General features: G+C 49.3%; 1 protein-coding gene and 3 pseudogenes across 1 annotated transcript; 3 read left to right on the forward strand and 1 right to left on the reverse strand.

The window, feature by feature from the left end:
- Positions 1–3,787: 3,787 nt before the first annotated feature.
- Positions 3,788–11,168, forward strand: LOC139010039 (beta-defensin 107A-like). Its single transcript, XM_070414172.1, has 2 exons — positions 3,788–3,860; positions 11,026–11,168. Exons 1-2 carry the CDS (start codon positions 3,788–3,790, stop codon positions 11,166–11,168), a joined length of 216 nt encoding a protein of 71 aa, XP_070270273.1.
- Positions 11,169–39,404: 28,236 nt separating this feature from the next.
- Positions 39,405–40,529, forward strand: LOC139010040 (speckle-type POZ protein pseudogene; annotated as a pseudogene).
- Positions 40,530–45,318: 4,789 nt separating this feature from the next.
- On the reverse strand, positions 45,319–46,866 carry LOC139011553 (F-box only protein 31 pseudogene; annotated as a pseudogene).
- A 3,001-nt stretch (positions 46,867–49,867) lies between these two features.
- On the forward strand, positions 49,868–51,237 carry LOC139010041 (speckle-type POZ protein-like; annotated as a pseudogene).
- The last annotated feature ends 19,372 nt before the right edge of the window (positions 51,238–70,609 follow it).

Raw genomic sequence — 70,609 nt, forward strand, 5'->3', positions numbered from 1 at the left:
CTGACCGGGGTCGTCCCTACCACGCCGGGGCCGTTTTGACCTGACTGGGGTCGTCCCTACCTCACGGGGGCCGTTTCAACCTCAGCGGGGTTGTCCCTACCACACCGGGGCTGTTTCAACCTGACCGGGGTTGTCCCTACCACACCGGGGCCGTTTCAACCTGACCGGGGTTGTCCCTACCATGCCGGGGCCGTTTCGACCTGACTGGGGTCGTCCCTACCTCACGGGGGCTGTTTCAACCTCACCGGGGTCGTCCCTACCTCACGGGGGCCGTTTCAACCTGACTGGGGTTGTCCCTACCACGCCGGGGCCGTTTCGACCTGACTGGGGTCGTCCCTACCTCACGGGGGCTGTTTCAACCTCACCGGGGTCGTCCCTACCACACCGGGGCCGTTTCGACCTGACTGGGGTCGTCCCTACCTCACGGGGGCTGTTTCAACCTCACCGGGGTCGTCCCTACCACACCGGGGCCGTTTTGACCTGACTGGGGTCGTCCCTACCTCACGGGGGCCGTTTCAACCTCACCGGGGTTGTCCCTACCACACCGGGGCCGTTTCGACCTGACTGGGGTCGTCCCTACCTCACGGGGGCTGTTTCAACCTCGCCGGGGTCGTCCCTACCACACCGGGGCCGTCCCTACCACACCGGGGCCGTTTCAACCTCACCTGGGCCATCCCAGCCTTACCGGGGAAACAGGAAGTTTGGCCCTCTGTCCCCTGCCGGCGGCTCCCCACTCGACAAAATCTCCAGGCGTTCCTGGTGGTTGCACATCCAGCGCTCCTGCCCTCCACCAAGTGCACAGACTGCCTGTCTGCTGTCCCGCAGCGCCCCACCAGAGACTGGGACCAGTGGGCATGTTTGTGCGCTTGCTGGTACAGCAGTTCCACAGTGCCGGCCGAGTCAGGCCCAGCCCTGGCCGGCCCCGGACCCGACTCTGCCCCCCGATTGCGTCCCTCCCAGATGCAAGGAGCTGAAATCTGCAGCCTGCTGGGATGGGCTCTGTACTTGGTGCCTCTGCACATCCTACTCAGTCTCAATGCACTTCTTTCTATGCGAGGAGTTGAAATCTGCAGTTTGTTGGGTTGGGCTCTGTACTTGGTGTCACATCCTACTCAGTCTCAATGTTCTTTCTCTCCTTCCAGTTGTAGAGCTTCCACTGGGCCAAGTTTCCCATGGTTCTGTATGATAGGTGTTTGTCTGATATTTGGTAGTTTCGATGTTGTTGTGCGAGGTAGCACGCACAGGTCTCTTCCTTATGCCGCCATCCTGGTTCTCCTGGGTCTGCTTCTTGAGTGTGTCTCTCATGGCTGCGAGCAGTTGAAGTCTGCAATTTGTTGGGATAGGCTGCAAAAGCGCAGGTGGGTCTTTTTGTGCACCTGGCACAGCTTGGATGGGGATGTAAATTGATTAAGGCTGAGACTCAGGGAGTCGCCATGGCGGAGCAAATAGCACTGGCTGAGTCTCCGTGGCCCCTTGACTCTCTGCCAGGGCTTTGTGTCCCCCAGTGCCGGCGAGCAGCTGTGCAACAGAGTCTCCCTCGCTTTCTGATGGCTGCAAGGCCGTGCTGCCTCTCCCCGTAGGGTCTGGTGCTTCATGATCCCGCCTGAACCAGCTCAGTGGATTTGAAAGTTTGCAGAAGAAAAGGCGCTTCTACTTGTGGGTCTGGCACAGCCCAGATGGGAATGTAAATTGCGTAGGGCGGGATCACAGGGAGTCGCCGGGGCGGAGACTCAGTGGCCCCTTGCCTATCCAGGACACCAGGACTTTGCGTCCCCCAGTGCCGGCGAGCAGCCGAGCGCCAGAGCCTCCCTCGCTTCCTGACCGCTGGAAGGCCGTGCAGTCTCTCGCCTTGTGGCCTGGGGCCTCAGAGACCCGCCCGAACCAGCTCAGTGGATTTGAGAGTTTGTAAAAGCACAGTCATTCCCTCTTGTGCCTCTGGCACAGCCCTGAGGGTAGGGCGGGGTCACAGGGAGTCACCAGCGCGGAGGAAATAGCGATGGCGGCGTCTCCGCGCCCCTCGCCTCCCCGGGACACCAGGATTTCTTGTCCCTTGGTGCCGGCGAGCAGCCGCGTATCAGAGCTTCCCTCGCTCTCCGACCACTGCAAGGCCGTGGCCGCCTCTCCCTGTGGGATCTGGGGCCTCAGAGACCCGCCCCGAGCGAGCCCAGAGGATTCGAGGGTTCGTAAAAAACCGAGAATCCATTTGCAGCCCGCGTGGCGTGTGACTGCGTACCTCTGGTTTTGGTGCCTCCGTAGCTCCCACTCAGTCTCACTGCGCTTCTTTCTTTTCCTCCAGTTGTAGATCTCCCACTGGGCCATCTTCCCCATGGTTCTGAGTGGCGGTTGTTTACTTCATAGTTGATAGTTTCAATGATGCTGTGAGAGAGCAGCACACACAGGTCCGCTCCCTACGCCGCCATCTTGGTTCTCTCCTAGACCAGACTTTTGGTTCAGTTCTTCTCAGTGATCTTCCCCACGCCCAGTGGCTACGAGGCCCCCTATGAATGACTTTTCTTTTCCAAGGATAAAAGTGTTGTTGTCATTGTGGTTTTGTTACAGTAGGTAGGTAGTTAGCTATTAATAGAAGAGAAAGGAGAAAACTGGCTGAGCCTAAACTACAAATTCACAGACATTGCAGGGAATAGCTGGAGCCACTCTGCCAAATGGATTCAAGTTCGAGTGGGCAGGAAAGACCGGCTTTCCTATCACCCCAGGGAACAACCCATCAGCTCCCCCAAATTAATGGGGGGAAGGAAAAACAGTGAGAGGGAAATTACTTTACTGTGTGCATGTGCAGTGGAAGCCAAGATGCCAATCATAAACGGGAGGAGACAAACCTGGAAAAACTCTGGAAAAAAAGATCTGATACAATAAGGATGCAAGCCCAGGAAAAGCCAGGAAAGGAACTGGATGGTTTGAGAGAAAGCCTGCTCTCTCCTAAGCCCAAGGAAACAGGAAACACAAAGGTCTCTTTAGCAGCAGGGCCGAGGGCACCACCGAGCCCTGGCGGTGGGTGTACAAATAGGGAATGAGGCGCAGGGAAGTCAGGTAATGCCCACGGTCGCCCTGTGCCAGAGTGAGCAGCTTTGGGCCCTGTTGACCCTCCTGGGTCCCACATGTGGGCTGCTGCCCGGCAGCTGGACTTCTTTCTCAGCAAGAGGGAGCTCAGCCACCTGGTGGTGGATGAGGCATCGGGCGTGGGCACCTGGGGCAGTAAACACGATCTACCTGCTGAGTGGATTGTCAAGGGCACTCACTCTAGTAAATCCTGCCACTATTGCTAACACCCTCCTACGTGTGTGTCCCTGAAATTCCTTTTCTGTGACACCAGGGAAGAACCTATTTCCAAACTGGTCATCTCTAGTAACAGTGTTAAATGTCTCCTTGCCTCAGCCTCACTTTGTTTTAACCAGTGCTGTGTGTTTGCCCTTAAAGCGCAGAGGGTACGGTGCATGTAAAATCTTAGGTAGGAAGAAAAGCAATGGTGGTTGTAGATCTCATGGAGGTGGTGGACCTTGAGATGGGGCTTGAGGGAGAAGCAGGAGATGCCTAGGCAGAGACATAGGCGAGCATTCCAGGCAGGAAGTCAGGGCTCCCGGCCTTCCTCTCCCATAAACGTGACGTAGTTAAAGCCTGACTTGCAGCCCACACCTTGTTTAATGAGGCATTCAGAACAGTCGATTCTTAAGGAACATTGCAAACCCGAGTTGACTTCTCGTCCTTTCAGAGGCGTCACACTTGTTCTAACTCTCCTGTTAGAAGAGTTGGGTGTGGCCTCTCTCCATGGATGCCTGGTGCCATGAGAATCTTTCTCTTAATGGTTGCTGTCCTCCTCCTTCTTCTTGCTCAGATCTTCTCAGGTAAGAGGGAAAGGATGGAAGGATGGCAGTCTGTTCAGGATCTGTCCTTTGAGAAGAAAGCTGGGCTTTTAGGAAAGTGCACAACTCACCCCATAGTTTAAAAAGAACCCAAGATGAGCGAGTTACTGGAAATCCTTCCCTGAGCTCAGACACAGGACAGCGGGGCCACACTGACCCAGACGTCTCCAACCAGAGAGTCTGCAGTTAACTGTCCTAAAAGTTCTACAGAGGGTTCAGACTTCTTTCCTTTTAAAGTCATCTTCTCCTCTGCAATCTCCCACCAGCTTCAGGTTATTTAAAGTGACTGCTGGGAAATGAGAGAAAAGTCTCAGGCAAATTCCAGACACGCTTGCTCATTTAGGGAAGTGCAGCCTTTGTTGCCTCGATGAAACCAAACCTATGGCAACAGGTTCTTAACAGTCTCTTTTTCCATGTCTCCCTAAATCAGCGGTTCTCAACCTGTGGACGTGACCCTTTAGGGGTCAAACGACCCTTTCACTGGGGTCGCCTAAGACCATCGGAAAACACATATATAATTACATATTGTTTTTGTGATTAATCACTATGCTTTAATTATGTTCAATTTGTCACAATGAAATTGGGGGTCACCACAACATGAGGAACTGTATTAAAGGGCCATGGCATTAAGAAGGTTGAGAACCACTGCCCCAAATTGTCCAAATCTCCTAATCTTGGATCATTTTGGACTTTCTTTCTAGCTCTCACACACCCATGCAAATTACATCATTTAAACCACTAACATCTTGATTAGTTCATTTTTAAGTTCTGAGTCCTTTGAAAGGTCTCTATTTGCTCAACACCCTAAGAACTCTTTTTGTCCATCCCCCCTCAACTGTCTATCACCCCTGTTATGACGCTGCTCCATGCATGGGTCCTGAATTCCTGCACTTGTTTATCATGGGCCTCGGTAGGCTTAATGAACCAATAGATACTGACTATGCGCTCACTCTTCATGAGAGATTGTTCTGAGAACTATAGTAAAGACAGGCAGAATGGAAGTAAAAATATAATTAGAGCATGGCCTTTGCCCTTAATTTGCTTGATGTTTTGTTGGTTCATTGTTTCTGAGTTGGTCAAAAATAGGTTGCCTATAACACTAAACAGCATTTGATAAATTTAAAATAGATGAAGTGAATGTCCAAGACAGGAAGATGTACAAAATACTGTAATAGATGCAGAAGCTTGGTTCTCGCTCCGGGATTAGGAATAGCTTCCTGGGAGGTGGCATTTCCATTGCTCTTTTGAAAGCATCCAGGACTAAAAGTAAAGACCAGAGCCAAGAATAATGCCCTCGTATTTCACAGTCTCGCTTGCAGAATCAAGTTACTTAGCTCTTTCCCCCAGTATCTTGCCCTGGGGATCACACTGTGCACCCAGGCCAGGGAATCGACTTTTAAGCTGTCCTCTCCACCTCCTTTCATCAGGACTCCAATTCCTCAAGCGCTCCCTACCCCTCACTCAGCTCCAGCACATTTGAATTCCCAATAAGCGCAGAGCGGGCACAAATTAGGACCACCGCCCCAGAGAATCTCGGAGTCAAAAGTGAGCTTGATGATCAATACAAGAGGCAATAGACACCAACAATTATGCCAAGATGCTTGAGGCTGACCTCACTTCCAGTCCTCATGAGCTGTATGAACTCTGTGCTTCCACTTTTTTTCTATAAATGGTAATGACAATAGGGCTGTTTATAAGATGAAGGCACCTGCTATATGAATTAAAGGCAAACTTGTCTTACTAAAGAAAGTTTAAAATAGAGTGACTAAAAAAAGATAGTTTATTTCCCTTTCATGTCAAAGTCTAAAAATAAATAAGCTGACGAGGCTGGGTAGAAGGCTCTTGCCCATTAAGTCAAATTGGCACTAGGGAGGAAGGTCAACTCGCCATCCTAAACCTGTGACTGTTTTATCTGGTTTTAAAGATGCTACAGTGGTTCTCAACCTTCCTAATGCTGCGACCTTTTAATACAGTTCCTCATGTTGTGGTGACCCCCAACCATAAAATTATTTTTGTTGCTACTTCATAACTGTAATTTTGCTACTGTTATGAATCATAATGTAAATATCTGATATGCAGGTTGTATTTTCAGTGGTCACGACCCACAGGTTGAGAACCGCTGCAACAGGATCACCCTAATATCAAAACCAGATAAAGACAACACAATGAAAGAGAATTACAGGCCAATATCTCTCATGACCATAGATGCCAAAATCCTGAACAAAATTCTAGCAAATTGGATCCAGCAGTACATCAGAAAGATCATATACCATGAACAAGTAGGATTTATCCCAGGGATACAAGGATGGTACAATATCCACAAATCAATAAACGTGATACATCACATAAACAAATCGAGAGATAAAAACCACATAGTCATATCAATTGATGTAGAAAAAGCATTTGACAAAATCCAACACCCATTTTTGATAAAAACTCTCAGCAAGGTGGGAATAGAAGGATCATACCTCAACATAATAAAAGCCATATATGACAAACCCGCTGCCAACATCATACTCAATGGGCAAAAACTAAAATCATTTCCCCTAAGAACAGGAACAAGACAGGGATGCCCACTCTCACCACTCCTGTTCGACATAGTACTGGAAGTACTAGCCACTACGATCAGACAAGAAGAAGAAATAAAAGGCATCCAATTTGGAAAAGAAGTAAAACTGTCCTTATTCACAGATGGCATGATATTGTACATAAAAAATTCTAAAGACTCAATCAAAAAATTATTAGACTTAATTAATGAATTTGGCAGTGTAGCAGGATACAAAATTAATGCCAAAAAATCCATGGCATATTTATACACGAACAGTGAACATTCAGAAAGAGAGACTAAAAAAGCAATCCCACTCACCATCGCACCGAAAAAAAATAAGATACCTAGGAATAAACTTAACTAAGGAGGTAAGAGGCCTATACACGGAAAAAAGAGATAGAGGAAGACATAAACAGATGGAAGAACATACCATGTTCATGGATTGATAGAATTAACATCATTAAAATGTCCATACTACTCAAAGCAAGCTATAGATTCAATGCACTTCCCATTAAAATACGAATGGCATATTTCACAGACCTAGAAAGAACTCTCCAAAAATTCATCTGGAATAAAAAAAGACCCCGAATAGCCACAGCAATCCTGAGAAAGAACAAAGTAGGTGGGATCTCAATATTAGATATCAAGCTGTATTACAAAGCCAATGTTCTCAAAACTGCCTGGTACTGGCACAAGAACAGACATATAGATCAATGGAATAGAATAGAGAGCCCAGAAATCGGCCCGAACCAATATGCTCAATTAATATTTGGCAAAGGAGGCATGAACATACAATGTAGTCAAGAGAGTCTCTTCAATAAATGGTGTTGGGAAAATTGGACAGATATATGCAAGAAAATGAAACTAGACCACTAACTTACACAATACACAAAAATAAACTCAAAATGGATAAAGGACTTAAACATAAGACAGGAAACCATAAAAATACCAGAGGAATACACAGGCATTTTGGCATTTTCTCAGACATATGCCAAAGCAATTTCTTCACCAATACCCCTCCTAGGGCAATGGAAACTAAAGAGAAAATAAACAAATGGGACTACATCAAAATAAAAAGCTTAGGTTGATGAACAGAGGCAGATCCAGAGACAGAGAAGCAGCGATCAGACTGTCAATTCCCAGAGGGAAAGTAAGGGAGGGTGGGGGTAAGGGGAAGAGATCAACCAAAGGACTTGTATGCACGCATATAAGCCAAACCAATGGACACAGACAACAGGGGGATGAGAGCATGAGTGTGTGTGGGGGTGGGGGGTGGGGGAGGTGGGGGTTAATGGGGGGATGAGGACACATTTGTAATACCTTAGCCAATAAAGAAATTAAAGATTAAAAAAAGGTTTTGCACAGCAAAAGAAACCATCAACAAAACAACAAGAAAACCCACTGCATGGGAGAACGTATTTGCAAGTGTTATCACTGATAAAGGTTTAATCTCCAACATTTACAGGGAACTCATACAACTTAACAAAAGGAAGATAAATGATCCAATAAAAAAGCAGGCAACGGACCTAAATAGATACTTTTCTTTTTTTTAAAATATATTTTATCAATTTTTTACAGAGAGGAAGGGAGAGGGATGGAGAGTTAGAAACATCGATGAGAGAGAAACATCGATCAGCTGCCTCCTGCACACTCTCTACTGAGGATGTGCCCGCAACCAAGGTAAATGCCCTTGACTGTAATTGAACCTGGTACCCTTGAGTCCGCAGGCCGACTCTCTATCCACTGAGCCAAACCAGTTAGGGCAATAGATACTTTTCTAAAGAAGACAGAAGGGAGGCCAAGAGACATATGAAAACATGCTCAAAGTCACTAATTATCCTATAGATGCAAATCAAAACGACAATGAGATACTATCTCACACCTGTCAGAATGACTATCATCAGCAAATCAACAAACGGTAAGCGCTGGCGAGGATGCGGAGAAAAAGGAACCCTCGTGCACTGCTGGTGGGAATGCAGACTGGTGCAGTCACTGTAGAGAACAGTATGGAGTTTCCTCAAAAAACTAAAAATGGAACTCCCATTTGACCTAGTAATCCCACTTCTAGGATTATATCCCAAGAAACTAGAAACACCAATCAGAAAGGATATATGCACCCATATATTCATAGCAGCACAATTCACCATAGATAAGATCTGGAAACAGCCTAAGTGCCCATCAGTAGATGAATGGATTAGAAAACTGTGGTACATCCACACAATGGAATACTACGCTGCTATAAAAAAGAAGGAATTCTTACCATTTGCAGCAGCATGGATGGAACTGGAGAGCATTATGCTAAGTGAAATAAGCCAGGCAATGAAAGAAAAATACCACATGATCTCACTCATTTATGGATAATAAAGAACATTATAACCTGATGAACAAAAAGATACAGAGGCAGAGCAGCCTCAAACAGATCGTCAAATTATAGCGGGAAGGCCGGGGAGGGTTGGGGGGTAGGAGGGAGGGGGGTAAGAGATCAACCGAAGGACTTGTATGCATGCATATAAGCATAACCAATGGACATAAGACACTGTGGGGGAGGCGGGTGGGATGAGGGCATCTGACAGGAGGTAGGAGAGGCTGGGGGAAGATCAATGGGAAAAAAGGGAGATATATGTACTACTATGTGTAATACTTTAAACAATAAAATAAAATTTAAAAAATAAAAAATAAATAAAGATGCTCTAACAGGAAAAGCTAAAGGTAAGTCAAGAACACGATGAAAAAGATGATCTAGAAACATCTGATCACTTCTGTATCATTGATCCACACAGGAACTGATGTCTTTAGCTCAGTATCCATGTGTCCAGCTAAAACCCAGGGGTCCTCGTACTGAAAGTCTGAAAGGGAACAGTTTCACAGCCTCCGTGTTTCTGACAACGGCTCTCACAGTGCCAGGCACGCTCTGTGCTCTGATAGGGTTACTTATTATTATGATTGCCTTTTTTTATTGCGTTTGTCATTATTGTTCTAATTATCTGCCCCAATTCACCATGTAAACACGTTCTGCATGTGTCATGTCGGCCGATGTGGGAAGCACGGGACTTGGTGGAATGTCTGTAAGGAGGATTTTCCGAAAGGTCAGTGGCCTCTAGGGCAGTGGTTCTCAACCTTCCTGACGCCGCGGCCCTTTAATACAGCTCCTCCTGTTGTGGTGACCCCCAACCATAAATTATTCTCGTGGCTACTTCATTACTGTAATTTTGCTACTGTTATGAATCGTCATGTAAATATCTGATATGCAGGATGTATTTTCATTGTGACAAATTGAGCATAATGAAAAAATAGTGATGAATCACAAAAACAATATGTAATTATATACATGTTTTCTGATGGTCTTAGGTGACCCCTGTGAAAGGGTCTTTCGACCCCCAAAGGGTCGTGATCCAAAGGTTGAGAACCGCTGCTCTAGGGGGACCCTGCCGAAGGCAGCAGCTCCTACCTTGACTTTTCCAAACAAGTCCGATTCCCGGGGTGTTTTGCTGGAATCTCTCTGTGTCGTCTTTAAAGACCTGACCTTGGAGAAGCATATACTTTCTCAAGGATGCTTACCTCTTGATTGTATCTAGAGATTAATTTTAGTTCCAGCTGTTAGGTCAATAAAAGCCCAAGGAGGCAGGCGAACAGGCTTCTTGGTGGCGCTAGCCAAGTCGGGCCTTAGCCTCTCTTTCACAGAAACGTGTGTGGGAGCAGCTGTTCATCCGCTGCTCAGGGTCTGCGGGTCAGATGCCTGATAGACTTCAGTGATCTACAACTCCCAGGATCCCCAGTTCAACTTTGGACTGTCCACACATTTTCCCCTTTCAGCAGAAATCTAAGTCTTTGCAGTTTCTTCCTGTTGGTTTGAGCCCTCACTTGGACATGAACAAGCCTAATATCTCGTTTATGTATCAGCTAAAATGCACCTTTTCCTCCAGTGTTGTTCTTTCCAAGGAGAAGCAGGACTCCTCTGGAGGGACTGCCAGTGTTTTCGGCTCTTTCTCCTGAGAATACATAACCCCCGTCCCCCAGTCACTCCTCTCCGGAAATATTTTCATTCTCTTCAGCTTCGTCTCTCCCTTTTGAATGAACACACGTTGCTTATGTTGTTCTAAACGTGCTTGCTGGGCTAAAGACGCTATTACCCACGATCCTTTTGTGCTTGAACCCCGAGCGGTGAAACTCCACAACCCGGTGCCTCCTTGCCTGTAATGTAAATAGCACAGTCTTCACTATTTGCTACATATCAGAGCCTATTAATGTGGAGACGTGAAAAAATCATTTATTGGAAAGAACTATTTATTGAAACTAGAAAGTCTATTGTTTCCCGCCCAGGAACAAAAATTCTGCTGCTTATTTCCTAGACGTGATTAGGACAGAGGGAGCTCTTTGTTTGTTGGTTAGTTTTCCTAAATGAATATCAAGTCAGGACTCTGCACCGACTTCCAGGGACCTGAGCTCAGACACAGCTCTGGTGACATGGCTTGTCGCAGACGTATGCTCTGTCTCCAGGAGGCTCCTGGTGGGGAATTCTGCACGTGGCCTGGGTGATGTAAAGTTTGTCTCCCAGGAATTAATTATTGGGTAACTGAAGACTAATTTCTTCCTTCACAGCCAGGGGAGGATCTCGAAGGCATATCCGTTGTGCAAAGATGTCTGGTCACTGTGAGATCGAATGCCTTTCCTTTGAAGATAAGATTGGAGGCTGTAGAGCTGAACTAACTCCATTTTGCTGCAAAAAGAGAAAAAGGAATTGAACACTAAGCAGCAGCTACAGAAATGAAAACGGTGGAGACACTGGCATCTGTGAGCTCAGTGCCTGATGCTCTCAGATCTTTGCACATCTTGGATTCTCTGAAGCAGTCTGTTCAGTGTCTGATGCTGCAAGAAATACCGTTTCTAGACTGTGAGCTTCTGGAGGGATGACGCTGCGCCCAGCTCACCTGTGCACCCACAGTTCCTGGTATGGGGCCTAGGGATTATTTGATTGATTGATTGATTGGGTGAGCTAGTGAATTAATAGACTAAATAGGTAAATTGGAAATGTTGGACTGAGACCCACATGAACTGAGTTGGAGTGACAGTCCCGGCTCCAAACGTGTGTGAGCTTGGCCTCCTCGTCCAAGATTCTGGCACCTGTAACTGAGGAGACTGAACTGCGTGGTGAGTGGACCGCCTGCTGGACACTCGCGCTGTCAGGCATTCCTCCTCCTCCTCTCCTTCCCGAGCAGCAATGGCCAGAATCCCTCCCACTCCTCGTCTGACCTAGAGTGTCACCTTCCACAAGGAAAGGGGCCCTGTCACCACTCACCTGCCCACAGACGGACAGCACCTCCATTCTGGCCCCTGTGGTGAGAGCCTCTCTGATCCTAACCCACCGAGCTCTTGGTCCTGATCTCTTCATAGCGATCCCAGGACCAGCCCTGGCCTGTGGCAGCGTTCACCTCTGGCTGTTTCTGAACCTCGTTACAGTGTCATCCATCGCCTTTATTTCCCCCCTTTGCCTCGAGGATGGTCTTCTGGACATTTCTCTTCCTCCTCTTCACTTCTCATCTTCCTCCTCATCACTCCTCAGACTCCTTTGTGCCCTCTCCCACTGCCATTGCTTCAGTCTCACCCAGTGACCCAACTCCCCACTTCTCTGGCTCTGAGCCCCCTTCCTACCCCATGTGGTGTGTTGTGCAGCCTCCCGCCTGCCTCTGCCAGACTCCTTCCCTGGCCTGCTAGTGCCCGCAGCCCCCTGCATGCCAGGCATTCGCAGTCCTGGGGGCGGCTGTTTTATACACACACATATATATATACACTAGAGGCCCAGTGCACAAAAATTTGTGCACTCGGGGGGTAGGGGGGGTTCCTCAGCCCGGCCCGTGCCCTCTTGCAGTCTGGGACCCTCGGGAGATAACGACCTGCTGGCTTAGGCCTGCTCCGGGTGGCAGAGGGCAGGCCCAATCCCTAGGTGCAGCCCCTGGTCAGGCTCAGAGCAGGGCCGATTGGGGAGTTGGGGCACCGCCCCATCATGCACAGAGCAGGGCAGATCGGGAGGTTGCGATGCCACCCTCAGTCACGCTCAGGGTAGGGCCGATTGGGGGGTTGGGGCACTGCCCCCTGTCACACTCAAGGCAGGGTCGATGGGGAGGTTGCGGCGCCACCCCCTGTCACTCACAGAGCAGGGCCGATCAGGGGGTTGGGGCTCTGCCACTGTCACACTCAGGGCAGGGCCGATGGGGGAAGTTATGGCTCTACCCCGTCACACACAGAGCAGGGCCCGTGGGGGGGGGGGGGTGGGAGGTTGGGGCGCCACACCCTGTCACACACAGAGCTGCAGGATGATCAGTGGGTTGGGGAGCTCCCCCCATCAGGCACAGAGCAGGGCTGATCAGGGGGTTGGGGTGCCTTCCCCTGTCATGAACAGAGCAGGGTAGATAGGGAGGTTGTGGCCCAGCCCTCTGTCACACACAGAGCCGCAGGGCTATCAGGGGGTTTAGGCGCTGCCCCCTGTCACGCTGATCCTGGTGCTGGGAGGCATATTACCCTTTTACTATATAGGATAGAGGCCTGGTGCATGGGTGGGGCCCGGCTGGTTTGCCCTGAAGGGTGTCCTGGATCAGGGTGGGGGTCCCCACTGGGGTGCCTGGCCAGCCTGGATGAGGGGATGATGGCTGTTTGCAGCTGGTCACACCCCCTTCAGGGTGGGGGTCCCCACTGGGGTGCCTGGCCAGTCTGGGTGAGGGGCTAAGGGCTGTTTTCAGGCTGGTGGGTGAGTGAAGCTCCCAACCGCTCCTTTTTTTCTTTTCTTTTTTTTTATTCTGGGCCAGCTTTAGCTCTGAGGCTTGGCTCCAGCTCTGAGGCCTCGGCTGCTGAAAGCAGATATCTGGTTTGTTTGGGTTCTATAATCAAAACACTGTTTCAACTCCAGCTCTGAGATCCCAGCTGGCTGAAAGCAGGTTTCTGGGGTTTTGTTTAGCTTCTATATTTGTAACAATGTTTCAAACTGCAAGCTCAGAGGCCGGCAGCGGCAGGCGGGAAACGTTGGAGTCCTCCGTCACTGAAGCAAGCAAGCCTCATGTTCGCTTCAAGCTGCCTGGCTGCCGGCCGCCACCTGGGCTGGCAGTTAATTTGCATATCACCCTGATTAGCCAATGGCAAGGGTAGCAGTGTGACACCAATTTGCATGTTTCTCTTTTATTAGTGTAGGTATATACACACTAGAGGCCTGGTGCATGAAATTTGTGCACGGACAGGGTCCCTAGGCCTGGCTGGAGATTGGGCTGATCTGTGGGGTGACCAGTGGGGCCTGGTGCCACCTGCTCATCTGATGCATCATCCTCCACGGTCCCACTCTCATCAGGGCCCAGCAGGGCCGGTAGTGCCTCCACTGCTGCCCGCTGGCGGCTCTGAGTAGCCGATGCCTGCCATGTTCTGCACCGCCCCCTGGTGGTTAGCGCATGTCTAACGCCCGGTCAGTCGAACTCCCGCCCGTGGGGACAATTTGCATATTAGCCTTTTATTAGATAGGATTTCAGAGAGAGGAAGGGAGAAGGGGAGAGAGAGAAACATCAATGATGAGAGAGAATCATGGATTGGCTGCCTCCTGCACCCCGCCATTGGGGATCGAGCTGGCAACCTAGGCATGTGCCCTTGAGCAGAATTAAACCCGGGACCCTTCAGTCTTCAGGCCAGCACTCTATCTATTTAGCCAAAGCAGCTAGGGCTGGGCAGCTCTTTCTATTTCCGGTTCTGGTGGGCTGTGCTCCCAGGGCAGTAGGGGTTGGCTCCAGGCTCCTGCTCCCTCTCATTCTCAGTGAACCCCCCAGGACCCTCAAAGGGACCGGCAGCACCCACTCTCTACTCCCTGGGCAATAAGAGGCCTGCCAAGCTGGGCCCTGCTTTGCTGTGCACCTGGCTGTCCACCCCTGCCCTCCTGGCCCAGGTCTCCTCTGAAGGCTGAATGCTGGCCGCAGGCGCCTCAACTCCTTTGTCTGGGCTCTGGTCACAGAGCGCCCTTCCTTAGAATTTTAAGCATCGCTCATGGGGTGCCCCCAGCTCCGAGGTGTGAGCCCCCTGGCTCCGAGGTGTGAACCCCCTGCATGGTGCCCCAGGCTCACAGGAGCAGCCCAGCTGCACCCACCACCTGCAGCACCTTGCACGCCAGCCTCCAAGAGGCGTTTCCCATTCCCTCCCCAGGCCTCGAGTGGGGACTGTGTTGGTGCTTGTTAAACTCTGTGTGCTTCCAGCCTTCCAGTGACCGTGCGACCAGTTCCCTGCATGAAATGCCCTCTGTTTCAAATACGCAGCGTGGCTTTTGTGTACCTGAAGAATACCTAGAACTCTGAAACGTCCGAGCTAGAAGTAGCCTTGAAGTTAATCCAAATCAATGTTTCCAGAACCAAGTGGATTGTACCGATATAGAATTTTCTAAAAATCCGTGCTCTTAGCGCCACGCGAACACTGCTTTTTGTTGTTGCTGTTGTTAATCATCACCTGAAAAATTCCACAATAAAAATAAAAATTCCACACTCGCTTCTAACTCTAACTTTCTGTGGAAGCTCATTAGGGGCCTTCATTGCAATCCATCTCTTTCTCAAACGATCTCCATTTAACATCTCAGGTTTTAGTAAATAGTGTTGTCATTTACTCAGACACGGGTTAAAATGGCTTACTCAAGGATGTTCACATCCCCTCCTAAATCACACAATTCACTTAATAAATAAATCTACAAAAGCGGTTCATCAATATTCGCAAATTGGGTGGTAATGTTCCCCTCCCGCCCTGTCCTCACTGACATTGTCCTGGCTCAGCAGCTTCAGCCCCCGCTGCTGATCGCTCTGTTAAACTAGTTCATCCTCATTGCCACTGTCCTCACTGTAAGGTTTACTTAGGATTCTGGGATTGGACATTACAAGGAATAAGGAATATTTCCACCTTCTCGTGTTTCACGTGTGTGTATGCGTGAACACATGCATACACCCCCCTACGTACTCACCATGTCAGTGTTTCAACCACAACAACTAAATATCAGATTCACACTCAGATGTATAAGAATACCTAGAACTCTGAAACGTCCGAGCGAGAAGTAGCCTTGGAGTTGATCCAAATCAATGTTTCCAGAACAGAGTGGATTGTACTGACACAGAATTTTCTACAAATCCATGCTCTGAGCACCACGCTGACACTGCTTTGTTGTTGTTGTTAATCATCCTGAGCATATTTTTCCATTGATTTTTAGCGAGAGTGGAAGGGGAGGGAGAGACAGAGAGAGACACATAGATTGGTTGCCTCCTGCATGGGGATTGAGCCTGCAACCGAGGTATGTGTCCTTGACCACAATCGAACTGGCAACCCTTCAGTTCAAGGGCCGACTGTCTATCCACTGACCCAAACTCGCTTGGGCTACACTCTAACACTTGCTTTATGCAAACTCTTAAACTAAGAATCCTGATTTTTGAAACAACTTACGCAGTAATGTTTGAGAACTCTCGACCGCTGAACAGAGGTGCATCTGAGATTCAAAGATGACGCACTTCCCCAGCGAGGAGAACTCCTAACCAGCCCTTCTGCCTTCGGGGCCAGTGGTGTTTCACTGGTTGCACTTGTCCATCTGAGAAGGACACGTTGAGGGGAAATGAACAAAGTGGCTCACCTTCTTGCTCCAGGTACAGAAGCTCAGACTTTCGTGGGAAAGACAGATGTGTGTCCAGCAAACTAACATACAATGTGGCAAGTTTTAAATATATACATTATTGATTTCAGAGAGGAAGGAGGGGGGAGAGAGAGAGAACTCAATGATGACGAAGAATCGTTGATTGGCCCTCGCTAGTTTGGCTCACTGGATAGAGCGTTGGCCTGGGGACTGAAGGGTTCCAGGTTCGATTCTGGTCAAGGGCATGTACCTTGGTTGCAGGCACATCCCCAGTAGGGGGTGTGCAGGAGGCAGCTGATCGATGTTTCTCTCTCATCGATGTTTCTAACTCTCTATCCCTCTCCCTTCCTCTCTGTAAAAAAATCAATTATATATATATATATATATATATATATATATATATATATATATATTTATTAAAGAATCATTACTGGAGAGCATTATGCTAAGTGAAATAAGCCAGTCAATGAAGGAAAAATACCACATGATCTCACTCATTCATGGATAATAAAGACCATTATAAACTTATGAACAATAATAGATACAGAGGCAGAGCTGCCTCAAACTGATTGTCAAACTGCAGCGGGAAGGCCAGGGAGGGTTGGGGGGCAGGAGGGAGGGGGGTAAGAGATCAACCGAAGGACTTGTATGCATGCATATAAGCATAACCAATGGACATAAGACACTGGGGGGGAGGGGAGGCCAGGGGATTGTCAAGGGCGGGGGGGGGGGGGGAAGGACACATATGTAATACCCTTTGTAATACTTTAAGCAATAAAAAAAGAATCATTGATTGGCTGCCTCCTGCATGCCCCACAGTGGGGATTGAGTTCCCAATCTGGGTTTATGCTTCAACAATAACTGAACCGTGACCTCCTGGTTCATTGGTCCATGCTCACCCTCCGAGCCACGTCTGCTGGGCCAATCTGGCAGGTTTTAGAATGTGCTGGGAGAACTGTGGAATTCAGAGCAGGCGTGGGGGTGATGGATTTTAACTGGCGTTATTGGAGTCTGCAGAGAGTGCACAGACACAATGTCCTGTCCTTGTTTATGCCAATCGCTCTATCAACCCACCCTAAATCACGTTAACTGAAACCGAAGGGTTGTCTGATAAATGTCCACTTTACTGCCAATATGTTGGTAGCTTATGTCCCCATTTGACAATTATTTTCATTTACGACTGCCACTTCCATTATTCTGGAGAACTGAGCTTCTAAAATAATGAGGACTCTCTGTCCTTTCTTGAAGGCCATTCTGATCCTAGGGGGCCCTTCTGTCCCTGGATGTCCTGAATGAGGTATTAGGATGTCCTCATTACACAACAGAGGCATTCCACCGGCCTTAGGAGTTGCCCACTGCTGCCTGTCTCTATGGGCATCGTCGCCCACGAGAACTCTCCTTTGCCACTTTCTTCTTTTTGAACCAAGTCTCAGTTGACCAAAACAAGTTTATATCAGCCTTGGTAAGTTAAAAAAATGTGAGAGCTTGAGAGAATTCTACACACAAGACACAATCCCCAGGACCTACACGCCAAGAAGGGGCCCCGTGGTAAACCAGTGATGGGTGCGGCCATTGCCTGATCCCCGAATGATCTCTCCGGTGTGTGACCCACACACTAAGTCAGAGAGACACCGACAGAGCTAAGATGTAGTCAGAGGCTTTCCAGGTGCCTGCAACCATCTCCGTTTCACCTCTGAACCTGAACAGGATCCGTGTAACGGAAAAGGGGGCCTTTCCCTAACAATTCTTTATCTCTAAAACTCCTCTGCGTATGTTCTCCAAGAGTTAGTGATGCTAAGATCTGATGGGAGAGAGGCATGGCCAAGCTCTTGCCGCAGCTGGAAATGGCAGGGACCTCGTTGTAGGATCACTCTGAGCTAAGAAAACTATGCCAAGGTTGTTGATCTTCAGAGCTTGGCTCTGTCTCCGTGGCTTTATTTTAGCCTTTGGCTCTCGGTGCTGCCTGTCAGCCCCTGGGCTTCCCACATAGAACCTGCACAGACATTTCAAGCTGACTGTCATGCCGAGTGAGCCCTTTACATTCAAGGTGGAAGGAAGGACCATCCTGCCCAACAAGGGAACAGGTCAGTATCTAACACTTCCGGCCAAGTGTGTTCAAGGGGGAATGAGCAGTGTTACTATTCCAGAAATAAAATGTGTTTGTTGGGCCATAGGGTTTAGTAAAATGTAGATAGTGGACATAGAGGCAACAATAGTGCATTAGTAGTAGCAGTAGCAGTAGTTTGTTAATCCTCAACCGAGGATGTTTTCCATTGATATTTAGAGAGAGTGGAAGGGAGGAAGGGGAGAGAGAGAAACATCAATTTGAGAGAGACACGTCAATTGGTTACTTCTCACATGCACCCTGACTGGGGCCGGGGATGGGACCTGCAACCCAAGTATATGCCCTTGACTGAGAATCAAACCCGAGACCCTTCAGTGATCAGACTGATGCCCCAACCAGCTAGTCACACCGGCCAGGCCACTAGTACCTAATTATTCATGGCAGTCGATCAGAAGGGGAGGAGAATGAGAATGGTGGTGATGGTAATATTAAGTCTGCAGACATACAGATAAACCAGTCAGTCCCTATTCTGAAGAAGACGACTCAGTCTTCAATTCTGTAGAAATTTCATCTACATTTTATCCACCAGGAGGCAGACGTGCACTTGACTTCATAAGGAGATAGTGTGTTAGGGAGAAAGGCCTCCATTCTCTGAAAGCCCAGACTCTGCAAACCTGCAAGGGCAGGTTGACGTTGAGCTGAGGGCTGACGTCGAGCAGGGGTTTTCAAACGGTTTTCCCACGGAATACCTTCTGCGCACAAAGCCTCACCTGAAGCCTTTATATAAGACAGGTGGAAACCAAGCTGCTTGGGCGAAGGGGTGGGTGTTGAGGGCGACTGGGAGATGGGACCAGAGTCCCCTGTAGCTCTGGGTCCTGGGTAGATGGGGCTTGGGGGTGGTCCTGGCGGTCGGATGGGCAACCAGGAGAGAGGAGAGCCCTGGGGTGAGTCCAGTGGCCGACATTTACTAACTGTACAGAAGGGCTTCAATATTTTCAGAACTGTGTGTTCATGCCCGTGTGGCTGGGCCAACAAACTCATCTTTCACAGCAAGTCAGGCTATACACACAAAATGGAAATATGTCTTCGGAGAAAATCATAATGACTTCAACCTTTAATGTTCACAGTTTCTTCTTCTTCTTCTTCTTCTTCTTCTTCTTCTTCTTCTTCTTCTTCTTCTTCTTCTTCTTCTTGTCTTCTTCTTCTCCTTTTAATCTTGAAGGGATATTTTAGGGGAAGTGTCTCTTGTCTAGAGGAAATATTTATATGAATTCAGCAATTCTATCAGCTTCTCTGCCGGAAGCCGGTCCATCCTTGCTGTTTGACACAGTCGCTGCAGGAAAGAAACATCTACACAGCATATGTTTCAATGGACCTGGCATATATAGCATACTGTTTTTAATATGTTTGCTCCCTTTAGCGCCATGTGTTTTAACCAAGGTCACCTCTCCGAGAAAGGTTGTTTCCCCAGGTGGGGATCTTTCCCTGAGGTTAGGGAGGGGATACAACCCCTTAATTAAGTGCCAGGCGGGTAGTTAAGCTACATGGTCTTTACTCCCTGGAATGGAGATGAGAAACACCTTAACCCTTGTAATAGAAATTGACAGGATTAAAATCGGCTGGTATAAATACGGATGTAATAAGACAATAAACGTCAGATCCTCATCAATTCCTAACCAGAACTCCGACCAGAACTTTGGCTGGAGATCCTGGCTATAGGTCCTGACTAGCCTGCTGACCAACTGAAGGCTGTCTTCGTGTCATTCCTTCTTTGCCGACTCCGTCCACACCTTTGGGGACCCCTGGACCTGCTGGGATTGGACCCCAGCACTTCTCTTTTTTTCTTTTGTGAAATTCAAGTAAAATTATATCTGAAATATGATTGTTATGGTTTTATAAAAGTATCTCTACCCATTTGCTTATTACCCATGCTTCTCTTTTTGTGTTTGCATATTAAGTTGTCCAGAATGATGTTCACCTAATGTGATTGGTTATTCTGGCTGGTGGGACTGGGGTTGTGTTTTTACTTCCATCTTTGGGACTTCAGCATGTTTAACTGGATTCTTTATAATGGACAGATGCCAGTTTTTATTTTAGTGTGATTATTTTTAGAAAAAGAAATACAGGAATAAAACATAGCAATGACCTAGTCATTCAACAAATATTTATTGAATAACTGGATGCCAGGTTGCCATGCTTACTGATAACTTTAGGTTTTTGGTTACTACACCTTGTAAATATTTTCTCCTAGGTTTCCCTGTAATTATAGTATGTTGCCACTAGGCGGCAGTCGGCACAGCAGTATTTTGGGAGGTGTTTCCTCCCCCCCCTCCACCCAGATAAGACTTTGGATTTCAGATTTGTAATTCTCATTGACAACATTTTTGTCTTGTTAATTATGTCTATTGTATATATGTTTTATTTTATTTTTTTGGTAGACACACACTTTTTTTTATATATATTTTATTGATTTTTTACAGAGAGGAAGGGAGAGAGATAGAGAGTTAGAAACATCGATGAGAGAGAAACATCGATCAGCTGCCTCCTGCACATCTCCCACTGGGGATGTGCCCGCAACCCAAGTACATGCCCCTGACCGGAATCGAATCCGGGACCCTTCAGTCCGCAGGCCGATGCTCTATCTACTGAACCAAACTGGCCAGGCCCGTATATATGTTCTAAATCCCACAAGATATTATTTAAAACAGTCAATATGTATTTAATTCATTTTACTTTGGCACTCTTCTTATTTAATTTACTCCCTTCATCTGGGATCGTTTTCCCTCTGCCTGATGAACATTTAATGTTTATTTTGAGTGTGGGAAAGCTGGTGAGAAACCTTGACAGCTGCTTAGTAATCCAAAAACATCTTTATTTCGTGTTCCTTCTGAAGAATCTGGTAGCCTTGTGCTTTTCGCTCAGTTTAACATAATTGTGTCTTTCCTGCTGGTTACTTTTAAATTTTTCTCTTTTACTTCATTGTTCATCAGTCTGGCAGTGAGCACTCAGGAGTGCTTAGAGCTCCTTGAGTCTGTGGCTTGATGTATTTCGGAAATACTCAGCCATGATTTCTTTAAGTACCACTTCTGCTTTATCCTCTCCTTCTAAGACTGTGATCTCACATATGTTACACTTTTACACAGTGCCCCCCCATTCTCTAATGTTCTTTCTCTGTATGTCCAACCCCATGTCCTTTCCATACCTTGGTCTGTGTACATTACTCTCTACGAAGCTCAATTCTAGCTCATGCTCCCCTTTTCTGCTCACACAGGTACCCTCTTATTTCTGAGCAGAGTGCCTGGCAGGATGTCCCTGCAGCATGTGGAGGAAAGAGCAGAGGCTCGGACCCTAGAGGCTGCGTCCGAGTCCTGGCCACTGCCCAGTCTGTGCCCTTGAGGGTGAGCTGCTGTTTGTTCCTCTATATAAAACTGTCCATCTCCTGGGGGTTGGGATGCGCAGATGAGGGCATCAACGTGAAGACAGGAAGGCACTACTGTGCTAATGGGAGCTGTCAGCGCCCATGTTGGTGAGGGTGGTGGAGTCAGAACCTGTCCTTCATTCTGAGCCACAAAAAACAATGCACACACATGTTCACACTACACGTGCGCAGGTGCCTGAGCACAGAGGCCTGAGCGCATCTCTGGAGCCTGAGCTACGGGCACTTCCCCTGGAAGCCACCAAACCAACCTCAACCACAAGCTAGTGGACAACACGGTGCTGATGTGAGAACTAGCCGGGCTTTTCTGGGCTGTTTTCTTTGAGCCAAACGACTTGTCATCACATGACACATTGGAGTTGTGATGAAAAGGGGCCGCATACTAACCTGACTAACTGAGGGAAGGTCTGCGATTTCAGAGAAAGAAAGTAACCACAAGGATGTCCTGAAATTAAACTTTTTATATTAAAAAGCAGTCTATCCTGGGTAGACATGTCCTAGGCTGGTATATTCCCTGATAAAGATCAATTTTGGTCTTAACTGAGCCTATTGTCTTTTTTTGCATCTGATAACATACCTTGGTAACTTGTCCACAACTAATGCAACCTGGCGAGACCACAGATTCCCTCATAGTTATTATTATCATGTTAATTGTGGACTGTGATCTCTCCTGCACCATCCAAGTAAAAGAAGCCTGTGTCTATCACTTTATTTTTACCCAAACCCAAAGGTTTCCCCTCTTTGCTTTCTCCCACCTCCCCAATCTATCACCAGTGGCTTTCATATAACCCATTTATATCTACTCCTTCATTGGTAATTTATAGAACTTGGTGAAAAACCTCCATTCTCCATCAGTTTGTTGAGATTCTGCTTCCTGCCAATTGTCGCCAACAACCAGGACCTGAGACGAGAAGCTGGGCCAAGATGCACAGTCTTCAGTCTACACATCAGGAGAGCAGTGAGGTGGACGTAAGGTGAAATGTGTCCATGCAAGCGGAGGGCCTGGTTGTGAGACCAAACATGAGGTGAGCTGGGGCAGGGGAGCAGGTACAGCCAGCCTGCGAGGACCAGAGTGTGTGCCTGGACTGTGTCTAGAGTACAAGTCTCAGGTGTCAATTTAGGTGAGGAATTCCTGTGGGACCACCTTTCTGTGAGCACATCCTCTAGACTGGACACGGGATTTAGGAGTGTACAGTTCTGGTCCCAGTTTACCTGAGCATTGCGAGGGCCAACTTCACAGGCTCTCAGGAGCAGATCCGGGTCTTAAGCTTAGGTGTTTCAACATGATTGTGGGAAGCTATAAAAGTGATAAATTTATTAGTAATAAAAAGACCCTAAGAGGTTTGTTCTCTGTCCAAAAGAACATGCCTGTAAATGCAGACCCAATCAATTGCTCCGATCAATTTTAGAGAATTTCCTCTATCGGAACTGCTGCAACGACACATGAAGAAGTGTAAATGAGAAAAGGAGCGAATTTGGTCTAAAACAGCCTTGGGCAAACTATGGCCTGCGGGCCGGATCCGGCCGGTTTGAAATGAATAAAACTAAAAAAAAAAAAAAAGACCATACCCTTTTATGTAATGATGTTTACTTTGAATTTATATTAGTTCACACAAACACTCCATCCATGCTTTTGTCCCGGCCCTCCGGTCCAGTTTAAGAACCCATTATGGCCCTCGAGTCAAAAAGTTTGCCCAGCCCTGACCTAGACCCAGCTTATTCGCCCTGTCTCTTCTTCACCATTCTCCCTCAGGCTTGCAGAACCCTTGGCTGAGCTGGCTCCGCACAATCCCTCCCTTCCACGCTCTGAAAGATCCAAGAAGAAAATATTCCTTGTGTGAGGACTAACCCCCCTAAAAGAAAGAATAGGGGTCAGTGTGTGGATTTTATAATTTATAGAAAGAAGACTCTGAGAGATCTTGTTGAAAAGAAAATATCCTGTAGATCTTCTAGTCAAGGTCCGTTAAATTCCAGGGAGGGAGGGAGTCCCCTCTGTGCTAAGTTGTGTGATTCCGCATAAGGAGGCGCAGATTTTGGAAGGAGCCATTTTGTGCTAAAAAATTTCCAAGAGTTTTAATTGTCTTTTGACTGACAAGAGAGCAATTGGATGAGCCAACGTCAAAGGACGCCGCCTGTCAGGCAATTTCTGCGCCAAAGCGACCCTCTGCTGCCCTCTTGTGGCCATTGCAGGAAAACACACGGTGCCTCTGTCCTTGGTGCTGAAATTTCAGGTCCCACAAAATCTCTCCAGAAAAAAGCAAAAGAAAACCCAGAACATCCTGGAGGCTGTCCAGGGCGGCAATGATTCCGTCGCTGAATGGATTGAAGTGAGGGGTGTAGATTTGTGACCTGTTTCCGGCCCAGCCCTGCAGAGGGAGGCCTCAGAGAGCGCTGCCCTGGCCTGGTGAGCCGGTGCGTTCAGGATGTGAGCTCGTCCCCTGCAGGCGGGCATGGTTGAGGCAGTGAGTCATTCCCTAGGAGGCCGCCATTGTGGAGCCTCCAGTCCGTCCTGGGAGTCTCCGGGGTATGGCGAGAACATGTTATTCCAGCGATGGTGAGCGAGAGGCGGCCATTGTTGAGGCCCCCAGTGACCTGGAGGCCATATGGTTGAGGCAGCCGTTTCCTCGGGGATGGCCATGCCTGAAGAAGCAGCCAGCCAACGGTCCCGAGGAGGCTGTCGTTGTTGAGGGCGCAGCTAGACGCAGTCAGTTGTTATAATGGGAACGTGTTAATTCCACTAGAAAAAGATTCTGCTGAATGGCTTGGTGCAGAAACCTTTTTTTTTATTTTAGTAAAAAGTTATTTTTATTATTTTAGAAAGGAAGAGAGAGAGAGGGAGAGAGAAATATCCATGCTGAGAGAGAATCCTTGATGAGAGAATTCCCTGAAGTCACTGTTATGGCTGTGGTTGTGCACCCCCTGCAGCCCTGCCACCGGGTGTCCTGGAGACAGGTGCACTGAGTTCCCTGTCAGGTGACTCTCTCACGGTGTCCAAGCTGCTCATTTTAAAAGAAACCAGGGAGTGTTGGGTGTATAAGGTGGTTCTGGCAATCTGATGCTGTAAGCAGCTCATATTCCCCGTGAAAGATGTAAATTTCAAACCATTCCCAGCCACCCTAAGTGGAAAGAGACATGTTTTCCTGCGCCTGTTTTGAGCACGTGGCATCCATAGGCATTCCTGTTGAAGTGCGCATGCGATGAAGTAGGATTGTTGTGTCATTTTCACCTTCCTACATGTGAATGTGATCAGCATAAAGCAGTGCGTCATCGTTTAGGAATGTTCTGAATCCTGTGAAGTTCAAATTCCAAATGCAGTCACTGTGTTTGAAATAAGCTGAGGAAGAAGAAGCCATCTTTTTTGAGAGTGAAAGGTTTGCATGCTAGCTTCTTTCTTCCACTCCTTGTGCGAATACTATGCTACACAAATAAGATTTTTTAAAAAACCACACGCATTCAGAATGAAAATATGTTCCTTGGAATTGAGGTATTGAGGGAGGAGAGCATCCTAGTATTCCAAACCTGCTCCCACGAACCTCTCTGAGAGCCCTTGTGTCTGTCCGTGTTGCTGAGAGGATTCCATTTGGAAAGGCCTGTCCCTGCTTGCCCAGCAGGTGGAGCCAAGTCCTAGCTGAGGAGGAATGTTTGTGTCTGCGATGGAGAGATTTGCTTGTCATCCATGATGTGAGGCTACTGAGGCCAGAGCTGACAAAGCAGAGGACGCCTGACGGTTGAACCACAATGGGTCTGTTACCCGTTTCCAGCAGGGGGTCTGCTTGGCTTGCACTTTCCCTTCTCTGCTAAGGGATTCAGGCCGGTCGCATGTTTCCTCAGCACTCCATGTACATGTCCATGCAGGGTGGCGAGCCTGTGTTTGTCCTTCCTCTCAGAAATGTGTGTGTGCCCCCGCCCCCCCCCCCCGCCCCCGTCCTTCCAAACCCATTACCGACCCAGACATTCCTCCACCTTGGGTGCGGTGCAGTGCAGTGACCGTGTGCGTTTGCGCAGTTGCAATGGTTGAGATTGCGCGGAAAGGATTGTCTGCCCTTTTACCTGAGTGGAGAGCAGCCCGCTTTGCAGTTTCTCTTTCTCATCTGCTGCTTCCCGTCGCTTCCATTCCCAACGGTGCTTTCCATGGAGGCAGTATTTCCAGTGCGCTGCTGTCTGCATCGATGGCTGCAGGGGGAGGTGCCTTGTGGTGCCTGGTATGAACAATGTGCAATCCCTCCTGTGTCTGTGCAATGCTGCTCAGTCCTTCATTTTTAATGGCTTTGCCCTCCACAAACCTTCCCCGTGGTTTTCCTTACGTGTCTGGGACTGCACGCAAGCATATGACAGAGCTCCTGTGGCTCTTGCTGGTGCCTTCCCATTCATGCATTAACATTGCTTGCGCAGTCATGACTCAGTACTTTGGGTACACGGTCATGGCCATTGCTTCTCCGTGACCGCGAGGCAATGTTTTCCTTTGTTGTGTGCAGGATGGCAGCAATGCTGACGTCACGCATCGGCTTGCTCTGCTTTGCTATCCTCCGCTGTGTGTTCTCTGCGTTATTTTTCCAGGACCAGGGGCCCTGGTTTGGTTGCTGTGTTGTGCTTTGCTGTTTTCTCTCAGCTAACACATTTTTTCCTCTCAGGTTAGATTTACAGTGCTAGCAAGTGGTATGTAGTGGGAAAGGGATGAAGGAGGGAGGGGACGAAGGGCGGAAGGAAGGAAGGAAGGAAAGAAGGAAGGGAAGAGGGAGGAGAGTGAGTGAGGGTAGAGTAGCCTAACAGCGATAGCTAGCTGCTCTCCTGGTTATGCCTGCAGTTCCTTTTCATGGGGCTTTCCGCAGGAATCAAGACAGGGTATGCAGTGGTGGCATCTTCAGATCTTGCTTCCAGAGCACTTTCCCTGTGTGAGTGGCAGCATGTGCTCAGCGTGTCTTGCAGGCTGACCCGTGCTTGGTCATGTGAGGTGCTTGGCCGCTGTGTCTCCAGTATGCCACCTATTGCCTTTACTTTGCTGTTAGCCATTCACCATTTCCCCGATCTCAGGATGCAAGATGCTGTGCTGTTTGGAACCAGATGCTGCTAATCTCTTAACCTTTCCCTGTGTTAGCATTCTCAGCTCATTCGTGGAGTACAGCTTCCTCTAGGTAACCAGTTGCCCTGTGCCCCGGTGATCGCTTCCCTGGTTCACAGTTACTGGTTACCAGGTTCCCCGTTAGCTGGTTAATGCTTACTAGTTTGTCGGTCGCCAGCCTACTGTTTACTGGATATGAGGTTACTTGTGAGGGTTTCCAACTTACCAGGTTAGTGGTAACTAGGTTGCCTGTGGCCAAATTACCAGCTCCCGATTGCCAGGTAACTGGTTACCGATTACTAGGTTGCCAATTACCAGGTTACTGGTTGCCAGGTTACCAGTTACCAGGTTACCCGTTACCAGGTTACTGGTGACCAGGTTACCGGTTACCAGTAACCAGGTTACAGGTTACCAGCTATAAGTGAGCCAGTCACCTGTTACCTGTTATGAGGATGCCTGTTACCTGGAGACTCGTTACCAGTTCCAGGGTTATCAGGTCACCAGGTCAACAGTTACCTGTCCCCAGGTCACTAGGTAGTAGGCCTATGCCTATGTCTTTGGCTATGCCTATGGCTATGGGCTACGGCTATGGGCCATTGGATATGGTATATGGGATATGGCTATGGCTATGGCTATGGCTATGACTGTGCCTATGGATAGGTCTGTGCCAATTGGTATGTCTTTGGCTATGGGTATGTCTGTGGCTGGGCCTGTGGGTCAGGGTTAGGGTTGGGGTTAGGGGTTGGGGTTAGGGTTAGGGTTAGGGTTAGGGTTAGGGTTGGGGTTAGGGTTGGGGTTAGGGTCAGGGTTAGAGTTAGGGTTGGGGTCAGGGTTAGGGTTGGGGTTAGGGTTAGGGTTAGGGTTAGGGTTGGGGTTAGGGTCAGGGTTAGAGTTAGGGTTGGGGTCAGGGTTAGGGTTGGGGTTAGGGTTAGGGTTAGGGTTAGGGTTAGGGTCAGGGTTAGGGTTAGGGTTAGGGTTAGGGTTGGGGTTAGGGTTGGGGTAGGGATAGGGATTAAGGGTTAGAGTTAGGGTTGGGGTTGGGGTTGGGGTTGGGGTTAGGGTTAAGGTTGGGGTTGGGGTTAGGGATAGGGTTGGGGTTGGGGTTAGGGATAGGGGTAAGGTTAGAGTTAGGGCTAGGGCTAGGGCTAGGGGTTAGGGGTTAGGGGTTAGGCTTAGGGTTAGGGTTGTGGCTCTGCTCAGGATAGGGTTAGGGTTAGGATTAGGGTTACGGTTACGGTTAGGTTTAGGGCTCTGCCCAGAATAGGGTTAGGGTTAGGCTTAGGGCTCTGCCCAGGATACTATTAGGGTTAGGGTTAGGGCTCTGCCCAGGATAGGGCTATGGTTAGTGTTATGGCTTTGCCCAGGATAGGGTTATGGTTAGTGTTAGGCTTAGGGCTCTGTCCAGGATACTGTTAGGGTCAGGGTTAGGGCTCTGCCCAGGATAGGGTTATGGTTATGGTTATGGTTATGGTGAAGCAGCGCGTGTCTAGAATGTCTGGATGTCCCCCCAAATCTTGCTGAAATGACGACCGGTTCTGCAGGCCTGCTCACCAGGCACGTGTTGACCCCATGCAGGACACAGAGGTGCCGTCCACTCGGGAAGGTGCGGGTCTGAGTTTACATGGGACAGACTTAGCCGTTCTGGGACCTGGGCCCACAGTTCCACAGAAGTCCATCTGGCAGCCTCCGACTCCAGGCTCTCAGGGGCCTTCTGCGCTGACTGGTGACGGCTCTCCCACAGCCATGAGTGTGTGGAGCCCTGGCATCTCCTCGGGTTTCCTGACCGCCTACATGGGTGTCACCCCGCCCTGGCTGCGCTGTGAGACTCCAGCCCTGGGGTCAGATGCGTGGGACCAGCTGGGACCTGGGGCAGGTCCTCACCTGAGAGCTGGAGGTAACACCTCCCATAGGGCTGCCCTGCTGCTTAGAAGTAAGTAGCCCCTGGCACCCAGGAGGCCTCTCATGCATCATGGGCATTATTCGGACTTGCTGACCGGCGGCCGAACATGTTGTCACCCTGCATCTCCGAGGACCTCGCATCACTGGGCTGTGGTGGCAGCAATGCCCAGAGACCCTCCGATGCTGGGGGTTGTCGCAGGGCAGGTGAGCGAGCGGTGGAGGCGGCTCAGGTCCCTCCCACTGGCTGGTCTCCCTTCCAGGCCTGGGGGTGCCACGGTGCAGGCGGGCACACTGGGAGGCAACCGGGGGACTGGCCTCCGTCTTCCCCAGAGCAGAGCTGATTGGCTTAGTGTGTCACCTGCCACCTGAGTTCCCCAGCAGGTCACCTAACCTCAGGCCACGAGCAGGTCAGACAGTGACCTCTCCCCCTCACAGCTGTGGGCTCGGGATTAAGGTGGCGCCCTCCTGGGCCGGACTTCACACCTGAGGCTGAGAGCATCTTTGGGAGAGACGAAGGCCTGCCATACAAATGCTATAAGCCACTGACCTGGTCCCACCTGATGCCATGGGGAGAGTCACATAGGCTACTGAGCAGTAAAAGAAATATGTAAATAGACCTATGTTTTATTATGATGATGACTATTTAGTGCAGGAAACAGTTTATTTTTTGTATGCTTCAAAAAATTTTAAATATTTTTAAAATATATTTTTATTGATTTCAGAGAGGAAGGAAGAGGGAGGGAGAGATAGAAACATCAATGATGAGAGAGAATCACTGATTGGCTGCCTCCTGCCTCCTACTGGGGAACAAACCCACAACCCAGGCATGTGCCCTTGACCGGAATTGAACCCGGGACCCTTCTGTCTGTAGGCTGACGCTCTATCTGCTGAGCCAGACCGGCTAGGGCTTAAATATATTTTTTATTGTTTATGGTATTATAGATATCTCCCATTTCCCTCTCCTTGCCCCTCTCCTCCCTGCCCCTACCCACCCCAAGCATATGCCTTAAAATGATAAAGTAGATTCCCTTTGTTCCCTGAGCTATATAAGTATCACATAAGCACCTATGTTCAGCCATCTGAACGTTGTTGGCACGGCTCCTGCCTGACCCGGCTGTTCCTATGGGACGCCCTCGACTTGACGGGAACTGCAAAACCCTCCCAACAACTTCGTTAATTACACGGCCGTTTGGCACCTGAGGCTGAGCTCTTGCAACATCACTGCCGTTGTCCGCATTCGCCTTGGCTCCTCTCACCTGTCGGCATTCGCCACGCCGACATCACTTACATGCACAAGTTCCTGCCCCAACAACACTGGTAATCTTTGTGCCCGGCATTCCTACCTTGAGCTCAGTCGTTCTCTCACAGCAGCGGTTCTCAACCTGTGGGTCTCGACCCCTTTGGCAGTCAAATGACCCTTTCACAGGGGTCACCTTAGACCATCCTGCATATCAGATATTTACATGACGATTCATGACAGTAGCAACATTACAGTGATGAAGTAGCAACAAGAATAATTTTATGGTTGGGTTACAACAGGAGGGCCATCACGTGGTGTATGTGTGTGTGTGTGTGTGTGTGTGCATGTTCGTATGTGTGAGTGTGTATGTGTGTGTGTGTGTGTGAGTGTGTGCATGCGTGCCAGGACGCCTGCTCACCAGTTCCGTCTGGACCCCCGTGTCCTGCTGTGTTCCTCGGGGCCGACACAGGACATTCACCCCCGTCACAGAGGTCACAGAGGTCACAGGTTGCCGGGGGCAGGGCTACTGGATCGGGGGAAGGACTCTGAGCTCAGCCAGTGCAGCCTGGGCTTCAGGAGCTCCTGCCCAGAGGCTCCCACACTGTCCGCTGCTGCTGGCCCAGGATGCCTGGCTGGAGGCCCCTGGAGGCCTGGGCCACGGGGAGGGCTGCAGGCTCCTGGCAGGAGCAGAGAGGGACCGGCCAGTGACCCGCAGCTGCTTCACCTCCCGGCTGTAAACCATCACTAAAACCCTGCCACTCACCGAAAGTACAGCTTTTGCCAATAAGGCCAAAAAGGGCATAATTTTGATTCATTCACCCCAGGGAGGGGGAGGGGCTGTCGCCTGTGAGCACAGAGAGAGGCTCTGGGCTCCGCCCTCCCCCACATCCTGGGCTGGGCCAGGTGGCACCAGAAAGTGATTTTTTAAGGCAACAACCACAAATGTGAAGACTTGTCATTGCTGCATTCTGGAAAATTCCAGAAATTCCAGGTGACTGGGACACGGTGGTGAGACAGTCACACAGAACAGCATTAGGTGCTGGTGGAAGTGGAGAAACGGGACCCCACCCAGAGCGACGGCTCTGAGAATGCTGCCGTGTCCGCCCTCGGAACAGAGTTTAAGGAGAAAAACTGCGGTTGCTGCTCCCTGGGCAGCGGGGGAGGTGGGTGGGTAAGGGAAGGTGGCGGCGGGGGGGGGGCGGGGAGCTGACAGGGCCCTAAGCCCTCTGTGTGGCAGGGGCTGTGAGGTTAGTGTGGTGCTGCCCCGTGACAGCCAGAGGGGCTGCTCTCCCGGAGCAGCAGGCGAGGCCTGTGGCTGGAGGTCGCCGTCCTGGGTTCAGACAGGCCGTGGGGGTCGTCTGCAGTGACCTGGTCCGGCCCGCGGGCCCACTGAGCGGCAGCCTGGGCTCCCTGTTCCCACACGCTGGGCTGAGTCCCCCGCTTTTTTTTTTCTTTAATATTTGTGTTGATTGTAGAGAGGAAGGGAGAGGGAGAGATAGAGAGACAAACATCAGTGATGAGAGAATCACGGATTGGCTGCCTCCTGCACGCCCCACACTGAGGATCAAACCCGAAACCCCGACCTGTGCCCTGACCGGGAATCGAACCCTGACCTCCTGGTTCATAGGTCGATACTCACCCACTGAGCCAGCCGGCCGGACCCAAGTCCCCTTCCTAGCGTGGCACCAACGGCACCCAGGGGTCCTGTGCCCACAGGGAGACGTAAGGTGCCCGGGAAGCCCTAGGTGCCGACGCCAGGCCTTGCCCTCTCCCTGGAAAGTGTGATGAACCTGAAATGAAACGCCCTGTACCGGGAAAGAGGGAAGACTGAGCTGAAATGGCATCGCCCTGGGTGCCGTGAGCTTTAACATCCCAGCGAAACAGATGCAAACCAGTGTCTGTGGGTCCCGTGGGCACCTCTGGGCCTTGGAACGTGGATGTGAGTCGGGGCTTGAGTGCGCTGCCGCGTGGTCAGTCGTTGCCCTCTCGCCCTTCCCTGCCCCATGTCCACGCCGCATGGCGCTGAGGGGATGACTCCAGTGAATGGTGGTTTGTTTTCTCTCTGGAATGTGCTGCACGATCCATCGGGTCCACTTCCTGGTGATTCACACTCGACAGGTCACCTCCCCTCTTTCGAAGCAACCTTGAGGCGGGTGTGGGGGTGTCCTGGCCACAGGGCAGGGACAGGAAGGGCTGTGTCAGGCCCTGTGAAAATGGACACTGCCCACTGTTTCCTGCATCTCCCCCCGTGGGGCTTGGGTCGGCACTTTTGACCCATCAGCAGCCCAGGGAGCTGGACGGCGGGTCTTAGGAGAGTTGCTCCATCAGGGCCTGGGGGCAGGAGAAGGGGAAGGGGAAGGGGCAGGGGCAGGGGCTCGGGGCAGGGGCAGGGCAGGGGCAGGGGTAGGGGCAGGGCAGGGGCAGGGGAAGGGGAAGGGACAGGGGCAGGTGCAGGTGCAGGGGCAGGGGCAGGGGAAGGGGAAGGGACAGGGTCAGGGGCAGGGGCAGGTGCAGGGGCAGGGGCAGGGGAAGGGGAAGGGGCAGGGTCAGGGGCAGGGGCAGGGGAAGGGGTGGCCGGCACTCGCTCTCAGGGTGACTGGCCACACGGCTGCCCCCACTCCTCTCCTTCTTAGCCCCATGGGGAGCCTCCCTCGCATCAGATCAGAACTCTTACCCACCCAGTTCCGAGCGAGATGGAAAAACAAGCCGTGCGCTGACCGTCACAGACATGCGTGTGAGTAGGTGACACGACAGTGTCCTGTTCTCAGCTCGGCCTCCGAGCACCGACAGCACCCAGCGTGCCCAGTGACGCCCTAGGAGAGGGTGGTGGGCACGGGCCTTGGACCAGGTCTAGTCTGGAGCAGAAAGGAGCCGCCCTGCTGGATCGCTAGTGAAGTCGGGGTGAAGGATGGCTCCCAGGGGCCATCTCAGCCTCACAGGGGTCGTCCCAGCCTCAGAGGGGCCGTCTCAACCTCACTGGGGTTCGAAATTATAGTTAAATTATACATCCAAACAGCTACACAGAAAGCATGCTATGAGAGTAAAATATGTAAAGGAATAGGAAATAAAGATATGGAGGAGAATAAAAGAATGAAGGCACAGGTAGAGAAAATGGAAAGAACAGATCTGAGTTATCTTAGAGTTTGGGGGCTTGTTCCTGATTCTGGGCTTTCTGTACTTTTCAACTTGATAAAATTAAACACACACACACACACACACACACACGCACACACACACAGGAATACCGAATGAAAACCAGGCTGCAGCCAGGCCCAGCTGCCACCTGCTGGCTGACTTCTATACCACCTCTCTCTGCTGGGGCCTCTGCACCATGGCCACCACCAGGCAGTTCAGATGCTCCTGCAGTTGGAGCAGAGGAAATGGACGCCCTTCCAGGTGCTCAGACACATCACCCAGTGCTCCTCCCGGGTCCACTCTGAGTGGATGATAGAAATTGTGTGCCAAATAATAATACACATTATGCAGTGAAAACAATAATGGAAACACAGAGGCATTTTCTCACTCGGTTATATAGTTTATTTAAAATGTAATATTAATCAGCATCATTTTAATAGTTGCAAGTCCTTTAAACGTGAGTTTGAAAGTCTAAAGCAAGACAAGCACATATCACTGCTGTTACTTAACATTGTTCCGAATATTCCAAACAGCACTTCTAGAAAGAGAAAGGATTAGAGGTATGAAACCTGTCAATGCTGCCTTTACTTTGTAGGATGTACTTTATCTAGAAATACACTTAATAATTCACTAAGATATCTAGTTATCTAAATGCTGAAAATGTAATGGTTTTCATATAAAAATGATACAATTATTTTATTTTGCTTATATACATGAGAACACGATATGGAAATAGCCAGGAATATACAGGGGGAAAGGATTTAATTTAATTTCACATTAAATAGATTTTCAAATATATCTGCAAACCAAATAATCAAAGCAATGTGGCACTGCCACAGTAATCCACAGGCAGAGCAGGAGAACAGAACAGTGTGTATTTACACGTCTATATCTTTCTCTGTATCTCTGTAAGTATCTATCCACATACCTTATTGTTTTTGTTAATCCTCACCTAAGGATATTTTTTCCATTGCTTTTAAGAGAGAGAGAAACCTATGTGAGAGACGGATGAGTTGTTTGCCTCCCAAACACACCCCAACTAGGGGCAGGGATCAAACCTGCTACCCTGGTTGGTGCTTGTGATCAGGAATTGAACTCAAGACCCTTTGGAGTGTAGGCCAATGCTCTAAACACTGAGGACAGCAGCCAGGGCGATCCAGGTATCTTTATATCTATATCTATCTATCTATATCTATCTATCTATCTATCTATCTATCTATCTATATCTATCTATCTATATCTATCATCTATCTATATCTATCTATCTATCTATCTATCTATCTACCTACCTACCTATCATCTATCTATCTATCATCCATCTATCTATATCTATCTATCTATCTATCTATCTATCTATCTATCTATCTATCTATGTATCTATCATCTATCTATCTATCATCATCATCTATCTATCATCTCTCTCTCTCTCTCTCTCTCTCTCTCTCTCTCTCTCTCTCTCTGCCTTCATTCATACATCCACTCATACATCCATCAACCCTGAAAGCTAACTAGGAGATTCACTTGAACCCGGAGCAAAAGGAAGGAATTTAGGTTTTTCCAAGAACAAATGCAGACACTACTTGGAGCAGCAGTGCTCCAAATTATAAAAGATTTATTCCATGGAGGCCCTCGTTCAAATGGAACAGCTAAACTTAGAAAATATAATTTTATTTGAAATTAGTAAGAAAGTCTCCTAGAGATGTCAGAGTTAAATATACACGTCTGAATATCGCCTGCTACATGATGCTGCCCGCTGTGACCTAAAGAATGGCAACTCCTTTCTCACACCAGATGGAGTGTAAGAGGCCAGAGGTAGAGTTCTTGCAGAGAATGTAGGAGTCACAGGCTCACAGTGGCCCCCGACCACCTCTGGCAGACAGAAAATGAGGAAAGCAAAACTGATTTCTTCACAAATACGCAGTCCAGTGCAGTGTGCTCCTCACCGCTGCCCAGTCATCTCTGTTTGTTTCAAGATCTTTCATTGCTTGGGGCTCCTAGAGGGAGTGGTACTGATGGTGTAGGGCAGTGATGATGAACCTATGACACTCGCGTCAGAGGTGACATGCGAACCCATTTTTTGGGTTGATTTTTCTTTGTTAAATGGCATTTAAATATACAAAATAAATATCAAAAATATAAGTCTTTGTTTTACTATGGTTGCAAATATCAAAAAATGTATATGTGATAGGGCACCAGAGTTAAGTTAGGGTTTTTCCAAATGCTGGCACCCCGAGCTCAAAAGGTTGTCCATCACTGGTGTAGGGGGACCCAATACAGGCTCCGATATATTTCTTCTCCCGGCAGGAACCTCTTTTCCTAGGTGTGTGGACCTGATATTGAGAGATCTGTCCCAGTTCCCCGTCTGCCAAACCGTCCTACTCTGTATTGAGGAGGAGGAGGAGGAGAAAGGAAGGAAGAAGTATAGCAATAAACAGGGACAGGGAGAAGAGCCCTGCAGTGTACATAGATGCCCAAGACTTCCGTTGGGAAGTTCTCTGTCCCGCCACCTAGGAAGGAACAAAGCTCAGTTGGAGTCTGAGTCAGAGGTGTCCCCCGAGGAAGAAGAGCTGGAGCTGCTGGCGTCTTCATCGCTACTGCTGGAGTCTGAGGAGCTGCTGCTTTCTGCATTACCTCCATGTTCCTTCCTTTCTTCAGCTCCCCATGAGGAATGAGAACAGTCCTCATTTGTCTCTGAAGACGCCATCCCAGGAGCCTGTGGCCCCTGCTGTTTAAAATAGTGCCAAAGCACTAGCTATGCTTTGTGGAGATAATGTGTCTGTTAGATAAGCTTTCATAAGGAATGCGTTCCATTGCTATTGGCCATGAGTTCAATGTTAATAAATAAACACAATATATATGTCTTTATTTTTTTGTGATTAATCACTATGCTTTCATTATGTTTAATTTGTAACAATGAAATTGGGGTTCACCACAACCCGAGGGACTGTATTAAAGGGTCGCAGCATTAGGAAGGTTGAGACCACTGGTCTAAGGTTTATTTCGACCTCAATTGCTGGCCCCTACCCAGCCCGGCCCTGGTCTGGGCTTCGGCAGGAGGCAAATGACTGATGTGTTTCTCTCACATCGATGACTTCTGTCTTTCCCTCTCTCCCCCACTCTCTCCAAACAACAACGGGAAAACACCCTCGGGTGAGGGTCACAAACACAAACCAAGGTGGCACCCTGGTCAGAAGGCCACATCTTCCAAGTGCGTGCCAGCTGCTCCTCCCAGGGGGTCCCTACTGAGTGTGGGAGAGCATCTCCAGGAAGGCCTGCGGGGATGGTGCCTGCGCGTTCTGGAAGGTGTTCTGGGCTCTGCCGAACAGGAAGGATTGTTCTTCCTTCAGGAAGATGTACCCGAAGTGGTTCTCATTGAACAGGACGAAGACTCCAGGGCAGCGCCAATGGGGAGGCAAGAGATGTGGGATAGTGAGGGTCACGCCATAGAAACACATCCTGCAGGTTTCGGGGTAGTTCTGGTCCATTGAGCGGACGCCCACAGGCAGAACAAAGGGGACAGGCTGCTCCTCCAAAGCTGCAGCCCCGGACTCCCTGACGTTGGGCTGGGCAGCCATGGCCCTCGCTTTCCTCAGTCCCTTCTTTTTGCTGCAGCTCCTCCCGGAACACCTGCTCGTCCATCTCCGGGACCACGCGGGAGAGCTCGTTGTTGTCCCAGAAGATCTCGCCACCTCGCATCTCCATGTGCCGCATGAGGTGGATCTGTAACGGCCCCTAGAGAGATCTTCCCCCGATCTCCGAGACCCTGGCATATTTACCTTCGAAGCTGAGCATGACAATCTGTACCTCGCGGTCATGGTAGTTGACCTGGAAGAGGCCTGGGCTGATGAGGTCGTCCGGGTGGCTCGGCGGGAGGTAGAGGCAGCTGTAGGTCAGGCAGTGATAGGGCAGTCTGTCCTCCTGCACCAGCACCCGCCCCCGTTCTCCCCTGAGCCGCGTTGGTGAGTCCCGTGGGTGGTCTCTCTGGATCCACTGGATGCTGAACCTGTCCTTCTGAACCTGCAGGTGGCGGCGGTGGGACAAGCTGTAGAAGCCGTCCATGCACTCCACCGCGGCTGATTTCCTCTCGGTCAGGCGAATTCTAAACGAGGGCTCGGATTGCATTGGGCCATCCCCATGGGTGTGAAGGGAAGGGTTGTACGTCCAACCAGTAATGCCTAAGCCATCCACCACTACATTCAGCAGTGTTCCATAGCTATAATCTAGCTTCCACAAACCCAAAATGTTTCTGTATGGGAACACCTTCGCATAGACTTCTCGATAAGACATACGGAACCTCTTCATGTCCTGCAAGTTTTCACGAAGGCCGTACTCCTCCCGGCAGCGCCGTCTCCAGATGCTGTCCGTGTGCAGGATGTGGCGGACTTTGGTGCAGACGTGGGCCAGACTGGCCAGGTCGGTGCCCGGGAGCGAGGCGAAGATCTTCACCAGCATCTCCACAGGCAGGTCCAGCAGCGAGCAGTGCGGGGGCGGCCTGGGGCTCCCGATTCCTCCACTCCCCGCCCAGCACTGCGCCTCTAGGGGATTTTCTGCCGGGGCCGGCTTGCCCTTGGCCGCTGCTGTCTCAGCTGGGCGCTGGCGCTCCTGAGGACACCAATATTCCCGCGAAGAGCCCAAGCTGCAGAGGCAAGCGCACTCCTCCATGCCTCCTGGCTTACCAGCCACCACAGGGTGGGCTGCTGCCCCTCCCCAGGCTTTTAAGCTGGCTGGTTCCGCCCTAGAGTCCAGCCACGCCCTCCAGGGCCTAGCCACGCCCCCTCAGAGAGGAGGCAATTGTAGGACTTTAAACCCATACCCATTAACACTCACCTCCCTTTCCCAGTGCCCCCTCCCTGTCCTCCCGCCCTAACTCCAGGCAGTCACTAATCTGTTTTCTGTAGTGAGATACCTCCAGGGGTATGCCTATGGGGTGTGGGGGGCTGGACATTTCACAGAAATGCAGTAAAAAAGAATAACACAACTGTAGTACACCTACACAGCGGAATACTATGCTGTGGTAAAAAACGAAGGAATTCTTGCCATTTGCAACAGCATGGATGGAACCGGAGAGCATTATGCTAAGTGATATCAGCCAGTCAGAGAAAGATAAATACCACATGGTCTCACTCATTTGTGGAATATAGAGAACAACATTGACTGATGAACAGGGACAGATCCAAAGACAAAGAAACAGCGATCAGACTATCAATCCCCAGAGGGAAAGTAGGGGAGGGTGGGGGTAAGGGGAATGATCAATCAAAGGACTTGCATATAAGCCAAACCAATGGACATGGACAACAGGTGGATGTGACCATGAGTGGAGGGGCAGGGGGGGGGGGGCGGGTAGGTTGGGGGTTACTGTGGGGAAGAGGACACATTGTAATACCTTACAGAGATTTAGACAAGACAACTTCATCGGTTGGAAGCGGGCCCATCCTTGCTGCTTGACACAGTCGTTGCACCGAGGAAACATCTGCACAGCATGGTTCAAGGGACCTGGCATATATGGCATAGTGTTCTTAATAAGTTCACTTCCCTTCTTAGTGCTATGTGTTTTAACCTCTCTGAGAAAGGTTGTTTCCCCAGGTGGGAATTTTTCCCTGGAGTTAGGGAAAAATTAACAGGAGTCAGGAAGGGAATAAATCAGTAAAACCCCTTAACTAAGTGCCAGGCGGGTAGTTAATCACCTCAACTACGAACAATCACGCTTAAGCTACATAATCTTTACTTTGGATAATCTCCTTCAGTTACTTCCTTGTAGCTGAACAGAACAATAGAGTAGTGATCTTGGAATGGAGATAACATTGGAATAGAATGGATAGGATTAAAATCAAATGGTATTGTCGTAAATGTTTCTCTCCACGTCCTGCGTGGTTCAGGGTTCAATATCTGTAAGAGGAGCCGCACACAAATGAAATAGAAAAGACAAGAGATAATTTGGAAATATTGGGGGACCAGCGGGTAAGTCCAACTCAAGAGGAAGGACTTCCACCCATGCTCAGTCCGCACCGACCTTTTATAGACATAGGTAAGCAAGGCAGTGGTTACCATGGTTACAGTTCTTGTGAGTTTCACCTGTTTTGATCATGTTTACACTCCCTGCACTTCCATCAGCCCATTAGCTTCCCAGGTAAGATCTGGGGAGTGTTATGAGGTCAAGCCTAATTATGCTAAGAGGACTGAGCCCTTTAAGCTGGGACTTGTTTGTGACTCTGCCAGCAGGTCAGTCTGAGGCTCAACCCTATAATAGTTTCCCACAGGTATCAATACAGATGTAACAGGAGAATAAAGAGAGAACCTAGCTAGAGAACCTGGCTAGAGACACTGGCTGTGCTGATCATCTGAACGCTGTCTCTGTGTCATTCCTTCTTTGCCGGTGCTGTCCACACTGTTGGGAACCCCTGGGCCTGCTGGGGCTGGACCCAACATTCATCTTCCCACTACTGACATAATGTGGGTGAAAAGAGAACAGAAATCTTTGTCCTCTGACTTTGGAAAGCTTGTTGAACCTTCAAACTTGCAATGTCAAGGGTCCCAAGTCCGCCACCTCCAGCAGAAATGTCCAGTGGCCCTGTAGCTGAGAGCTGGTGCCACACTGAGATCAAAGTAGTGAAATTCTCCCACATGTGGACCATCGGTAACTTTAGCTTTTGCTGGCAGGAAGTGGGTGACGTCATTCAAAGTTCCACCTTTTCATCAGAAGCCATTGATCAACTGACATGGCGTTTGAGGGTATACCCAAGAAGGCTAGATGAAGAAAGCAAAGATTACCTGTCACTTTACTGTTTCTGGTCAGTTCTCCAAAGTGTATATTTTTGGCAAAATTCAAACTCTCCATCCTGAATGATAAGGGAGAAGAAATCAAATCTTTGGAGAGTCACCGGGCATATAGCTTTGTACAAGGCAAAAGACTGGGGATTCAAGAAATTCATCTGTAGAGATGTTCTTTTGGATAAAGACAATAGTCTTCTCCCTGATGACAAGCTGACCCTCTTCTGTGAGGTGAGTGTGGCGCAAGATTCCTTCACCGTTTCTGGCCAGAGTACCATGAAGATGGTGACGGTTCCTGAGTGCCAGGTGGCCCATGCGCCAGGAGGACTTTGGGAAAATTCCTGGTTCACAGACTGTTGTTTCTGTGTTTCTGGCCAGGAACTCCAGGCTCACAAAGCTATCTTAGCAGCTCGTTCCCCAGTGTTTAGGGCCATGTTTGCACATGCAATGGAGGAGAGCAACAGGAGTCGGGTTGAAATCATTGACATGCAGCCTGGAGTTCTTAAGGAAATGATGTGCTTCATTTACAAGGGGAAGGCTCTGTACCCGGACAAAGTGGCTGATGGTTTGCTGGCAGCTGCTGACAAGTATGTCCTGGAGCTTTTGAAGGTCATGTGTGAGGAAGCCCTCTGCAGACACATCTCTGAGGAGGATGCTGCAGAAATGCTCACCTTGGCTGAACTCCACAGCGCAGATCAACTGAAACCTCAGGCAGTGGACTTCATCAACTCTCACACTGAGGATGTCTTGGAGACTGAGGGGTGGCAGGCCATGGTGGGGTCCCATCCCCACTTGGTGGCTGAGATGTACCGCTCTCTGGCTTCAGCACAGGGCACCTGTCTGGGAGCCCCATGCAAGCGCCTGAAGCAGTCCTGAGATCCTGCCTGTTTTAAGACCCCTTTGATTTTCCAGAAGCGGAAGTCACTGTTGCTGCCATCTGGTAGACAGCCCAATCTGGGGAGTTTCCATCTGCTGTCGGGGGAAGGCTGCATCTCGACCCAAGATTTTAGGTTCATTATTTTCCTTAAAGAAATCACATTTTCAAATGCATCTTTATTGATTTCAGAGAGGAAGGGGTTGGGAGAGAGGGAGAAACATCAACGATGAGAGTGACTCTTCTGTAAACTGACTCCCGCATGCACCCTACTGTCGATCAAACCCACCCCAAGGCATCTGCCCTGACCACCAATGGATCCTAGATTGACACACAATGACTGAGCAACACTGGCCAGGCTAAGGATATTTCCTTCCATAGGTTTTTAGAGGGAGTGCCAAGGAGGGAAGGAAAGGCAGAGCCTGAGACTCAGAGAAAGAGAAAGATGCAATGCCCAGACGGATGCATTGCGAGGGATGGAAACTGCAACCCAGTTACGCGCCCTCGAGTGGAATCAAACCCCTGACCCTTCAGGTCTGAGCCAAAGCTCCAAACACTGAGACACTGACCAGGTGAGATGAGTCTTCCATTGGGCCATAAACATCTACATTTAGAAAAATGTTCCAAAGTCTGTCTTTAGAGATTTGCTTGTTCTGCAGATGTTGTGGTCATCTCTGCACTTTGTTGGCTATAAAAACCAACACTGCTCTTGCTGTCATGAACTCATAATAAATTAACATCTTGAAAGACCAATTTTTGCCTCAGGACTCTATTTGCAATGTGTCCACCTGATTTCTTTTTCTTTTTGCAGCAACTATCACTTTGCAGCCAGGAAGGACTCATAGTCTTGTCCTCCTACCTGCAGGTTTGATAAACCTTTGTGTGGGATGTGGTCCTCAGGTGCACATGTTGTCTCTGCTGTATCTGAGTGTTGTCATGATTGGGGTGCTCAGACTTCTACATCTGGGAGACATGACTGGGAGATAGAAGTGGCAGACACTGGAATTGGGCTGCTGGCGTCTGTAGTGATGATTGGAAAGAGAGGAATAGGAATGTCCAGAAGGGACTCTTTCTTCCTGGCTGTGCTAAAACCCACATCCACTACAATGTCCTCACCACCTCCCCACTTTTACTGCAATATGTGCCCTAACCTATTGGCTGAGTAGGGGCGTTCCTGGATTAAGAAGGTGGAAATGCAACCTTTATAAATGTATCTCAAAGTTCCTTATATGTAGAATCTCTTGCTGCTCTTTCTCTCTCTGTTTCAGGCCTACATTTTGCTTTAGTCACTTTTGACTAGAAATAGATTAGGAATCATTCTACATGCCAGGGAACTGTCAGATCTAAGAAAGGCGTTTTCCTAATTTAGTATCAATTAAGACACATATGTTATCTCTTTTGTTTTCAGTTTTTTTATGTCATCAAAATCCATTCACTGTACTATTAGATATGATGATAATTTTCAACACGTAAGTATCGGTTTGTGCTTTCCTCTGTTTGGGGAAATCTTCACACATGATGCTTGGCATAGAATGCGTTCTCTGGATTGTGCTCTATTTCTAAACTCTCTTCCGAGTTTTTGAAGCTTTGGTATAATTTCAAAAATATGCTCATTTTCAACGATACTCATTTCTTTCGTTGTGTCGCCTAACATATAAGCTACAGTTTGAAATTTGCTGTTCAACACAACTCTACACTATTCAAACTTATCACATCAGACATTTAAAGTTGGTTAGTAAAATTATATCTAAATGATGCATCCGAACAGCTACACAGAAAGCCTGCTATGGGAGTAAAATATGTAGGGGAGGGGGAAATAAAGATATGGAGCAGCATGAAAGAGTGAAGACAGATCAAGAAAGTGGGAAGAGTGGATCACAGATATCATAGAGTTTTGGGGTTTGTACCTGATTCTGGGCTTTCTGTATTTTTCAAGTTGATTACATTACACACACACACACACACACACACACACACACACACACACACAAGAACCACCAGGCTGCAGCCAGGCCCGACTGCCACCTGCTGGCTGACATCTATGCCACCTCTCTCTGCTGGGGCCTCCGAAGCATGGCCACAAGCAGGCAGTTCAGATGCCCCTGCAGGTGGAGCTGGGGGAAGGGACGCCCTTCCAGGTGCTCAGACACATCACCCAGCGCTCCTCCCGGGTCCACTCTGAGTGGATGATAGAAACTGTGTGTCAAATAATAGTACACATTATGCAGTGAAAACATTAATGGAAACACAGAGGCATTTTCTCACTAGGTTATATAGTTCATTTAAAATGTAATATTAATCAGCATCATTTCAATAGTTGCAAGTCCTTTAAACGTGAGTTTGAAAGTCTAAAGCAAGACAAGCGCATTATCACTGCTGTTACTTAACATTGTTCTGAATATTCCAACCAACACTTTTAGAAAGAGAAAGGATTAGAGGTATGAACCATGTCGATGCTGCCTTTACTTTGTAAAATGAACTTTATCTAGAAAAACAATAATTCACTATGATATCTAGTTATGTAAATGTTGAAAATGTAATGGTTTTCATATAAAAATGACAGAAGTATTTTATTTTGCTTATATTCATGAGAACACGATATGGAAATAGCCAGGAATATACAGGGGGAAGGATTTAATTTAATTGCACATTAAATAGATTTTCAAATATATCTGCAAACCAAATAATCAAAGCAATTTGGTCCTGCCACAGTAATTTACAGGCAGAGCAGGAGAACAGAGCAGTGTGTATTTACACGTCTATATCTTTCTCTGTATCTATGTAAGTATCTATCCACATACCTTATTGTTTTTGTTAATCCTCACCTGAGGATATTTTCTCCATTGCTTTTAAGAGAGAGAGAAACCTATTTGAGAGACAAATTAGTTGGTTGCCTCCCAAACACACCCCAACTAGGGGCAGGGATCAAACCTGCTACCCTGGTTGGTGCTTGTGATCAGGAATTGAACTCAAGACCTTTTGGAGTGTAGGCCAATGGTCTAAACACTGAGGACAGCAGCCAGGGCTATCCAGGTATCTTTATATTTCTTTTTTTCTTTCTATCTATCATCTATCTATCTATATCTATCTATCTATCTATATCTATCTATCCCTTCATTCATACATCCACTCATCCATCCACCAACCCTGAAAGCTAAATAGGAGATTCACTTGAACCTGGAGCAAAAGGAAGGAATTTAGGAATTTCCAAGAACAAATGCAGACACTACTTGGAGCAGCAGTGCTCCAAAGTATAAAACATTTATTCCATGCAGGCCCTCTTTCAAATGAAACAGCTAAACTTAGAAAATATAATTTTATTTGAAATTAGTAAGAAAGTCTCCTAGAGATGTCAGAGTTAAATATACATGTATAAATATTGCCTGGTACATGATGCTGCCCACTGTCACGTAAAGAATGGCAACTCCTTTCTCACACCAGATGTAGTATAAGAGTCCAGAGGTAGAGTTCTTGCAGAGAATGTAGGACTCACAGGCTCATGGTGGCCCCCGACCACGTGTGGCAGACAGAAAATGAGGAAAGCAAAACTGATTTCTTCACAAATATGCAGTCCAGTGCAGTGTGCTCCTCACCGCTGCCCAGTCATCTCTGTTTGTTTCAAGATCTTTCATTGCTTGGGGCTCCTAGAGGGAGTGGTACTGATGGTGTAGGGCAGTGATGGCGAACCTATGATACACGTGTCAGAGGTGACAGGCGAACTCATTCTTTTGGCTGATTTTTCTTTGTTAAATGGCATTTAAATATACAAAATAAATATCAAAAATATGTCTTTGTTTTACTATGGTTGCCAATATCAAAAAATGTCTATATGTGACATGGCAGCAGAGTTAAGTTAGGGTTTTTCAAACTGCTGGCACGCCGAGCTCAAAAGGCTCACCATCACTGGTGTAGGGGAACCCAATACAGGCTCAGATATATTTCTTCTCCCAGCAGGAACCTCTCTTCCCAGGTGTGTGGACCTGATATTGAGAGTTCTGTCCCAATTCCCTATTTGCCAACCCGTCCTACTCTGTATTGAGAAGGAGCAGGAGAAAGGGAGGAAGTAAAGCAATAAACAGGGACAGGGAGAAGAGCCCTGCAGTGTACATAGATGCCCAAGACTTCCGTTGGGAAGTTCTCTGTCCCGCCACCTAGGAAGGAACAAAGCTCAGTTGGAGTCTGAGTCGGAGGTGTCCCCCGAGGAGGATGAGTTGGCGCTGCTGGCGTCTTCATCGCCACTGCTGGAGTCTGAGGAGCTGCTGCTTTCTGCCTTTCCCCCATGTTCCTTCTTTTCTTCAGATCCCCGTGAGGAATGAGAACAGTCCCCATTTGTCTCTGAAGACACGATCTCAGGAGCCTGTGGCCCTGCTGTTTAAAATAGCCGGCAACCTTAGTGCCAATGCACTGGCTATGCTTTCTGGAGATAATGTGTCTGTTAGATAAGCTTTCATAAGGAATGAGCTCTATTGCTATTGGCCATGAGTTCAAAGTTAATAAAGAAACAATATACATTAACTAAGATGCCTTTATTTATTTTTTTGTGATTAATCACTATGCTTTTACTATGTTCAATTTGAAACAATGAAATTGGGGGGTCACCACAACATGAGGCACTGTATTAAAGGGTCGCAGCATTAGGAAGGTTGAGAACCACTGGTCTAAGGTTTATTTCGACCTCAATTGCTGGCCCCTACCCAGCGTGGCCCTGTTCCGGGCTTGGGCAGGAGGCTAGAACTGATGTGTTTCTCTCATATGGATTCTTTCTTTCTTTCCCTCTCTCCCCCACTCTCTCTAATCATCATATATCATCTCGGGTGGTAAACGTGGTCGGGGGTGAATGTTCTTGAGCATCTCCAGGAAGGCCTGTGGGGATGGTGCCTCCACATTCTGGAAGGTGTTCTGGACTCTGCCGAACAGGAGGAAGGATTTAGTCTGCAGATCGATGAACCCCAAGTGGTTCTCATCGAACAGGATGACGACTCCAGGTATGCGCCAGTCTGAGAGACATACGGGAACAGTGTGCACGCCATAGAAACACATCCTGCAGGTTTGGGGGTAGTTCTGGTCCCTTGGGCGCACGCCCACAGGCAGAACAAACGGGACAGGCTGCTCCTCTGCAGCTGCAGCCCCGGACTCCCCGATGCTGGGCTGGGCAGGGCTCTGCCAGCCATGGCCCTCACTCTCCTCAGTCCCGTCTTCTTGCTGCTGCTGCTGCTGCTGCTGCTCCCGGAGCACCTGCTCCTCCATCTCCTGGATCACGCGGGAGAGCTCGTTGAAGTCGCGGAAGATCTCGCCATCTCGCAGCTGGATTCGGCGCATGAGGTGGATCTCTAATATGGGGAATGCGATTCCCGTGATCTCCGTGAGCCTGGCATACTTCCCGTGGAAGCTGAGCATGAAAATCATTAGGCCCAAGCGATCGTATTGGCCTTGGAAGAGGCCTGGCCTGATGAGGTCGTCCGGGTGGCTGGGCGGGAGGTAGAGGCGGCGGTAGGTCAGTCTGTCATACCGCAGTGTGACATTCCATCTCAGCACCGTCCCAAATTCCTCCCTTAGCCGTGTTGGTGAATCCCTTCGGTGGTCTGTCTTCTTGCACTGGCTGGTGAGCCTGTCCTTCTGAATCTGCAGGTGGCGGCTGTGATGCCTGCGGTGGCGGCCTTCCACGCACTCCACCGTGGCTGATTTCCTCGCCGTCAGGCGAATTCTGAACGAGGGCTTGAATTGCATTGGGCCGTCCACATGGGTGTTAAGACAAGGCCTGTACGTCCAACCAGTAATGCCTAAGCCGTCCACCGCTACATACAGCAGTGTTTTATAGTCGTTAATATCTCGCCGCCACAAACCCAAAATGTGTCTGTATGGGTGGAACAACTTCGCATAGACTTCTCGGTAAGACGTACCTACTGTCTCCAGATTCTGCAAGTTTTCACAAAAGCCAAACTCCTCCCGGCAGCGCCGCCTCCAGATGCTGTCGATGTGCAGGATGTGGCGGAATTTGGTGCAGACCTGGGCCAGGCTGGCCAGGTCGGTGCCAGGGAGCGAGGCGAAGATCTCCACCAGCATCTCCACCGGCAGGTCCTGCAGCGAGCAGAGCGGGGGCGGCATGGGGCTGGCGATTCCTCCACTCCCCGCCCAGCACCGCGCTGCCCCGTCCGCCTCGAGGTGCTTTTCTGCCGGGGCCGGCTTGCCCTCGGCCGCTGCCTTCTCAGCTGGGCGCTGGCGCTTCTGAGGACACCGCTTGCCCTCGGCCTTTGCAGTCTGAGCCGGGCCCTGGCACTCCTGACAACACCCACATCCCCGCGAAGAGCCCAAGCCACAGAGGCAAGCGCACTCCTCCATGCCTCCTTGCTTACCAGCCACCACAGTGTGGGTCACCGCGCCTCAGCTGGGTTTTAAGCTGGCTGGGTCCGCCCTAAAGTCCAGCCACGCCCTCCAGGGCCTAGCCACGCCCCCTCAGAGAGGAGCCGATTGTAGGACTTCAAACCCATACCCAGTAACAGTCACCTCCCTTTCCCAGTGCCCCCTCCCTCTCCTCCGCCCTAGCCCCAGGCTGTCACTAATCTGCTTTCTGTAGGGATATGCCTGGTGGGGTGAGGGTGGGGGGGAGGGACATTTCACAGAAATGCAGTAAAAAAAAAACCTCACAAAACTCTGATATATCTACACAATGGAATACTGTTCTACACTGTGGTAAAAAAGAAGGAGCTCTTGCCATTTGCAACAGCATGGATGGAACCGGAGAGCATTATGCTAAGTGATATCAGCCAGTCAGAGAAAGATAAATACCACATGATCTCACTCATTTGTGGAAATAAACACAACAACATAGACTGATGAACAGGGACAGATCCAAAGACAGAGAAACAGTGATCAGACTATCAATCCCCAGAGGGAATGGCGGGGAGAGTTGGGGTAAGGGGAAGAGATCAATCAAAGGACTTGTATGCATGCATATAAGCCAAACCAATGGACATGGACAATAGGGGGATGGGAACATGAGTGCGGGGGGGGCGGGGGGGGAGTATTGCTGGGGGGATGAGGACACATTTTTAATACCTTAAACCAATAAAGAAATTAAAGATTAAAAAAATAAAATAAAATAAAACCTTCATGAGAATGCTAAAAAATCGGACCCCTCCATACATTGCTGGGCGAAATGTACAATAGCGGGGCCACATTGGAAAACGAGAGTCACCCGATGGCCCGGAAGTTCCACATACCAAAAAGAAATGGAAACATGTTCACACAAAATCTTGTACACAATGTTCACAGCGCCGTTATTCGTAAGAGCCTCAAACCGGAAACAACCGTAATACTCATCAACTGATGAATGGGTAAACAAAACGTGGTATACCCATACACTAGAATATAGCCTACATAACACTTTAAAATGTCATGCTAAGTGAAAAAAGCCAGTCACAACTAAGATGTCTTTAAATGGAAACACACATAAACAAGATGATGTACTAACTGATGGATGAGCAAGCTATGGCCAGAGGCTGGAAGGAGACTAGCTCTGCCTTTTGGCCAACAATAATGTTTTAGTACTTGCTAGTAGGTAGAGTGTTTCTGCTGTATTACAGAACATGAAGGGTATTTACTGTAAGCATATAATATCTGTCATTTTAGTCAGAAAGTAATTTGTTTTTAGAATGCAATGAAAAATCTATACTTGCAGATCATAAAATTAATGGATCATGCAATAGAAATATGAACAATTTTATGAAGAGTTTCTTTATGGCAAAGAAAATTAAAGAGCAAAGAAACAGGAAAAGATGCTCCTCTAATTACCAGTGGGAAGAAAACAATTATGTTTACAAGAATCATTTTTTACACATGAGATTGACGACATTTTTGTAAATTTGATAAAAGTACCCAAGTATTGGATAATCTGTGATTTCTTTTCAGTGGTGGAAAGGGAAAGTAATTGGATTTTTAGGGAATGTTCCCTGTGGGTCTACTCCGGGGACTATATTGAAGTGTAAATACATCAGATTGCAGGGGCGAGGAACCATTTTTCTGCCAAGGGCCATTTGGGTATTTAACACATCATTTGAGGGCCATACAACATGAAATGCAATTATTGACAATTAGGCTGCTGCAATTTGGTCAAGCCTTTAAATGACCCCTATGCCTTGGGAGGGCCAGACCACATGATTTTGGGGGCCTTAGATGGACCTGAGGCAGGACGTTCCCCACCTGTGGATCAGAGGGTCACTTTAAGCAATGGCTGGCACTCACCAAAAACTCAATAAATATTATTAAATGAATCTTAGATATTGTTGAGCATCTGTCCACTGTGATAGCATTTATGTTTAATTTATTTTATGCTTCTTGTAGAGAGAAAGGGAGAGGAAGAGAGACATAGAAACAGCAATGACGAAAGAGAATCACTGAATTGCTGCCTCCTGCAAGCCCCTCACTGGGGTTGAGCCTGCAAGGTGGCCCTATACCCTGACCTGGTCGCTTAAACACTGAGCCACGTCAGCAAAACAGCATTTATGTTTTAGGTGCATCTCTCAGGCAGTTGTTTTCAGAAGCAAAGCCTGGATGTTGTAGAGAGGATGAAGCCAATGCAGAAGGACAGGTACCAGAAGCTGTAGGCCCCGCTCTGAGAGAGTTCCTGTTAGACAAGACAACTTCATCTGCTGGAAGACAGTCCATCCTTGCTGCCTGACACAGTCATTGCAGGGAAGAAACATCTGCACAGCATATGTTTCAAGGGACCTGGCATATATGGCATAGTGTTCTTAATATGTTTGCTCCCATTCTCAGTGCTATGTGTTTTAACCAGGGTCACCTGTCTGAGAAAGGCTGTTTCCCCAGGTGGGAATTTTTCCCTGGAGTTAGGGATTAACAAGACTAAGGAAGGGAATAAATCAGTAAAACCCCTAACTAAGCGCCAGGCGGGTAATTAATCACCTCAACAATGAACAATCAGGCTTAAGCTACATAATCTTTACTTAGGATAGTCTCCTTCAGTTACTTCCTTGTAGCTGAACAGAAGAGTAGAGTGGTGACATTGGAATGGCGATAACAAATGCCCTAACCTTTGGAATAGAATGGATAGGATTAAAATCAAATGGTATAAACACAGATGTAACAGGAGAATAAAGAGAGAACCTAGCTAGAGAACCTGGCTAGAGAAGCTGGCTGTGCTGATCATCTGAACGCTGTCATTCCTTCTTCGCCGACGCTGTCCACACTGTTGGGAACCCCTGGACCTGCTGGGGCTGGACCCCAACATTCATCTTCTCACTACTGACTTAACGTGGGTGAAAAGAGAACAGAAATCATTGTCCTCTGACTTTGGAAATCTTGTTGAACCTTCAAACTTGCAATGTCAAGGGTCAAAAGTCCGCCACCTCCAGCAGAAATGTCCAGTGGCCCTGTAGCTGAGAGCTGGTGCCACACTGAGATCAAAGTAGTGAAATTCTCCCACATGTGGACCATCGGTAACTTTAGCTTTTGCTGGCAGGAAGTGGGTGACGTCATTCAAAGTTCCACCTTTTCATCAGAAGCCATTGATCAACTGACATGGCGTTTGAGGGTATACCCAAAAGGGCTAGATACAGTAAGCAAAGATTACCTGTCACTTTACCTGTCTCTGGTCAGTTCTACAAAGTGTATATTTTTGGCAAAATTCAAACTCTCCATCCTGAGTGACAAGAAAGAAAAAAATCAAATCTTTGGAGAGTCACTGGGCATATAGCTTTGTACAAGGCAAAAGACTGGGGTTCAAGAAATTTATCCATAGAGATGTTCTTTTGGATGAAGACAATAGTCTTCTCCCTGATGACAAGCTGACCCTCTTCTGTGAGGTGAGTGTGGCGCAAGATTCCTTCACCGTTTCTGGCCAGAGTACCACGGAGATGGTGACGGTTCCTGAGTGCCAGGTGGCCCATGCGCCAGGAGGACTTCGGGAACATTCCTGGTTCACAGACTGTTGTTTCTGTGTTGCTGGCCAGGAATTCCAGGCTCACAAAAGCTATCTTAGCAGCTCGTTCCCCAGTGTTTAGGGCCATGTTTGCGCATGCAATGGAGGAGAGCAACAGGAGTCGGGTTGAAATCATTGACATGCAGCCTGGAGGTTTTTTTTGTTTTTTTTTAAAAAATATATTTTATTGCTTTTTTACAGAGAGGAAGGGAGAGAGAAAGAGAGTTAGAAACATCAGTGAGAGAGAAACATCGATCAGCTGCCTCCTGCACACCCCCTACTGGGGATGTGCCCGCAACCCAGGTACATGCCCTTGACCGGAATCGAACCTGGAACCTTTCAGTCTGCAGGCCGACGCTCTATCCACTGAGCCAAACCGGTTCTGGCGAGCCTGGAGTTTTTAAGGAAATGATGTGCTTCATTTAGACGGAGAAGGCTCCGACCTGGACAAAATGGCTGACGGTTTGCTGGCAGCTGCTGACAAGTATGCCCTGGAGCGTTTGAAGGTCATGTGCCAGGAAGCCCTCAGCAGACACCTCTCTGAGGAGGATGCTGCGGAAATGCTCACCTTGGCTGACCTCCACAGCTCAGATCAACCGAAACCTCAGGCAGTGGGCTTCATCAACTCTCAGGGTGAGGATGTCTTGGAGACCAAAGGGTGGCAGCCCATGGTGGGGTCCCCTCCTCACTTGGTGGCTGAGATGTGCCGCTCTCTGGCTTCAGCACAGGGCGCCGGTCTGGGACCCCCACCCAAGCGCCTGAAGCAGTCCTGAGATCCTGCCTGTTGTAAGACTCCGTGGATTTCCCAGAAGTGGAAGTCACTGCTGCTGCCATTGAGCATCTGGTAGACAGCCCAATCTGGGGAGTTTTCATCTGCTGTCAGGGGAAGTCTGCCTCTCGGCCCAAGGTTTTTAGTTTTATTATTTTCCTTAAAGCAATCATATTTTCAAATGCATCTTTATTGATTTCAGAAGGAAGGGGTTGGGAGAGAGGGAGAAACATCAGCGATGAGAGTGAATCTTCCGTAAACTGACTCCCGCATGCACCCTACTGGCGAACAAACCCACCACCAAGGCATCTGCCCTGACCACCAATGGATCCTAGATTGACACACAATGACCGAGCTACACTGGCCAGGCAAAGGATATGTTCTTTCATAGATTTTTAGAGGGAGTGCCAAGGAGGGAAGGAAAGACAGAGACTGAGACTCTGAGAAAGAGAAAGAGATGCAATGCCCAGACAGATGCATTGCAAGGGATGGAAACTGCAACCCAGTTATGCACCCTTGACCGGAATCAAACCCGGGACCCTTGAGTCCGCAGGCCGATGGTCTATCCACTGAGCCAAACTGGTTCAGCTCTTTTTCTTTTTGCAGTGACTATTACTTTGTAACCAGGAAGGACTCATAGTCTTGTCCTCCTACCTGCAGGTTTGATAAACCTTTGTGTGGGATGTGGTCCTCAGGGTGCACATGTTGTCTCTCCTATATCTGAGTGTTGTCATGACTGGGGTGCTCAGACTTCTACATCTGGGAGACATGACTGGGAGATAGAAGTGGCAGACATTGGAATTGGGCTGCTGGCGTCTGTAGTGATGATTGGAAAGAGAGGAATAGGAATGTCCAGAAGGAACTCTTTCTTCTTGGCTGTGCTAAAGCCCACATCCACTACAATGTCTTCAGCACCTCCCCACCTTTACTGCAATATGTGCCCTAACCTATTGGCTGAGTAGGGGTGTTCCTGGATTACGAAGGTGGAAATGCAACCTTTATAAATGTATCTCAAAGTTCCTTATATGTAGAATCTCTTGCTGCTCTTTCTCTCTCTGTCTCAGGCCTACATTTTGCTTTAGTCACTTTTGACTAGAAATAGATTAGGAATCATTCTACATGCCAGGGAACTGTCAGATCTAAGAAAGGCGTTTTCCTAATTTAGTATCAATTAAGACACATATGTTATCTTTTTTTTGTTTTTAGTTTTTTTATGTCATCAAAATCCATTCACTGTACTATTAGATATGATGATAATTTTCAACACGTAAGTATCGGTTTGTGCTTTACTCTGTTTGGGGAAATCTTCACACATGATGCGTGGCATAGAATGTGTTCTCTGGATTGTGCTCTATTTCTGAACTCTCTTCAGAGTTTATGAAGCTTTGGTATAATTTCAAAAATATGCTCATTTTCAACGATACTCATTTCTTTCGTTGTGTCGCCTAACATATAAGCTACAGTTTGAAATTTGCTGTTCAACACAACTCTACACTATTCAAACTTATCACATCAGACATTTAAAGTTGGTTAGTAAAATTATATCTAAATGATGCATCCGAACAGCTACACAGAAAGCCTGCTATGGGAGTAAAATATGTAGGGGAGGGGGAAATAAAGATATGGAGCAGCATGAAAGAGTGAAGACAGATCAAGAAAGTGGGAAGAGTGGATCACAGATATCATAGAGTTTTGGGGTTTGTACCTGATTCTGGGCTTTCTGTATTTTCCAAGTTGATTACATTACACACACACACACACGCACGCACGCACACAAACACACACACCAGAACCACCAGGCTGCCGCCAGGCCCAGCTGCCACCTGCTGGCTGACATCTATGCCACCTCTCTCTGCTGGGGCCTCCGAAGCATGGCCACAAGCAGGCAGTTCAGATGCCCCTGCAGGTGGAGCTGGGGGAAGGGACGCCCTTCCAGGTGCTCAGACACATCACCCAGCGCTCCTCCCGGGTCCACTCTGAGTGGATGATAGAAACTGTGTGTCAAATAATAGTACACATTATGCAGTGAAAACATTAATGGAAACACAGAGGCATTTTCTCACTAGGTTATATAGTTCATTTAAAATGTAATATTAATCAGCATCATTTCAATAGTTGCAAGTCCTTTAAACGTGAGTTTGAAAGTCTAAAGCAAGACAAGCGCATTATCACTGCTGTTACTTAACATTGTTCTGAATATTCCAACCAACACTTTTAGAAAGAGAAAGGATTAGAGGTATGAACCATGTCGATGCTGCCTTTACTTTGTAAAATGAACTTTATCTAGAAAAACACTTAATAATTCACTAAGATATCTAGTTATGTAAATGCTGAAAATATAATGGTTTTCATATAAAAATGACAGGAGTATTTTATTTTGCTTATATTCATGAGAACACAATATGGAAATAGCCAGGAATATACAGGGGGAAAGGATTTAATTTAATTTCACATTAAATAGATTTTCAAATATATCTGCAAACCAGATAATCAAAGCAACGTGGAACTGCCACAGTAATTTACAGGCAGAGCAGGAGAACAGAACAGTGTATATTTACACATCTATATCTTTCTCTGTATCTATGTAAGTATCTATCCACATACCTTATTGTTTTTGTTAATCCTCACCTGAGGATATTTTTTCCATTGCTTTTAAGAGAGAGAGAAACCTATGTGAGAGACAGATTAGTTGGTTGCCTCCCAAACACACCCCAACTAGGGGCAGGGATCAAACCTGCTACCCTGGTTCGTGCTTGTGATCAGGAATTGAACTCAAGACCCTTTGGAGTGTAGGCCAATGGTCTAAACACTGAGGACAGCAGCCAGGGCGATGCAGGTATCTTTATATTTATATATCTATCTATCTATCTATCTATCTATCTATCTATCTATCTATCTCTATCTATCTATCTATCTATCTATCATCTATCTATCTATCAATCATCTATCTATCATCTATCTATTTATCTATCTATCTATATCAATCACCTATTCATCTATCTATATCTATCTATCTATCTATCCATCTATCATCTATCTATCTATCTATCATTTATCATCTATCTATATCTATCTATCTATCATGTATCTATCTATCTATCTATCTATCTATCTATCTATCTATCTATATCTATCATCTATCTCTATTTATCTATATCTCTATGTATCCCTTCATTCATACATCCACTCATACATCCATCAACCCTGAAAGCTAACTAGGAGATTCACTTGAACCCGGAGCAAAAGGAAGTAATTTAGGAATTTTCCAAGAACAAATGCAGACACTACTTGGAGCAGCAGTGCTCCAAATTATAAAACATTTATTCCATGCAGGCCCTCGTTCAAATGAAACAGCTAAACTTAGAAAATATAATTTTATTTGAAATTAGTAAGAAAGTCTCCTAAAGATGTCAGAGTTTAATACACATGTATAAATATCGCCTGCTACATGATGCTGCCCAGTCTCACCTATAAAATGGCAACTCCTTTCTCACACCAGATGTAGTATAAGAGTCCAGAGGTAGAGTTCTTGCAGAGAATGTAGGAGTCACAGGCTCACGGTGGCCCCCGACCACCTCTGGCAGACAGAAAATGAGGAAAGCAAAACTGATTTCTTCACAAATACGCAGTCCAGTGCAATGTGCTCCTCACCGCTGCCCAGTCATCTGTTTGTTTCAAGATCCTTCATTGCTTGGGGCTCCTAGAGGGAGTGGTACTGATGGTGCAGGGCAGTGATGGTGAACCTATGACACGCGTGTCAGAGGTGACACGCGAACGCATTTTTTGGGTTGATTTTTCTTTGTTAAATGGCATTTAAATATACAAAATAAATATCAAAAATATAAGTCTTTGTTTTACCTGGTTGCAAATATCAAAAAATTTCTATATGTGACACGGCATCAGAGTTAAGTTAGGGTTTTTCCAAATGCTGGCACCCAGAGCTCAAAAGGTTGGCTATCACTGGTGTAGGGGGACCCAATACAGGCTCAGATATATTTCTTCTCCTGGCAGGAACCTCTCTTCCCAGGTGTGTGGACCTGATATTGAGAGTTCTGTCCCAATTCCCCACTTCCCAACCCATCCTACTCTGTATTGAGGAGGAGGAGGGGAAAGGAAGGAAGAAGTAAAGCAATAAACAGGGACAGGGAGAAGAGCCCTGCAGTGTACATAGATGACCAAGACTTCCTTTGGGAAGTTCTCTGTCCCGCCACCTAGGAAGGAGCAAAGCTCAGTTGGAGTCTGAGTTGGAGGTGTCCCCTGAGGAGGATGAGTTGGCACTGCTGGCATCTTCATCGCTACTGCTGGAGTCTGAGTAGTGGCTGCTTTTTGCCTTTCCCCCATGTTCCTTCTTTTCCTCAGATCCCTGTGAGGAATGATAACAGTCCTCATTTGTCTCTGAAGACGCCATCCCAGGAGCCTGGGCCCCTGCTGTTTAAATAGCCGGCAGCCTTAGTGCCAAAGCACTAGCTATGCTTTGTGGAGATAATGTATCTGTTAGATAAGCTTTCATAAGGAATGAGCTCCATTGCTATTGGCCATGAGTTCAATGTTAATAAAGAAACAATAGATATTCACTAAGATGTCTTTATTTATTTTTTTGTGATTAATCACTATGCTTTCATTATGTTCAATTTGTAACAATGAAATTGGGGATCACCACAACATGAGGGACTGTATTAAAGGGTCGCAGCATTAGGAAGGTTGAGAACCACTGGTCTAAGGTTTATTTCGACCTCCATTGCTGGCCCCTACCCAGCCCGGCCCTGATCTGGGTTTGGGCAGGAGGCAACCGACTGATGTGTTTCTCTCACATCGATGACTTCTGTCTTTCCCTCTCTCCCCCACTCTCTCCAAACAACAAGGGGAAAACACCCTCGGGTGAGGATCAAACACAAACCAAGGTGGGCGCCCTGGTCAGAAGGCCACATCTTCCAAGTGCGTGCCAGCTGCTCCTCCCAGGGGGTCCCTACTGAGTGTGGGAGAGCATCTCCAGGAAGGCCTGCGGGGGTGGTGCCTGCACGTTCTGGAAGGTGTTCTGGGCTCTGCCGAACAGGAAGGATTGTTCTTCCTTCAGGAAGATGTACCCGAAGTGGTTCTCATTGAACAGGACGAAGACTCCAGGGCAGCGCCAATGGAGAGGCAAGAGATGTGGGATAGTGAGGGTCACGCCATAGAAACACATCCTGCAGGTTCGGGGGTAGTTCTGGTCCATTGAGCGGACGCCCACAGGCAGAACAAAGGGGACAGGCTGCTCCTCCAAAGCTGCAGCCCCGGACTCCCTGACGTTGGGCTGGGCAGCCATGGCCCTCGCTTTCCTCAGTCCCTTCTTTTTGCTGCAGCTCCTCCCGGAACACCTGCTCGTCCATCTCCGGGACCACGCGGGAGAGCTCGTTGTTGTCCCAGAAGATCTCGCCACCTCGCATCTCCATGTGCCGCATGAGGTGGATCTGTAACGGCCCCTAGAGAAATCTTCCCCCGATCTCCGAGACCCTGGCATATTTACCTTCGAAGCTGAGCATGACAATCTGTACCTCGCGGTCATGGTAGTTGACCTGGAAGAGGCCTGGGCTGATGAGGTCGTCCGGGTGGCTCGGCGGGAGGTAGAGGCGGCTGTAGGTCAGGCAGTGATAGGGCAGTCTGTCCTCCTGCACCAGCACCCGCCCCCGTTCTCCCCTGAGCCGCGTTGGTGAGTCCCGTGGGTGGTCTCTCTGGATCCACTGGATGCTGAACCTGTCCTTCTGAACCTGCAAGTGGCGGCGGTGGGACAAGCTGTAGAAGCCGTCCATGCACTCCACCGCGGCTGATTTCCTCTCGGTCAGGCGAATTCTAAACGAGGGCTCGGATTGCATTGGGCCGTCCCCATGGGTGTGAAAGGAAGGGTTGTACGTCCAACCAGTAATGCCTAAGCCATCCACCACTACATTCAGCAGTGTTCCATAGCTATAATCTAGCTTCCACAAACCCAAAATGTTTCTGTATGGGAACACCTTCGCATAGACTTCTCGATAAGACATACCCAACTTCTTCATGTCCTGCAAGTTTTCACGAAGGCCGTACTCCTCCCGGCAGCGCCGTCTCCAGATGCTGTCCGTGTACAGGATGTGGTGGAATTTGGTGCAGACGTGGGCCAGACTGGCCAGGTCGGTGCCCGGGAGCGAGGCGAAGATGTCCACCAGCATGTCCACCGGCAGGTCCTGCAGGGAGCACTGCGGTTGCGGCCTGGGGCTCGCGATTCCTCCACTCCCCACCCAGCACCCGGCTGCGGCGTCCGCCTCGAGGGGCTTTTCTGCCGGGGCCGGCTTGCCCTTGGCCGCTGCCGTCTCAGCTGGGCGCTGGCGCTTCTGAGGACACCGCTTGCCCTCGGCCGCTGCTGTCTCAGCTGGGCCCTGAGGCTTCTGACGACACCGACATCCCCGCGAAGAGCCCAAGCTGCAGAGGCAAGCGCACTCTTCCATGCCTCCATGCTGAACAGCCACCACAGAGTGGGCTGATGCCCCTCCCCAGACTTTTAAGCTGGCTGGGTCCGCCCTAGAGTCTAACCACGCCCTCCAGGGCCTAGCCACGCCCCCCTCAGAGAGGAGGCAATTGTAGGACTTTAATCCCATACCCATTAACACTCACCTCCCTTTCCCAGTGCCCCCTCCCGGACCTCCCGCCCTAAACCCAGGCAGTCACTAATCTGCTTTCTGTAGTGAGATGCCTCCAGGGGTATGCCTATGGGGGGTGGGGGGGAGGGACATTTCACAGAAATGCAGTAAAAAAGAATAACACAACTGTGGTACATCTACACAGCGGAATACGCTGCGGTAAAAAACGAAGGAATTCTTGCCATTTGCTACAGCATGGATGGAACCGGAGAGCATTATGTTAAGTGATATCAGCCAGTCAGAGAAAGACAAATATCACATGATCTCACATTTGTGGAATATATTGAACAACATAAACTGATGAACAAGGACTGATCCAGAGACAGAGAGGCATTGATTGGACTGTCGGGCTTTGGAGGGAAGGTAGGGGAGGGTGGGGGTAAGGGGGGAAGATCAACCAAAGAACTTACATGCAAGCATATAGGTCTATCCAATGGACATAGACAACAGGTGGTGGGGGGGTGAGGGCATGAGCGGGGGGGTGGTGGTAGGGGGTAACCTGGGGATAAGGACACATATGTAATATCTTAATCAATAAAAAATATATTAAGAAAAAGAAATCTCTGGACAGGGAAGCTATATTTTTTGGGTCAGTATCATGGAACTGCATCCCTTCACTGTGTTCCCAAATATTATTTCATTTATGGTTTCCTACCTTATGGATTCCAGGAACCTCTAAGAGCTATTTCCTTAGTTTGACACATATAGAGACAGAAAATTGCTATCAGTCAACAGCAATTTCTAAGATGTGGGGAGTAAGCTCAAATGGCCTTTTAATTTTATATCACTCTGCAAAAACACATTCATTTTCCGGTTTAAATATGAAGCTTTGCTATAATTTCAAAAATATGCTCATTTTCAATGACACTCATTTCTTTTGTTGTGTCGCCTCACTTATAGTTACAGTTTGGAATTGGCTTTTCAACACAACTCTACACTATTCAAAGCTTATCACATCATACAATTAAAGTTGGTTAGCGAAGTTATATTTAAATTATGCATCCAAACAGCTACACAGAAAGCCTGCTATGAGAGTAAAATATGTAACGGAAGGGGAAATAAAGATATGGAGGAGAATAAAAGAATGAAGACACAGGTAGAGAAAATTTAAAGAACAGATCTGAGGTATCTTAGAGTTTTGGGCCTTGTACCTGATTCTGGGCTTTCTGTATTTTTCAACTTGATAAAATTAAACACACACACACACACACACACACGCACACACACACACAGGAATACCGAATGAAAACCAGGCTGCAGCCAGGCCCAGCTGCCACCTGCTGGCTGACATCTATACCACCTCTCTCTGCTGGGACCTCCGCAGCATGGCCACCACCAGGCAGTTCAGATGCCCCTGCAGGTGGAGCTGGGAGAAGGGACTCCCTTCCCGGTGCTCAGACACATCACCCAGCGCTCCTCCTGGGTCCAGTCTGAGTGGATGATAGAAATTGTGTGTCAAATAATAGTACACATTATGCAGTGAAAACAATAATGTAAACACAGAGGCATTTTCTCACTAGGTTATATAGTTCATTTAAAATGTAATATTAATCAGCATCATTTCAATAGTTGCAAGTCCTTTAAACGTGAGTTTGAAAGTCTAAAGTATAAAGACAGTGGTAACAGGACAATCAAAGAGAACCTGACGATGCTGATCATCTGAACGCTGTCTCCGTGTCCTTCATTCTTTGCCAACGTCGTCCACCCCTTTGTGAACCCCTGGACCGCTGGGGTGGACCCCGGCACTCCTGCGCGTGTTTGCAGCAGTTTGCATACCTGGCAGGCTTCCTGTTGAGTTGCACACGCGATAAAGTAGGACGGATGTGTCATTGTCCCTCTCCTCTATGTGATAAGCACAATCCAGCGCTTACTCATTTATGAATGTTCTGAATCCAGTCAGGTTCACAGGCCAAAGTCAGTCACTGTGTGAAAGACACTGACGAAAGGGAACGGATCTTTCTGGAAAATGTAAAGGTTGGCATGCGAGTTCTTCTCTTCCACTCCGTGTGTGAAAGCTATGCTCCAAAATAAGATTCTGTTGTTCCTTTTTGAAATAAGGTTCCCATTCGTCATGTGAATATGTTCCTCGGCATTGAAATATTGAGGAGAGCATCCTACTATTGCAAACGTCCTCCCAGGAGCCTCTCTGAGAGCCGTTGTGCCTCTGTCCGTGGTGCTGAGAGGATTCCCGTTGGAAAGGCCTGTCCCTGCTTCCCCAGCAGGTGGAGCCAAGTCCTAGCTGAGGACAAATGTGTTTGTGATGGAGAGAATTCCTTGTCATCCATGATGTGAGGCTACTGAGTGGACACTGAGGCCAGAGCTGCCCCATTGTAGCGGGTGTATGAAACGGGGGATCCTGTGGATAGGTAATTTTTGTACTGGAACCCGGATTTTTTCCCCGCCGGAATGGAAGAATGAATCCATGGACAATGAATCCAGCAAGTGTCATAGCAACTTTGGAGATTTATTGAAGAACAAGTGCAGACTCCCACGTAGGGAGGGGGAAAGGGTCCCACTGGGCTCCTAACCCTGTGGCTTGTAAAGGCTGCCGATCCTGATGCCTGATCTCCCCTGTGATGGGTCCACAGTCCCCTTGGAGTTGGTTACTCTAGTGAGTCCTGGGCTCCAAGGTTGAACCTCCCATGGGACATGTGAGGCTGTCCTGCTCCTTCCCTGTGGACTTTTATCTTTTCCATCTGAATGAAGGGCTTCCTTTTGTTTATTCTGTAAGTATTGACTGTTCTCTGGTATTTGCATTTCCTCTGTGTTATGCAAATGCCAGTGTGGGTGCTCCCTTGTGTTATGGAGATGTGAGTGCCCCTGGGTTCCTTGTGTTGTGGAAATGCCCCTTCTCCCAGTGTGTGCCCCTGTGTTTTTTCTATGGCCCCCAATTCTCCCAAACGCCTAAGGCTGCCTCTATCCCCCCTCCAATTGCTGCTTCACTGTGACCGCGTCCCAGCTCAGCTGGTGCTAAGGAACAAGGTGTCTTCCTATTTGTCATGTCCCCTGAGGCACGCGGTCCCCCTGTCCATTGTGCTGTGTGATTTTTTTCCTCCCTCCAGCCCAATGTGTTCGAGCCGAGGCCAGCAGTCCCCAATGTTGTGATGATCCGCTTTTGTGGAGTGTGGAGGGCTCGTTTGTAGCTGGGCCATGCAACTGTGTGATGTGTGAGGTGGCAGAGGCTTGGTGTGTGAGTCCCTGAGAAGATGATGGGATTTTCATGTGAAGCATGTGAAGGTGTTTTCCTGGAAGGATGGATGGCGTTAGGGGTGAGGTCCCTCGCCCATGTGAGGAGGGAGGGTTGGTGACCTGCTCCCCCCACCCCCTGCTGTGGCCCTGTTGTCCCAAATAGCTTCTATTTCTTATATATTAAGGCCCGTCACCTATGTCGAGGTGCGGGGGGGTTCCCATATAGGTGCTGCTCCTAAGTGGGACATGCACAGGTGGTCTGGACCATCCACTTGAGGCTTGCGCCAATACCTCTGGTCAGACACTTTCACAGAGACAGCACCGAGATCTGAGCCAAGCCGGAGAAATTACACACAAACAGGTTAGATGCAATCACACAGGGGGTTTATTTACCAGTTCCTGATGGGTTTCGGACACTGGGAAGAATCCACCCGGCGATGCTTGCTGACACACACAAAAGGGTAGACGGCGCCGTTGGCTGCTGACTCTTTCGTCGATCGACAGTTAATTGGGCAGAGTTTCGTGCTGGGAACCGAGACATGAGTGTTAGGTCGGAGAGAGCCCAGGATCGGATACATGCAGGCATGGGATGAGACAATGGACTTCCTCTGGGATTTCTCACAGGTCAACGTGCCAGACACAGATACCTGCTTCTCCCTGAATTCACAGCGATCCCCACACAGATACTGACCCATTCCTGAATGTGCCGCCCACCCCCTGCGGCTGAGACTCCCTCAGTTGAATGTGTGATGATCCCTGCTGCGGACACTTCCTCAGTTCAGGCCCCCTGCCCTCACCCAACCGCAGTATAAAAAAAGCGCCCCCCTCCATGTTAGCGTGAATCCACGTGCCCTGTCTTTGGGGGTACGTGGGTCTCCCGGGGACGCAGAATAAACTTTCCTTTCCTTTCTTTTCTGATTCACTGGACTCTCTATTTCTTGCGCCGCCTCCTGAGCCACCTAACCTAACATTTGGTGCCTTGAAACCCGGGTGGCGCGAGCACTCCATTTGGCCGTCCCTCTGCGGCTCGGGGTGCCCGCCTCTCCCTCCTCGTGGCTCTGGACCCATCAGGACCTCATTTCTTCAGCTCGGCAACTTTTCCCAATTTGGCAGCATCAGCGGTGAGTCCCGCCCGGCCCCAGTGCCCCTTCCTCGTGGCCGCCCGCCCGCCGGCATCTCTGTTCGTAAAACTCGGCCGAGTCAGGGATCGCCTCTCCGGAACCTTCCAGGAAGGGTCCTTCAGACCTGGGAAGGTAGAGGGACGCCTCTGCCCCACCCACGGTCCATCCGTCCGTCCGTAGCGTGGGTTAAACCGCTGGGACGCCAGCCTTTAGCCCCGCTACAGGCCACGGGTATCGAGCACGGGGAATCCAAATTCCTAACCTGACCTGAGCACACCTCTAGGGTGTCTGCTCTCCGATCTGGCTAAACACGGGGCCTGCCCCGGACCTGTGTCCTTTTTCTGTAACGTAGCATGGCCTCAGTCTGAAAACGGGACCCTGACTTTACCGTCGCACCGATCTCAGTAATTTCTGCCAGCAAACTGGGAAATGTGACCAAGTCTCTCTCTCAGTCTCTCTCTCTCAGCCTCTCTCCATCTCTCCTGCGTCCCCGTCCCTCCCCCAAAGTTCCTTCCGCCATCTCTCCTCGCTCTGTCCGTCCCCCTCCCTCCGGGCTGTCCCTACGCTTCCCCCACCGTGCACCACCGAGCCCGCGGTGTGTGCGGTGCGTGTGGGGGTGGGTTCATGTGCTGTGTGAGTGGCGGCGACGGCACCGCCACCGTCCCGCGTCCTCCCAGCCCTCCACGGGAGACCAGACCACCGCGAACTTCCCCCGGCAAAAGCCGCCCATTCTCCTGCCGGCCTTGTGCCCCGGTCCGTCCGCACTCTCCCCTCCTCCCTCCCTGCTGGACTCTCCTCCAGCCACGCCTTCTCCACCGCCTCCTGATCCTGCCTCCCCTCTTCCGCCCGCCCCGCGGCGGCCGGAAACTCAAACCGCCTTTTACAGCCCCATGCCCCTGCACGCCGCTACCGCGAGCACTGTGCCCCATTCCCGAGCACTGTGCCCCATTCCCGGTTCCACCGCCGCGCGGTCTGTCCGTCTGCCTGCTCTGCCCCCACCGCCGCTGCTAACGCCGTAGCCGTTGCGGTAGCCGGAAACTCAAGTCCCCTGCCGTCCCCGCCCCTGCCTGCCTCCCCAGTAGGCACACAGGCGTCCACAGGCTTCACCTTCCTCTGTCCCTCCTTCGCTCTGCCCCACCCCTGGGAGGTTGCGACTTTAAACCGCAATTGAGAAGCACCTGGTGTCTTTCTCCGCCAACCCCACTGTGTGCATCAAAGAATCCCAGTGCCTCTCCCACGCCCACCCAGGCCACCTCTCCTGCGCTCTCCCCTCCCCTTACAAACCTGCCTTAGTATCCTGTACCCCACGCAGTGCCCTCTCTAAATTCTAACTGCTCACCTTCCACTGTGCGCTCTGCCGAATCTCCTCCCCCATGACTGCCAGCACTTTAAATTCACAGGTGGCCGGCCAGTTCCCTTTGCAAGAGGTTGCAGCTGGGCTCTCTTCAGACCCTTTTAACAAGCAGCTTCCTTCTCCCCTAGAGCCCAAATCCTGAGAACGTTAGCTCCAGAACAGCCTCTTCCATTTCTGCGCCCATTCTACCCCTGAGGGAAGCAGCGGACTGAGGGCATAGCTGAATCTATGCCCTCACTCTCTAAACCCGACCTTTAAGGTCTTTATTGGTCCTCAAACCCAGGTCCGAGATCAAGTGAAAAATGGCCTTGAAAGTTCTTAATGCCCGTGAGGAGCTGGCACAGTCAGAGTGGCAAGCCTGCCTTCCACAGAAGGTGGACCTGCAGACACGCCTTAGTGGCCCTGTGGTTGACAGCAGCCGCCATGGCCCTAAGGGGGCTGTGAGTGGTGGGGTGCAACGAAAGGAACACAGCCACCGGAGAATGCTTCAAATGCGGAAATGAAGGCCACTGGGCAATGCAGTGCCCCTGGCCCCGGGCTCCAGCCAAGCCCTGCCCGGCGCGAGGTCAAAGCTGCCCCTGGAAAAGTGGTGGGCCTTCTGCGCCTCAGCGTGGGAGGGCCACCCTTCCAGGTCATGACCCCCCCTGGCCATGTTGGAACTGGCTGAAGACTGAAGAAGCCCAGCCTCGATGACTCCACCACCCTTCGCCGAGTCTCGGGTCACAATGAAAGTAGTAGGTCACCTTCCCGGTTGACACGGGGGCTGCCTTCTCTGTCCTGCCCTCCTTTTTAGGGCCCCTTTATCCTTCCAAGATCTCGGACATGGGTATTGACGGCAAATCCACCTGCCCTCTGGCCACCGGACCCCTTCCTTGCCTCCATCATAGCCCTATAACCCACTCATTCTTAGTCATGCCTTCATGCCCTGTGCCCCTGTTAAGACGAGATATCCTCACCATCCTAGCGGCCACTCTGCCCTTCAGCTTCCCCACTCCAGCCTCCCTGCTTCTTCCACTCCTGGCCCCCTCCCTTTACAAGGACACCGATTCCCCACTGCCATGCGTCCGTCATGGGGCCCAGATGTCCCAGACCATAGTCGCCTAGCTCAGTCTCTCAGTCTCTGCCGTGAATGCCTTATCTCTTTATCTCCTCCACACTGTCCCCTCCTCTGAACTGAAAACTGCTCTGATCTCGACCCATCCCCTTCCATCCTTCCCAAAGGAAAAAATGCGGCAGTTTTAAAATCCAAGCGGCTAGAGGCCTGGGAACAGGCTGCGTGACCTGCTCCCCCCATCCCTGCCTTTTCTCCAGCCTCCAGGTCCCTGGCTTCCACTGCTCCTTCCATTTTCCCTTGGATAGCAGCGTATTCTAACATTTCCTCCCACTTTCACTGCAATACCTACCTCTCTCAGGCTCACAGAGTGCCTCCCACCATCCCCGAAGAAGATTCGGCGACACCATCCAGGACCGGATGACCCATCATTCCTCACAGGCTCTTACCTGGCAAGCGACCCTCCAATTTTGCTCAGGTTTTTCATATTTTCAGGGGAAACAGATACGGAATGATGAGGGAGTCATCAATTCTACTGTCTGGATGGGAAATCCTCTAATGTCACTCTCTATTTACGAACCCTGGACCTCCTCCTATGCCCACCTTCATCAACACAACTTTCCATCTACTCTCTAACATCAATCCCTCCTCCTCTATATCCTGCTGGATTTCTCTGTCACTGGCTCGAACCCTCATCATAGCCACTCAACTCCAACCTATTGGACCATCTAACTAAACTCTCTCTAGAAATTCGCAGCTCCTGGACTGGACCTCCTGCCCATGGCCTTGACCAGAAGTCCGGGCTACACCAAGGAGCCCCACTTTCCTGAGCCCTTTTGACCCTTCTTGCTCAACCACCGTCTCCTTACTGATCCCCCTCCCCTGGGTACGTATCTCCCATATCTGTCTTTACCCAGGCAATTGCTCCGAGAACATGAGAACAGGTTTCTGCTCAAGCCAGAGCCAACTGACCAGGACTCCCAAGGACTAGCCCTTCACCCTGGTGACTCGGTCCTCCTTAAGAACCTATATCCACAAGCCTTGGAGCGTAGGTGGACGGGACGTCACACTGTAATCCTCATAGCCCCACTGCAGCCAAGCTGCTTGGCGACCCCAGCTTGATGACCTGTCCTGGCACCGCCTCTCCAGAGACCTGTCCTGGCACCGCCTCTCCAGACTCAAGAGGACCCCGGAACAGCAACACTTCTATAAATGTGATGTATTGGGCCCCACTAACGTCTGCCTTAACCGCCCTCTCCTCCTCCTTCTCCTCCAGGCCCTGAGCAATCTACACACACCCCCACCCTCGTGTGTGGAGGTTCAAGGTCCGTGAAACCTACTACCAGAACGGCAAACAAGTCACCTGGCAGCGAAACCCAGACAGGTCTTTGCTGGCTGCCGTCCCACTCATGACTTCTCCAAGAACCCAAGGGAAAGGTGAATGTCAGCCTCCGGTGGCTGGCATTCCCCTTTGGGAACCCGAAACTCCAGAGCCCACCCTGCCCCCATGGGTATGCTACCAGACCAGTAATCTGGTAACTGGGGGACAAATCATTTAGAACTGCACCCAGAACTACACTGCATCCAGCCTCACCAAGGCCAGACCAGGTACCTTCTTTTGGTGCAATGGCACCTTAAGCAACTGCATGAGCTCCTCTGACCCTGGGCCTTGCTTTGTGGTCACAGTAGTTCCCCAACTAACCTTGTATGGAGAGTCGGAGCTCGCCTGGCTGCTCCCTCCATCCCACCCCCGGACCTGCCAGGCTGTCTTCCTCCCTGTCATGTTAGGGGTGAGTATCACTGCCTCAGTAGGCCTCACGGGGGGGCCCTCGGGAACAGTCTGGTCACTGCTCAGCACTTTAATGACAAGCTCCAGTTAGCCCTGGAGTCTACTACTGTCTCTTTTAGCCTCCCTACAGCAGCAAGTGACATCAGTAGCCCAAGTAGCCCTACAGAACCAGCGCGCCTTAGACCTTCTGACTGCAGAAAGAGGAGGAACCTGCATGTTCCTTCAGGAAGAATGCTGTTAACTACATCGAGTCCGGAGTAGTGGAGCAAAACGTACAGACCCTGACTAAGCTGAATGAAGAACTACATGCAGGACACTTCCAGGACAACTCTCCTTCCGGCTGGTTCCAAAGCCCCTTAGCTACCTGGGTCCTATCCATGATAGGGCCCCTGATTCTCATCTGTGTCTTTTTTCTCCTAGCCCCGTGCCTCCTCAAGTTCATCTGCTTCTGGATCACGGAGATGTCACGGGTGACTGTGAATCAGCTCCTGCTCCATCCCTACACTCGGCTCCCCTCCGACCTGCCTCTGCCTAACCCTGGCCTTTAACCACCACCCCCCACTCGTCGTCCCTGTTCAGCTGGAAGCAGTCAGAGAGTCTTCTTCCCTTATCACCAAAAGGCCGGGATGTTAGGTCGGAGAGAGCCCAGGATCGGATACATGCAGGCATGGGATGAGACAATGGACTTCCTCTGGGATTTCTCACAGGTCAACGTGCCAGACACAGATACCTGCTTCTCCCTGAATTCACAGCGATCCCCACACAGATACTGACCCATTCCTGAATGTGCCGCCCACCCCCTGCGGCTGAGACTCCCTCAGTTGAATGTGTGATGATCCCTGCTGCGGACACTTCCTCAGTTCAGGCCCCCTGCCCTCACCCAACCGCAGTATAAAAAAAGCGCCCCCCTCCATGTTAGCGTGAATCCACGTGCCCTGTCTTTGGGGGTACGTGGGTCTCCCGGGGACGCAGAATAAACTTTCCTTTCCTTTTTTTTCTGATTCACTGGACTCTCTATTTCTTGCGCCGCCTCCTGAGCCACCTAACCTAACAATGAGCACACACAGGTCCTCACGCTCTGGCGACAGGAGAGCTGTGGGCTACTAGGTCGATCAGATTGTCTGGTTATATACCCCTCTGTAGACGTGGTCCTCACTGGTGTGTGTGTTATCAGCAGCTGCCATATGTGGATCCACCCAGGATCTGCTAATCTATGGGTGTGTACCGGCTTTGAGCGTTCCCATCAGATAGGTTGTTTACCAGTACTAGTGGGGTTACAAGGGTGCATTCTTGGGTCTCACACAGTACTCCTATATCTAACATTAGGTACTATAATAATTATGTGATGAATTGAATGTCAGTAAAAAATTTTAACAAGAATGGGGTCAAGGATAGGTAACCAGGCATAACTCCAAGTCTCCCACTCCCAGACATCGGCGTCAAGGTCCTGATTAGACCCTTGTAACTGTAAATCAAGGACGTTTGTGTTTTCTGGGGATAAAAGCTCGCAGAACCCAAAGCTCGGGGCTGTTACAGGAGGGGCCTGTGGCAGTCACTGACCAGTTCAATAAACCCTCGCTTGCTGTTTAAGACCTAATTGGAGTTGGTGGTCTTATTCTCGAGAATGTTGGTCCACAACATTTGGAGGCCGCAGTGAGACACCCGGCAGGGGTGAGAGGGACCCCTTATTTAGGGCAGGAGCTCTCACCCAGCGACAGGGGAGAGAGGGACCCCCATCTAGGGCAGGAGGCTCTCCCCCATCCATCACCAGGCAAGCGGTGAGGACTTATTGAAAAAATCCTGCAGGAGGTAAGGAAGCGCCTGGGGCGTGATCTCACAGGGGAGTCAAGGGGAGGGCTGGACACAGCACTACCTCCCGACTCCAGCAGGTGGCCACGATGGTGGCCACAGCACAGGACTTGTCTGTCTGGTGTTTGTTGTCTAGTGTTTATTGTCAAAATGGGACAGTCATCGTCTGCTTCTGTGTGCTCCCCGCTGCAACGTTTTCTTAAGAATTTTCAGGACTTCAAGAAGAGAGCCAGAGACTACGGATATGATGTTAATGCTTTTGATTTACAGTGATTCTGTGAACGGGATTGGCTCACTTTCCAGGTGGGGTGACCAGATGCAGGGTCTTTTGATCTGACCACTGCCTACCGGGTCCATCATGTCATATACAGCCGCCCAGGGCATCCTGATCAAATTCCTTATATTCATGTTTGGGTTGACATATTGTCCAAGAAACCCCGGTGGATGAGGGCATGCCTCCCGAGGGGAAAATCGGGACAGAGACAGACAATTCTTTTGGCCTGGCCCCAAAAGGAAAAGGCTCCCCCGGTCCTTCAGGGAGAGCAGGAAGAACCCATTAGCCAGCTGCCCCCCATGCTCCCCTGGCACCGAATCCGGGTGAGCCCGGGCCTCAGGCCCAGGCCACGCCACCAGCTCCTGACCTGGAGCCCCTGCCTCCCCTGATACCGATTGTCTTCCCTCTGGACCCATTGACGGGAGGGGCTTTGTCATCCGCCAACCCCTTCAGTCCGTCTCATACTAGACAGGGAACGAAATATGGAGCTTCCAGGGGTGTTGGGCCGGTGGCTCCAGCGCCTCTCCTGCCCTTGAGGCAGGCTGGGCCACCGGACCTGGGTCCGGACGGCCAGCCTTTCATGATTTATGTCCCTTTCTCAACTAGTGATTTGTATAATTGGAAGAATCAAAATCCCTCTTTTTCTCAGAACCCTCAGGGTCTGATCTCTCTGCTGGAGTCAGTCTTTTTTACCCACCAACCCACGTGGGATGACTGCCAGCAGTTACTGCAGACCCTCTTTACCTCAGAGGAGAGAGAGAGGGTGAAGGCGGAGGGAAGGAAATTGGTCCTCGGGCCAGACGGGCAGCCCTCTGGGGATGCAAGGCAGATCGAGGCGCTGTTCCCCAGCTCCAGACCAGATTGGGGAATGAATGATCAGAGAGGGAGGGAGGCCTTGGACCAGTACCGCCAGACTCTATTGTGGGGCATCCGGGCAGCGGCTTGGAAGCCCACTAACCTCTCGAAGGTGACTGAGACCGCCCAAGGGCCGAACGAGAGCCCAGCTGTGTTCCTGGAGGGGTTGTGCGAGGCATATTGGATCTATACACCCATAGATCCCGATGCTCCAGAGAATAGGCGGGCCATTAACGTAGCGTTCGTGTCCCAGTCGGCCCCAGACATTAGAAAAAAGTTGCAGAAGTTAGAAGGCTGTGAGGGAAAGCAACGGGCCTGGGCTGAGAGATGGGGGTGGGGGTGGGGGTGTTGGCAGTTATTTTACTGGCTGCAGACCGCTCTGTAGGCGTAGGAGTCTCCTCTGTAGCTTACCAGCAGGTGTCTTATCAACTAACTTCAAGGTCACAAGTTTTCTGTGAGCACAATTAATCTTTCTCTGCCCTGGTTTATTCTTTTTAACCCTTCCAAGGCTAAATTAGATTGATACCTGTTCTTAGTTTTATCACAGAAGGTCTAGGTCATAAATATTAATCTAAAAATGTGGATTGTTCACTTTTGGTAATCATTAAAAGATTAAGGTTTCTAAGAATAAAGAATTCTAATACATTAAAACAACTAAACTCTGCCGAAACCGGTTTGGCTCAGTGGATAGAGCGTCGGCCTGCGGACTGAAGGGTCCCAGGTTCGATTCCGGTCAGGGGCATGTACCTGGGTTGCGGGCACATCCCCAGTGGGGAGTGTGCAGGAGGCAGCTGATCGATGTTTCTCTCTCATCGATGTTTCTAACTCTCTATCCCTCTCCCTTCCTCTCTGTAAAAAATCAATAAAATATATTAAAAAAAAAAAAAAAAAAAAAAAAAAAACAACTAAACTCCCAGGAGCAAAGTGGAGGAGAAACGGAGCTGAAGTCTGCAGCCACCCTGGTGATTTAGAACTGGTTGCTAGGCAGACTCAGCTCCCGAGAGCCAGGACAAAGAAGAGCGCCTGGATGCCTGAGCTCCCTGCAGTAGCCCTGAAAGAAGCAGCAGCAGCAAGAAAGCGGGGGACAGCAGAAATTTACCTGACACTAGAGCTGCCCCGCTGCTGTTCAATGAGTAATGAGTTTTTACAACAAGCAATACAAGGCTTGGGCCTTTGGCTTGCTGGCTACAGCAGTTAAAACAGAAGTCAGTGACTGCTACTAGCCTTCCTGCAGCCCCAGGAATAGAGCAGCGATCCCTGGATCTATGAAAGCTGAAAATAGAGCTA

Source organism: Myotis yumanensis, unplaced genomic scaffold (genome assembly GCF_028538775.1).
Source record: "Myotis yumanensis isolate MYYU_CA2020_CCGP unplaced genomic scaffold, mMyoYum1.0.hap1 SCAF_5, whole genome shotgun sequence".
NCBI classification, from domain to species: Eukaryota; Metazoa; Chordata; class Mammalia; order Chiroptera; family Vespertilionidae; genus Myotis; species Myotis yumanensis.

What these genes read in the sequence shown, in the direction of transcription:
- LOC139010039 (XM_070414172.1), top strand. Translation starts at nt 3,788, where the DNA reads ATGCCTGGTGCCATGAGAATCTTTCTCTTAATGGTTGCTGTCCTCCTC. An exon ending in TCTTGCTCAGATCTTCTCAG is followed by an intron (nt 3,861 to 11,025) that starts GTAAGAGGGAAA and finishes CTTCCTTCACAG; the next exon opens with CCAGGGGAGGATCTCGAAGG.